The sequence below is a fragment of the Vombatus ursinus genome, unplaced genomic scaffold (assembly GCF_900497805.2).
Source record: "Vombatus ursinus unplaced genomic scaffold, bare-nosed wombat genome assembly UNPS02014170.1, whole genome shotgun sequence".
Taxonomy (NCBI): domain Eukaryota; kingdom Metazoa; phylum Chordata; class Mammalia; order Diprotodontia; family Vombatidae; genus Vombatus; species Vombatus ursinus.
In genome coordinates, this window is record NW_020953948.1 from 1671526 (window position 1) to 1743354 (window position 71829).

A 71829-nucleotide genomic window follows, 5' to 3' on the forward strand; every position below is an offset into this window, starting at 1 on the left:
GGTGGCTTTCCCTTCTTTTGAGGTTTTCATGCAGAGGCTGAATGAACACTCACTATATAGATTATAGGGGTGTTTCTTTTGGGGCTACAAGTTGGCATGGATGCCTGATGAGGTCCCTCCCAACTTCTGAAATTCTGTGATTCTGTGAGCCATTCTTTATTGGCATGGGACCGGGCAATAATAATTAACATTTATATGGTGTTTACTCTGTGTCAGGCATTGTGCTAGTACTTTACAATTACCACATCTAATTCTCACAACAACCCTGGGACCTAGATGCTATAATTATCTCTACTTTGCAGTTGAGGAAACTGAAGCAGACTGATTTAAGTGATGTGCCCTAGGTTATATAGTGTCAGAAGTTGGATTTGAACTCTGGTCTTCCTGACTTCAGACCCAGCATTCTAGCCACTGTGCCACTAAGTTGTACCTTAAAAATCATAAGAAAGTCCTTTAAATGTAAGGAATGTGAAGTCTTCAGCCAGAGAGCAGATGCTTAGAGAACGTGAGAGAAACTTTATCTAAATTTGCGATTTCATCAGATGTGGGGAAGTCTCTCCATCAAAGCAAATTGTCAACTTGTATAACTTGCAGTGTAAGAGAGTTGCCTGGGGCACTAAGAATTTTCGCAGCTGGTCCATCATGGTCACCCAGACTAACTCCAGGGCTTGTCTTCTATCACTGTACCACCCTACCTCTTAAGAGAAAAACACTGAAGACAAATTCTTTCGGTGTCCCAAATATAAATCCCTCAACCATGACTCACTCCTTACACATCAGAAAGTTTATATTAGAAATCCTATTGCTATTATCTTGGAACTGGATAGCATCTAGTAGCATTGGGGATAGTATGCTGGACCCTGAGTTGAGAAGAACTGACTCAGACATTTATTAACTTTTATATAATATGTATATATATTATACATGTGTGTGTGTGTGTGTATATATATATATATATATATATATATATATAAAATAGACAATTATTAACCATGGGCAAGAAAATTAACTTTTCTGAAGTTCAGTTTTGTCATCCCTAAAATAAGGATTATAATATTTGTAAGACACACTTCACAGGTATCACGGATCAAATGAGATTGTGGATAGGAAGTACTTTAGTTTTAAAGCATGATGTAAATGCTAACTCTCATTATTAAATTAAATTCATGCTGGAGATTATTTGTGGGTATGCCATAGTGCTTTATTCAGATTTGTCATTTGGTAAACACTGGATAGCTGAGATGTCAGGGTTTATTTGATCTGCTTTTGTTTGAAGGTTTGTAAAATAAAAGTGAGCTTGTTTCCAGCTCTAACATTGTGTATATGTGTGTTTGTCAGTCTTTCTTTCTATCTATCTATCTGAATCTTTGCACAGATGTCCTTTTTCTTTTGAATCTATACCTAGTGGGATTACTGGGTCCAAGAATGTAACCAGCTTTATGCCTCTTAAAACATATTGCCAGATTGGCATCCAAATACATTGCATGCTTTAAGATATTTTTGAATATCCTAGTTTTCCCCTCAGTCCTACTGACATTACATGTCATCTCTTTTATTTTTTGCCCCTTTTAATAGTGGTGAGATAGTACCTCATCAGTGTGTTTATGTTCTATATATTGGTGATTCCTTATATTTATTTAAAAGTGATTTATACCTGTTTGGATTTTTCATGAAATATCCATGTTTTAAGCCATTCATTCATTCATTTAAGATGTAATTTTTCTTACAGATGTTTCAGTTCCCAGAAAATCCTACAAGTCAAGCTTTCTATTCACCACACATCATTTTTTCTTCAATTGAATCAGTTAGACTTGTCTTTGAAATTCTTGATTATTAAAGCAATAGAACAAATGACTACACCTGTACGTTAATGATAATCTACTTTTTCCTTAATATTTTTCTTTGTATGCATCTATAATGTATTTATACATATATGTACAGGTATATGGTCATGACTGCTGTATATCTAGTTATATGAAAACACAAATATAGAATTTATGGGTTCATTTGGAATTTATTTTTGTATATGGTATAAATGTAGAATTGAATTTGTCTCTATATTATGCAATATTTCCAGAATTTTTCTTTTTTAATAATATTTTTATTGATTTTTCATCACCTTTGTTCTAAATATAGCCCACTTCCTAATGAGTCAACCTTTTTAACCATGAATAAAAAGGGGAAGAAGGAAGTAGTTCAACAAAACCAATATATCAACTATTTCTGACAACATATATAATATTCCATACTCAAAGTCTCCCTATGTCTGCTAAAAAGGGAGAAAGGTGCATTTTCTTCACTCTGGGCCCAAGGCTGGTCAATATAAGTATATGTTGTTTTTCCTTTTATATTGTTGTGGTCATATTTCCTGGGTTCTTCATTCTTAACATTTTTTTCAATAGTGATTCCTTTTTTCAATTTCAATCAATTCGTCATGATGTTGGTGCTTCTATTGATTTCTGAAATCTCTCTAACCTGTTCTATTGGCCAATCTGTTTTTTAACCTATGATCAGGCAGGTTGAACCTTTGTCACTCTATGTAAAATACTTTCAAAGTCTGAAAGGTCACATCATTAAATGTGAGTTGAACTAGATGGCCATTAAGGTCCATTACAACTCTGTGATTCTGAGAATAAGGAAGATAAACTTGATATGAATAACACATGGCATGAATCAGACACGAATTACAAGCAGAGCAAATAAGATCTTAATTTAAGAAAGCAAAATTATAGTTATCACAGCCTTGGTAGGGTATAGGGCATATGATGGGAATATGCTCTGGAATAGTATGCCTTCTAAAAGAATAGGGTAGTTAAAAGGAGGCCATATACTGTAAGTATGTGAGCTCATTGAGAGGAGGACTATTTTTGTCTTTCTTTGTATCCTCAGTGAATAGCCCAGCATCTGCCACATAGTAAGGGCATAATAAATGCTTGATTACTGACAGAATTATAATTCAGAAGTAATACAGGCAGGAAGGAACAAGCAGGGGGATTTCAAAGTGACATTTAAGGAGTAAAAACCAATCAAAATATCAAATTGAATAAATGAAGTAGAATGACATTCAATAGAGAAAAATAATATTAACACTAAGATGTCATAAAACTGAAAAAGTATATTAAGAACAAAGTAACATTTAGAAGATAATACAAAGTATAAACAGATTAAATGGGATTACAGAAAACATTTTTTAAAAATACTTTGAGGCAATTATTATGGAAAATCCAGAGTGGAGAATATTAGGCAAGGCCTATAGCAAGAGAAAACACTCCAGCATGGAGAAAGCCAAACTATGATTCACCAAGGTATAAGTGTTAAAACTAAGGAATTACAAAGTCAAAAACCTGAAAGCAGCAGTGAATCAATGAAAAAAAAAACCATTTATTAAACCCTTGGTGCAAAGCACTGAATATGCAAACCAAAAGGCAAGATAGCCCTTGCTCAGGCTGCTTATCGTCTAATGGTGGAAATAACCCATTTAGGAGATTTCATATACAAGTTAAATAGAAAGGCAGGGTGGTCTGTAGGCTATAGTGGCAAAGCAGATGGTAATTCATCTTTCATGTCATTTCAAATGAAACCTTATTTCTGATATTGAACCATTTGACAGTAGAATTTTCAAGAACTTTCTTTTCTCACTCTTAAGTAGGTATGACTTCTGAGGAGATGAGGGCTGCAACATCTGCAGAGGCAGAAGCATGTTCATGAGTTACTCTTGGATGCTGGCTGTGAGGGCACAGTTTCTGGTCTGGGTGCCATTGAGATTCTGAGGCCTCTTGGGCTTATGTGATGCTCATCAGTGGCAAGTGGTTGGTGTTGGGAATTGCTTCGTTCAGGGATGGTGTGGAGGTCAGGCTGGAAGCCATAGTACTCTTGAGGGAGAGGCACAGCAATCCTGGCACTCTGGCTCTGACTTCAAAGTTGTTTCCACAGGGACCTGCAGAAAGGTAATAGTCACAATGGTGGTTTGACCCCCCTTGTGGTTGCCAACTCATCTCTTTCAGGGTTCTTAGTTGATTCATTTGGGCTAGCTAGCCTGCCCCTTTGGTGATACTGGGTTGATAGTTGGTGGAGTTGATGTGCCTCTCTCCCTCCTTTGCTCACCTACAGACCTGGTGGTTGGGGTAGGGAGGGGTTCTCTCCCCAGAGCTGTTAAGTAAGACAGTGGTTGGTGTTGGTGGTTGCAAGGATGGAAGGCCCCATCTCCACAAGAAAGAAAAAAAGTTTTTAAATACAACTTACAGTAGCATTGGACTCTTCAAAGAGTTGTAAATAATCTCACCGTACTCCACCCTGGTCAGACCTTATCTGGAGTATTGTATTTAGAACTAGGTGCCACCATTTAAGAAAGACATTGATAAGTGGAGGCAATAGGATAGGAAAGGGCCTTGAATTTATGTCATATGAAGCTCAGTTGAAAGAACTTGGTATATTTAGCCTGGAGAAGAGAAGAACCAGGGACTTGGGGAGATGTCATAGTGATCTTACAAGGCTGCCATATGGAGGAAGAATTGGACCTGTACTATTTGGCCCCAGAGGGCAGTACTAGGGCTAATGGGTAAAAGTTCAAAGGAGGCCAATTTAGGCTTAATGTCAGGGGGGAAAAACAAACTTCCTAACAATTAGAGGTGGACACAACGATGTAAACAGAAAGAACAACCACCATAGAACAACTGAAAATGGCAACATGACAAAATATAATCATGGCTCCAAAGAAGAGACTTCCCAAGAATGGGAGATCCCTAGGTATGGGACACTGCATATGTTTTGAGGTTTTTTCAGGGCATGGATTGGTTTTGCTGATTTTTTCTTTTCATCCTTTTTTTGTTTTAAAAACATTCTTAGTTAAATGGGATGGCTCTCTCTAGAAGGTGAAGTGGAAGGATGAAGAGTGAAACTGAGGCATTGTTAAAAAAAATCAAACATTTCTTTAAATGACAGAGAACAAAAAGAAAGCAAGAAGGACTTACAGACAAAAGCCGTTTTAAGAGGTCTATGTTCAATTTATTATAGAAATATATTTAAAAGGAAATTGAGCTGTATATAATAATTTACCTTTCATGTATAATTTTTCTCTTCTGTGTATATGATAACATGATATTATGTTTAATCATGATAAAATAGATAAGATAATGTGTGTATAATACTATGTTCTACTATGTATGAGAGAAAATGATATATGCATAAATTGAAATAAAGATAAAGAGATAATGTATGTACAATACTATGTGCTACTATGTGTAGAACAAAATGGAATAATGTATATAAATTACTTTACAAACCTTAAGGTACTATAGAAATGTTATCATTATTATGTGACAGTGCTCATTTTAGTTGGTGTTTGTTAAGGTCAGAATAGAAAAAATAAAAAAGAGGGAAAAAACCAGAGTGAAGTAAGCAGAACCAGAACAATTTATGCATAGTAATAATAGGTAGTGTTTACATAATCTTTTAAAGTTTGCATATTATATATATATGTGTGTGTATGTATATATACATATTATCTCTTGATCCTCACAACATCTCTTAGAGGTAGGTGATATTATTCTCATTTTATAGATGAGGAAACAAGCAGAGAGGTGAAGTAACATGCCTGAGGTCACACAACTACTAAGTGCTTGAGGCAGGATTTGAACTCAGATCTTTTCAATTCCAAGTCCAATTCTATCTGTTGTGCCACCTACACTGATTACAGTATTGTAAAAGACTCCCTTGAAAGAATTCTGATCATTGCAAAGACCAGTCATGACTCTAGATTGATGATGAAGCATAAAGCATAGAAAGATGGATTGGAGGTATAGAATTAGGCATACATTTTCAGATACCACTAAATACAAAGCAAATTTGTTTTGTTTGATTATATTTTTGGTTAGAAAGGAAGGCTTTCATTTGCGGAAGGGAGAATTGTTAGGGGAATGACAGTAATAGTGATGCAAAAAAAAAAGACACTTGAAAAAACGGAACAGCAGAAGGAAATTCAGAAAGGGATGTGGACAAGGACAGTGTTGGTACTACCATATTATATTTAATGTATATTTTTTAAATTGCTGTACATAGTGTCTTGAGTAAATTCAATAAAGATAAACTGAGGCACATGCTCTGAGCAAAATCATTTTAACAGAGCCATGTATAACAGTTAACAAAGTGGGTCAAATTGGCCATCTCAGTAAGGCCAGTGATCCGATTGAGAAGGGGGGACCCTCTTTATTGACACAAGAAGGATCTTGGTAGTTGTGGATCATTACAATTGGCTATACTAAGAAAACTGGGCTGGCCTTTAGGAGAGGCTAATTATGCCCTTTTCTAATAATGAAGGAATGTTAATTGTTTTATGGGACCCATCTGCCTCACTTTGCCAAGGGATCAAAACTACTAGACTCACTGTCCCTTTAGAGGAGATAAATCTCCCCTATTTGCATAAAGACAGGCAAAAACAGAAAACATATCTTTTGGGAAATGGCACCAACTTAACTTATTGGAGCACTTTTTTAAAAAATTATACCTTTAACTAACTCAGAAGGAAAGCTAAATTCCTGAACTTAACTCAAGGAAATAGAAAGGTGGCTGTAGGCAGATACTAACTTAATTATTAAAACCAATTACATTGTAAAATCAATACAGTAGAAACTAGAAGTAATATTAATTTTGACATTTTCAATGGTAGATTAAGTTTTACAAGTTGGCTAATGACAGCCCAGTCCATATGAAAATTTGCAATGTGTGGCTTAAAGCAAACTCCCTTCTCCTCAGCTGATCTTCCTTGTTCATCCCTACATATTAGAAAAGAGAAGAGTTTCTCCCCGGGAATCTTTGACATGCACTCCCTGTTCTAGCACATTAGTTAATCAAAAATCCAATAATCCATTTGAGCTGGAAGTAGAAATCTCAAAATTCATATAGGGAATTTCCTTAAGCCATGCACATTGCACATATTTATAAGAGCTGAGTTATCACTGATTAGTCTCTGTTACATATTCAACTCTTTTTCTGGCCTTTGCATATGGAAGCATTCGTGTTTGTTGATGACTGTTAAGTTCATAATGAAAAAAAAAATTTAAACAATATAAACTTCTTGAGGGCAGGGATTGTCTTGACTTTGTATCATGCTTGGCACAGTGCTTAATAAATGTGTATTCCCTTATTCATACTTGACCCCAGAGCAGGAAAAATGAGTAGAAGTTACAAAGAGTTCAATTTAGGCTTGATATAAAACTTAATAACAATTAGGACTACCCATAAGTGGAATGAGTTCCCTCTGGTAGTAATGGTTCCCCCTCACTAGAAATCTTCAAGTAGAGGCTAGATGACCATTTGTACGCTTAGCCCCCTTTTCAGGGGCTTCTCAGGTCCCTTCCAACAATGAAATTCTGTGATACTCTGGGTGTAATGAATATGGAAATGTCTCCGTCACTTATTCAATGAGCATTTATTAAGTGCTGTTCACTCTCACTAAGGCAGCAACTTTTATTTCCCTACTATGTCCACTCTTCGAGATTCTTACCTATCCTCTTCCCTTCCCCTACTTCCCCCAAAAGGAATTTATGGTTATATTGGGAATTTTTGCTGGGTTTGTGAAAAATCTTCCAGTCCCTTCATTTTACTCTTCCTCTCAGGTTCAACCCTGGTTAAACTCCAGATGAACCTGTGCCGGCCGCGCCGTGCACTCTCCTCCTATAAGGAGCAGGCTGCCAGAGTCATACTTACCAGTCTTCGGTGCCCACCCGGATAAACACAGAGACGAGCCGATCAGGAGGTGCAAACACTCAAGCTTTATTCAGAGGCCATCACAGCAAGGCCAAGCAGGAAGGCCAGAGCAAGAGAGCAGGAGCAAAAGAGAGAGCGAGCTCCGATCTCTACTGTTCCTTAAGTACCTGCTTCGCCCCTCCTCCTCAGCCCGCCTACTAGTCATTGATTGTAGGATCAGATACCGGAAGGGGATGTCTGGGTTTAGCGCACCAAGGGAGAGGAAGTGATGCAGGAGGCTAGGACCGGATACAGGAAGGAGACGTTTGGGGTTAGTGCATAGACAAAGGGAGAGTACGTGACCCAGGAAGTCAGGAAGGAGACGTCTGGGGTTGACGTTGTACCTAGGGAGGGGACTAGACAAAGGGAACTCGTTCTCTGCCGTCCCACTCCCACGTGGCACAGCCCCCTGCCTCAGGAGCACGAGCTCCGGTTACTTCCTAATATCTTGTTCCTACCCCATCTTGCCACAACCCTCACGTGGCAGTAGCCAACATCAGACAATCCCTCACATGAACCAAATAGCTCACTTCAGAAAGATGGAAAAGAACTTCCCTTTCTTCTCTTATTGATTATCTATATAGATGAGCATTGAGTGAAATACAACAATTTAAGTTGTTTGTTCGCCAGAAGTTTTTTTAAATCACATTTAATGACTTAGAAGTAAAACTGAGCATTTAAAACAAAGACAAAATCAAGTTTAAAATAAGTCAAGAGCTCCCAATGCCTTCGGCATCCTGATTCCCAGCTCACATTCGAGCAGTCGTGTAGTTTTTAGTTCATGCTCTGATAGTCTCATCGTTCTTGTTCAGGAATCAGTGTTCATGCTGGTTTGACTGACAATTCCATTTAACAGCCACTTTCTCGTGAAAACTCTCACATCTTCTTGGTGTGTTAGTTTCTCCTTTCTTCTTCCCATGGCCCCAAGGTCAAGGACAAGGGGGGACTTTGGGGGGTTGGCAAGCCTGACAAGCAGGTTCAGATACTTGAATGTCTCCCAAGTCCTTCCTGTGAGTGGAGTCAGGCCACAGGAATAAGGTTGGTAATCCCTCTGAATACTGGTCTGGTCAGACCTCTTCTAGAATCTTGTTTGGTTCTAGGCATAGGTATAAGGTTCTAGGTAAAAGAAAGCCACTGATAGGATAAACTAGAGTATCCAGAGGAGGGCAACCAAGATGGTGAAAGACTTTCAGTGTATATCATATGTAGAATGGTTGAAGGCCCTGGGTATGTTTATTCTGGAGAAGACTGAAGGAAGACATAATAGCAACATTCAAGCAAAAGGCTTTTATGTCAAAGAGGGATTAGATTTGCTCTGTTTGGACCTAGAGGGCAGAACTGGGACAATGGACAGGCATTGCAAGAGATACAAATTTAGGCTTAATGTCCGGGGAAAAAAATTCTTAACCATTAGAGCCGTCGATAAATGGAGTAAACTGTCTCAAAATGTATTTCCCCTACTTTGGAGGTCTTCAAACAGATCTGGGTGACCACTTTTAGGATATGTTGTACTGCGGATTAATTTTGTCCTGGATGGCTGCTGAGGTCTCCTCCAGTTCTCGAGTTCTATGAGTCTGTGACTTGGGCTTCACTTTGGGGAGCAGATGTTATATGTGTGAGTGTGTGTGTGTGTGTGTGAGTGTTACAACCTCTTCCATCAAGTCACAGCTGAACTCACAGAAGGGCAAAGACATGGGTGGGTTGTGGGTAAAGGAACTGAGGGGCCTCTGGGACTGAGATCATAACATTTTGGATGGAAATGGGAAGGGAGGGGAAGGTTCATTAAACATGAAGGTTCTCTTCAAATCTCTAGTTTTCAAAATTCATAAACCTGAGGGAACATCAGTGGATGGGCCTCCTATAGGGGTTATCCACAGCTCTACTATCTCTAGAAACCCCAGATGACAGATATGCTCCAATCCTGCCATGATTCAGGGTGTTTAGTGCCGGGCTCTGGCTTCATGTACATAGAAAGCCAAGGCCTAAGTCTTTATCCAGAAATTTAGGATTAAAGTGGCAGAAGAGAGTACTAATGAAGTCCTCACTTCAGTTGGGCATTGAGATGGAGAGAACACTCAAAATGGTACTGCCTGTCTACAAAGTGGCCGTGTCCCCAAACCGCCTCATGTTTAACTCTCACTACCCTTAATTAAGCACAATTAACATTGTCTGAATGGGATTTCAAATCACGTGACAATTTCCCAGAAAGGAATTAAAGGATACAACTATCCCAGTCCCAGTTTCCCATGGATGGCATTTCATGCATCTAGTACTTTGAAATCCCAAATTCCCTTCCCCTAAAATTTTATCAATAAGGATCATCTGGACCGCCAGGAGGGATGAACTCTGCAGGGTGGTTCATCAGTCTTTCTGAAAGGAAAGCAAGTTCATTACATTGGTCACTAATACTAATAGATGAAATTTACATGATGCTTTTACATATTTCCTCATTTTAACATTATTGCCTAATGGGGTACTATTATCGCACTTACTTTACAGATGAATTAAATGACTTACTCATGGTCATACAGTTAGTAAATGAGGTGAGATTTGAACCCTCTATAATACATTGAAAGAATGCTAGTTTTGCAGTGTGGGGCAATACTGGGAAAACAGGATTCCATGGCAGGTCTTCAGGCAATTTGGGGACACAGAATTTCTGCAGTTAGAATCCAGACATACCAAGACTGAAGTTCAGTTAAATAACTACCATGCCAAAGCACCACTGCATCTGAGAATTCTTATGGGCCCATCTTTGTGACTGGCAATTAGGGGGAGGGAGAGAGGTAGGGGAAAAGAGATAATAACAACCACAATTCAGTGGTAAGCCAGGCCTTAGAACAACTTCCCATCCCACTTTATCACCAAACTAAGAGAACCATCCTCATTCCCTCCACTTTGAAGGTGCTTTTCTATATTCAAATAATAAATCTTTCATTCTTCCTTCTCTTTTTTCATTGTTTATTTTTAAATAATTCTAGCTTAACTTTAAACATTAACAAAACCAATTAAAGACTTTGAGTATTTACAATTCAACACATTAATTTCAACATTTAAAACGTCCATAACAGTTTGTTATTCCACATCTGCATTAAATTTGTCAAGTCATCTCTACATATTTATGTATATTCCCCCTCTTTCCTCTTATGTTGTAGTCAGCATGAATTTTGTGCTTCTGGTTTGCTTCATGTTATTTCATAAATTTAAAAAAATATATTTTTTCATATTTCCATGGATCTCTGATCTCACTGGGGGAGGAGGGAAGATATACTTCCTCCAAAGGTGCAGATTGCAATTCACTCACACTGTTTCATCTGGTGCTACTATTCATGTCATTCCATAAATCTTTCTGGGAAGGGGAGGGGCAACACACAACATTCTGAAGAGAAGGAGGACTTCCTCTAGATCTCTTGACACTGTGTGGATATTAATGTATATTGCAATATTTCTCATTAATCTCAAGCACGTTGTTGTATATACTTTCAAAGGATAGGATCCCATGAACTGAAAATGTATGGAGGAAGTCCGTACAGGAGAGATGGAAAAAGAACTCAGAAATGAAATTCTGAAGACACAAAGAGAAACTGCTGTTCAGGAAGAAAACAGAATGTTGTCTGAAGAGACTGGTGTGGATGCACAGGAAATTCGCCATACAATTTCGATCTTAAAAAGACATGTACGGAAGGTAAAGGGAAGGGAAGGTAACAGGATGAATAAAAAGCATGGTACAGAATCATAAGAATTGTGTCAGAAAAGCCAAAGTTCAGAATGAACTGAGGCTGGTAAGTTAAACTAAGAGCAACAAAACATCTTTCATTTAGCTATACTGGGGGAAAGAAGAGGAACAAAGAAGGCATAAGGCTGATACCTGGGCTAGACGAGATAACTGATGATAACCAAGGCAAAGCTAGTCAATTCTTACTTTCTTTCCATTTTTTCCTGCCTGATGACCTTTGGATTGGAGATGATATACGAAAATGGATACTAAGAAGTTGACAAACCAAGGAACAGAGATAAGCAGAGCATCTAGCAGTCCATGATCAGTTCAAGGAAACTGGCTCAAATCATTATTAAGTACTGGAAGAACTGACATGTGTCTGCTGAGTCACCTGTCAGTCACCTTTGAAAGATTCTGGAAAATGGGAGCAGTGCTATAGGATGTGAGCCATCGGTGGTTTGATATCAACTGGGTCTAGAGTGGAGGTCCCTGCTCCCTGGGTGGTGTGCATGGCCTTACACTGTTCAACATTTTTGTAGATGGCTTGGATAAAAAGGCAAAGTTAGCATGCTTATCAAATGTACAGATGATATAAATCCAGGAGGGATAGCTAATGCAACACATGATAGGATCCAAGACATCTTGACCAGCTGAGATACTGGACTGAATCTAGTAAGATGATATTTAAAAGAGAAGTACCAACACAGCGGATAGAGCACCGGCCCTGGATTCAGGAGGACCTGAGTTCAAATACAGAATACAGCCTCAGACACATAACACTTACTAGCTGTGTGACCCTAGGCAAGTCACTTAACCCCACTGCCTAACAAAAAAAAAAAAAAAAAAGACAAGTACCAAGCCTTGGATTAAAAGAAATGGACTTCACAAGTACAAAATGAGGGAAGAATTCAGACAGCAGTTTCTCTGAAAAATATCAGGGAATTTTAGTTGACTCAATATGAGTCAACAGTGTAATATAGCAGCCAAAAAGCTAATGAAAAGAAAGGTCTAGCTTTCAAGAATAAGGAGGTAATAGTCTTGCTATGCTCTGCCACAGTCAGACCACATCTAGAGTATTGTATTCAATTCTAGGTACCACAGTTTAAGAAAGACACTGATAATCTAGTGAGTAGAAAGAGGTCATCCAGGATGTCAAAGGGCTTTAAGTTAATGCCATATAAGGATTGACTGAAGCAAGGGTAGATATCTGACCTGGAGTAGAGTAGGCTTAGGGAGCACACGATAGATATCTTCAAGTATCTGAAGGTCTACGGAAGAGGTATTACATATGTTCTGTTGCTTGACCCCAGAAGGTAGATCTAGGAACAGTGGAAGTTGCAAAAATGCAAATTTAGCCTTAATAAAAATTTAAAAATTCCTAACTACTAGAGCTATGACATAGTGGAATTGGCTGCCTCAGGAAGTAAGTGGGTTTTCCCTCTTTGGAAATGATGGATAACCTTTTCAGGGTTGTTGAAATAGATGACTACTGACGCTCCTTTCAACTCTGAAATTCTGTGAGTCGTTATCCCACTACATTGACATGTCAGCATTCAGTCATTACCCAATTATTGGGTACTTCAGTTGTTTTCAGTTCTTTTGGGGAGAGCGGGAAACAAAGTAACAAAAAGGTGATGAATTATTCATTCAATTCAAAGGATTTCTCACCAGTATGGATTCTCTGATGTACAGCAAGGGATGAGCTGTGGGTGAAGGCTTTTCCACATTCACTACATATATAGGGTTTTTCTCCAGTGTGAATTCTTTGATGTTGGATGACACTCCCTTGCCGACTGAAGGTTTTTCCACATTCATCACACTTATAGGGTTTGTCTACAGTATGAACTATCTGATGTTGAATAAGACCTGCAGACTGGTTGAAGGCCTTACCACATTCATTACATTTATAAGGTTTTTCCCCAGTATGAATTCTCTGGTGTCGAGTAAGGTACAGTCCCTGGCTGAAAGCTTTTCCACATTCAAAACATTTATAGGGTTTATCTCCACTATGAATTCTCTGATGGAGAGCAAGGGAAGAGCTATTCTGGAAGGCTCTACTACACATATTACATTTATAGCATTTCTCTCCAGTATGGACTCTCTGATGTCGAGTAAGGTACATACTACGACTAAAGGATTTTCCGCATTCACTACATGAATAGGGTTTCTCTCCAGTATGAATTTTCCGGTGTTCAGTGAGGTTTCCTGGATGACGGAAGGCTTGCCCACATTCATTACATTTATATGGTTTCTCTCCAGTATGAATTCGTTGATGCAGCGTAAGGAATGAGCTATTAATGAAGGCTTTGCCACATTCGCTGCATTTAAAAGGCTTCTCTCCAGTATGAATTCTGTGATGTAAAGTAAGCTGTGAACTATTACTGAAGGCTTTGCCACATTCATTACATTTATAGAGTTTCTCCCCAGTATGAGTCCTCTGATGTTCAGTAAGGTGCCCCCTCTGTCGAAAGCTTTTCCCACATTCATTACATTTATAGGGTTTCTCTCCATTATGAATTTTCTGGTGTTCTGTAAGGTGGCCCCTCCGACTGAAAGTTTTCTCACATACACTACATTTATAGGGTTTCTCTCCAGTATGAATTCTCTTATGGAGAACAAGGCCTGTGCACTTGCTGAAGGCTTTCCCACATTCAAGACATTCATAAGGTTTTTCTCCAGTATGAATTCTATGATGTACAATAAAAGTTGAGCTGTTGCTGAAGGCCTTTCCACATTCATTACATTTGTATGGTTTCTCTCCAGTATGAATTCTCTGATGCTGATTAAAGTACATAATTTGGCTAAAGGCTTTCCCACATTCACTACATTTGTATGGTTTTTCTCTATTATGAATTTTCTGATGTTCAGTAAGGTGTCCTCTCTGACTGAAGGCCTTTTCACATATGTCACACTTATAGGGTCTCTCTCCAGTATGAATTCTTTGATGTACAATAAGAGATGAACTGTTGCTGAAGGCTTTTCCACATTCACTACATTTATAGGGTCTCTCTCCAGTATGAATTCTCTGATGTCGAGTAAGGTACATAATCTGGCTAAAGGCTTTTCCACATTCATTACACTGATAGGGTCTCTCTCCAGTGTGAGTTCTCTGATGTCGAGTAAGGTAGAGTATCTGGCTGAAGGCTTTTCCACATTCACTACATTGATAGGGCCTGTCTCCAGTATGAATTTTCTGATGCCGAGCAAGGTACATAATCTGACTGAAGGCTTTTCCACATTCACTACATTTATAGGGTCTTTCCCTAGTATGGATTCTCTGATGTCTAGTAAGGTACATACTTCGGCTAAAAGTTTTCCCACATTCAAGACATTCATAAGGTTTCTCTCCAGTATGAATTCTCTGATGCAAAATAAGGGATGTGCTATTACTGAAGGATTTTTCACATTCAGTGCATTTATATGGTTTCTCTCCGGCAGGAATTCTCTTATATTGAGTAAGATGTCGCTTTTGGTGGAAGGTTTTCCCAAATTCAGTATATGTATAGGATTTCTCTCCAGTAGGGATTCTATGATAGCGAATAAGGTCTGAGTGGTAACAGAAGGTTTTACTATATTCATTATTCTTCCAAAGTTTCCTCCCTGAGGAGATTCTATTATGTTTAACTAGATCTGAATATTGTTTGAAGGTATTTCCATATATATCAGATTTATGGATCATCTTTTCTGTAGGACTACTCCACTGTATAACAGAGATTGACCTGTGACTAGAATTTCTCCTAAATTTGTCATATTCATGATTTCTTATCTTATTGGAATTGTTCTTGTGGGTGATTATTTGCTTTAGCTCTTTTCCCTGGTTGACTTGTTGCTTCTTGAAAATGGCATCACATCCGGAGGTTTCTTCAAGTTTAAAGTCCCAAGAATCATCCCTCATGAGTCTTTCCTGGGAATATTCTTCCATATAAATGCTCTCCATTGGAACTGTCTCCCTGGTTTCTGGCCAATCTGAAAGAAAAAAGAACATAAATGAACTAGTTCATTCAAGGAGCATTTATTAAATACCTCCTATGTGTAAGGAACCACACTAGGCACTGGGGACACAAGTTAAAAAACAAAATAGTCCTTTAAGGTGTTTATATTCTATTTGGGGAAGACAACATGCATACATATATGTATATACATACGTTTTATATTTATGAAGTAAATAAGAAATAATTTTTGGAGAGGTGTATACTAACAACCAAGGGTAATCTTAAACTGATCTTGGAAGGAAGCTAGGTGGTTAGTGGTTGTTTTATGACACAAATATGGTACTGAAGGTGGTTGGTTGGTTGTTGTCTTATGTTCTTGAAGAGAACCAAAATAACACCACTACATTAGAATCAAGTTGCAATGCATCCTACTGTGGCTGATACAATACAAGCTCGGAATACTCTACCACAGGTTGGGCACAAATAGTCCATGTGAACATTTGGGGTGGATTCTCTAAATTTGCATATCTTGCATTTCTTTTGAGCTACTTCAATTCTGCTTTCCTCATAGGGCACAGCACCTTCTCTGATGAGGGCACACCATGCTGAGTGGTCCTATGCCAGGATCTCCCACATCACACAATCAATTCCAAAGTTCTTAAGAGAAATCTTGAGGGTGTCCTTTTTTTGACCACCGTGTGAGTGCTTGCCTTGTGTGAATTCTCCATAGAATAGACTTTTAAGCAAGCATACATTTGGCATTCAAAGAACATGGATAGCCCACTGGAGTTGTGCTCTATATAAGCTATATGAGGCAAAAGTAAATTAAGTCAACAAGTATTTATTAGTCACCTACATGTGCCGGATACTATGCTAAGCATGGGAGATACAAAGAAAAGTGAAAAACAATTCTTACTCTCAAAGGGCTCCCAGCCTAATAGGGAGACAACACACAAACAATTATATATACCAAGTTATATATAGAACAAACTGGAGCTAATCAACAGAGGGAAGGCACTACAATTAAAGGGAAATCAAGAAAGTCTTATAGAATATGAGATTTTAGCTGGGGACCTGAAGGATGCCAGGGAAATCAGGACACAAAGGCAACAGGTGGGATAGGAAAGAATCAGAGGCATAGAAGTTAGCCAATGAAAATGCCTGGAGTGGGGGGTCGGGGCACTGTGTGCAGGGAACAGCAAGGAGGCCAGTATAACTGGATCACAAAGTAGATAAAAGGGAGTAAGGTATAAGAAGATTGGAAAGGTAAGAAGCAGTAAGATCATGAAGGGCATTAAAGCAAAACAGGGTTTTATATTTGATCCTAGAGGTAAAAGGGAGTCACTACAGTTGTTGAATGGGGTGGTGGTGCCATGGTCAGACCTGCACTTTAGGAAGATCAGTTCGACAGCTGAGTTGAGGATGGGGAGATACTTGAAGCAAGTACATCGACCAGCAGTTTCTTGCAATAGTTCAGGTATGAGGTCCTGAGCTAGGGTCATAGGAGTGTCCAAAGATCAAAGGGGGCATGTTTGGGAGGTATTAAGAAGGCAGAATCAGTAAGACTTTGCAAGAGTTTGTCTATGGGGGTGACAGAGAATGATGAGTTGAGGATGACGTGTAGGTGGATGAGCCTGGGTGACTAGAAGAATACTGGTATCCTCGACAGTAATATGAAAGTTAGAAAGAAATGAAGGCTTAGGAGGCAATCATCAATAAATATTTATTAAGCAGTTCAAGATGTTTACTAAGTTCAAAATGCAAGAATTGAGGTCAGGAGAAAGGTTAGGGCTAGACAAGAAGATCTGAGAATCATAGAGATGATAACTGAATCCATGGAAGCTGACGAGCTCACTACACAAAATAATAAAGGAAAAAAGAAGAGGGCTCAGGACACAGCCTTGAGGGACACTCAAGGTAAGCGAGTATGACCTGGATGAAGATCCGGCAAAGGAAGACGAGAAATGGTCAGATAGGTAGGAGGAAAACTGAGAAGAGGGTCATGAAAACCTAGAGAGAAATTAATATCCAGGAAAAAAAGTATGATTTATCATGTCAAAAGCTTCAGAGAGATCAAGAAAAATAAGGACTGAGTGAAGACCATTAGATTGGCTGATGAAGAGATCGTTGGCAATTTTGAAGGTAGCAGCTTCAGTTGAGTGAGTTCAAAAGCCAGAGTGCAGACAGCTCAAAACAGAGTAAGAGGAAAAGAAGTAGAACAGATGGACTTCTCAAGGAGTTTAGCCATGAAAAGGAAAGATATAGGATAATGGCTAGCACGGATGGGTCAAGTGAAGGCTTTCTGAACATAGGGGAGACATGGTTATGCTTACAGGCAGTAGGGAAAGATTAAAGATTAATGAGAGAGTAGTGGAGGCTAGGTGGAGCAGTAGATAGAGTACCAGGCCTGGCACTCATCTTCCTGAGTTCAAATCCAACCTCAGACACTTACTAGCTATGTGACCCTGGGCAAGTCATTTAGCCCTGTTTGCCTCAGTTTCCTCAACTATAAAATGAACTGAAGAAGGAAATGACAAACCACTCCAGTATCTCTGCCAAGAAAACCTTGAATGGGGTCACAAAGAGTTGGACACAACTGAAAAATGACTGAACAACAAGAAGGAATGATAAAAGGGGGCAACCTGCTGGAGAAGATGGGATAGAATGGGATTACTTGTGCACGTAAAGGGATTTTCTCAACAAGGAAGAGCATCATGTCTTTGTGTAGCACACGGGTGAAGGAGGGGATAGCAGTGAGAGGCACCTGCGTAACGAGAAATGAGGGAGAGTAGAAAAGAGGGTGCTCTTGGTGAATGGCCTCAATCTTTTCAGTGAAATAAATATGAGGCAAGGTTCTCAACTGAGAGGAGGGGAAGAGAAGGAGCCACAGGAGGTTGAAGAAGAATGAAAAGGAGAGTACACAGGAGATGGCCAGTGAAAAGGGACAGAGACTGACAATGGAGCACCACATATGAAGAACAGCAAGTAGGCCGGTCAGGCTAGAAGTCAGGAGGCAGAATGCTTTTATGAAATGCCTGCTATGAATAAGACACCCTGCAAGGCACTGTGGACACTAAGAAAAACAGAAAAAAAGACCTTTCTGTCAAGACAGTTACAGTCCTGGAAAAAGAATATGTATACGTATAATTTAAATGGCTCCAGTAGCTAGGGGGATGAGGCTGGTCAGGAAAGGCTACAAGTAAGAAATAACGTGAGTGGGGCAGCTAGGTGGTGCAGTGGATAGAGCTCCGGCCTTGGAGTCAGGAGGACCTCAGTTCAAATCTGGCCTCAGACACTTGACACTTACTAGCTATGTGACCCTGGGCAAGTCACTTAACCCCAAGTACTTCACTAAAAGGCAAAAAATAAAAAATAAAATAACATGAGCTGAACTTTGAAGGGAGCTAGTGATTCCAAAAGGAATATATTCCAGACACAGAGCTAGGAAACGCAATATGATTTGTGAGGAACCGCACATTTGGCTGGAACACACAGGATATGAAAGAAAGGAGCAAGTAAGTGCCTGTTATGTGCTAAGTGCTCTAAAATATTATGCGTAATAAGCTTAGAAAGGAAGGCTGGTGTCACATATGCGGGGAATTTAAATGTCAGAGTTGAGATTGGGAGGAGGGGTGATGTCAACACTGAAAAGGGATCAAGAAAAATGAGGACTGAGAAGTCATCAGATTTGAAATGCAAGAAATCATTAATAATTTTATAAAGTGAACAGTTTCAATAAAAGTTTTCTCAGATGGAAAAAAAAAAGGAAAACTACTATACAGTAAGTCTGCATCATTTATCATGAAAATGTTTCCAAGGACCATTTAAGAAAAATGAAAAAAGTACCTTACTATTTCCCACTTTCCTGGTTTCTCAATGTTTCTCTCTCCCAGCACACCATGGTCATGAATGGAACGGGAAAGGATCCCTGGCTGCTAGCAGAAGGAAAAGCAGCAATTGTCCCTGATTTGGAAGCAAAGTTGGGAGAACCATCCTAGAATGTGGAGTCCTGCTATCTAAGGACTCTGTCTTTGCTCATATTTCTGAACCACACTCTGCTGCCTTATCGGAGAATGGCAGTATTATGTATATGTTAGGTAATTCAGAGTACCTCACACACGCGCAATGGAATAGTGACAGACAAATAAATGGACACACACCAAGGATTTATTCAGTTCCAATGATGAAGTAATAAAAGGACAGAGATTAAGGATGGTGTTATCAGCAAGGTAAGAGGATGTGAAAGGTTGCTGGGGGAATAGTTTAAGTATAGTAGAAGGCGCATGGATAAGTAGAAATAACATGCAAGAATCAAAAACTGAGGCAGTCTAGGCTTAGAATCTCTATCATTTCACAACTGTATTATTAGAATATTCTCCCTCACAACCTTTCCAATACACAGATCATTCTCCCTATAAAGCCTCCTAAAGGCTTTTAGTGATAGGAAGGATTAAAACTTACCGTTTCAATACTCCAATACCCCACCATGGTGTGGACACCTGGGTTCTTGACAGCTGTGCTGAACAGAACATAAGTTCTGGCAGATGTTAACAAGAGGAGTGTGAGCCTGTCACAGACTGCTTGCTGTCTAAGGATAAGAGCAGCTAACTATAGAAGGTTCAATACCATATTGGCTGGGGGTTGATGACTATTTTTGTCCACAGCAGCGCTGAAAGGTCATCTGCTGCATTGTGGGATAGAAGCAGAATTTAAAGTCCTTAAAAGTAGGGGCTGGGCTTTGTTTGGTTTTTGACTTCGAATCACTAACACTTAGAACAGTGATACCTAGTAGGCTGCTTAGTAAATGCTTGCCAAACTGAACTGATTGATGAAGGGCTGCAGCCTGTGTGAGTGGAAGGAATGAAATGAAACCACAGATCCTTTTAGCACTCAATTAAGAACAATTTCATCCTGTCAGATCAACTTTGTGCTTAACACGGTCCAGTTCTTTTCTCCTATCTCTTTCTAACCTTGCTTTGAAGTCAAAAGTCCTTAGCCAAGTATTTAAAGGCCCCTGTGTTCTTGCTTCTGTTGGATAATCATTCTACTTCTAATCTAATCGCTCTCCAACAAGCAGCTTTTGCTCTAAGAGGACCAGGCTTCTCACAGCTACAGCCTATGTACCATGCTCATACTGCTTCTCACGCCTGTTATCTACTCAAATCTCAGAGATTTTGTAGGGTCTAACTCACTATTTTTTCCTCCAAGCCTCTCTCAATCTCTCCAGCCCTCATTAACTGAGTCCTTTCTCTAAACTCTGAGAATGCTGGGTTTTTATAATTCAAGGCTTCTTAAACTTTTCCTACTCACGACCCCTTCAGCACTTCTTAAACTATGGGTTGTGACCCCATATGGGGCTGAGACTCAATTTAAGAAGCACTGAATTGTGCATCCTGATACTACATCCCACAACGCTGTGCATTTTATTTTACAAGGACCTTACCTTTCTCTTCACGGACTGGGAAAACTGAGGCTATTCACTGGGAGCTCCTTCTCCCCTTTCCTCTTTCCATCTCAAAATCCCTCTAACACCACCCTCTACTATCTTTTCCTTTTCTCTAGGCAGCCCTTCTCATTGGGAAGGCTAACTCATCTACAAGGCCTTGATCTCCTTCCCTCCTGTCATCTCCAGAAGACCGGCCCCGTCAATCATCCTCCTTCTCACTATCTACTAGTTTCTTATCTATGGCCTGCAAACATGCCCAAGTCTCTCCCATCCTTAAAAACAAAACAAAAAACTCTTCAATGCAGCCTTCCATCCCCTCCAGCCATTATCTTCCTTCTCTCTTCCCTTTCTCAAGCAAACTCCCAGAAGAAGCTGCCACCCTCACCTTCACTCCTTTCTCAACTCTGCAATCTGGCTTCCCACCTCACCCTTCAACTAAAAGGCTTTCCCCAAATTAGCAACAATCTCTTGCCAAATCTTGGAGTACACCCAAAGTTAGTGGGCATGTCACAGATGATAATTCAGCAAAGGCAACTGAGTGATCATGGAGGCATTGGGATAACTGGGAGAGAGCAATTGTGACAATCCGGGAAGGAAAGGAGCTTTAAAAATGGAACTTTAAAATGAGTGGGTAGAAAAGACAATTGCATGATTTTAAAAAGCATGTCACAGTAACGTGCTTCAAAAATTCACAAATCTAGGGCTTCATCTGAAATCAAAAGGGCAACCTCTCTGCTTTAGTGAACTTATTCACAGTTTGAGATGAGTCCTGACATAAACAGAAGGATCTGAATGGGTGGAGACAGAGTTTTCCAGAGTCAAAAAGCTACTTAATGTCGGAGCTGAGGCTACTGTGCTAAACTCTGGGGATCCAAAGAAAAGGTAAAAATAGCCGTGGCCCTCAAGGAGCTTACATTCTGATGGAAAATAGATGATGGATAAATAGGTACATACAACATACAGACAGGATAGATGGAAAGCTGAAAAGGGAATGTGCTATCAGCTGGAGGGATTGGGAAGGACCTCCTACGGAAAGTGATGTTTAAGCCGAATCTTGAAGGCGGCCAACGATTCTAAGGGGCAAAGCACTCCATGCACAGGGGACGGTAAGTGTCAATCCTTCCTCAGAGGCTACCAACTGTGCGACCTGGGTATTCTATCATAGAGGTAAATGGAAACTACTGGAGGCCTTTGAGCAGGGAAGTGACATAGTGAGATTTGTGTTTTTTGAAGATTACTGTAGCAACTGTGGGGATTATGGAGAGACAGGAAGCCAAACATCCCATGGGGAAGTTGTTGCAACGATCTGGGGGAGGAAGGGTTAACAAGGGCTTGAGCTAGGGCAGGGGGGATAGGAACTAGGTATATTGTGGAGGCAAAATGGAAAGATTTGGAAATTTACAGGCTGTGGGAGACGAGTGAGAGTAAAGTGTAAAGAGATAGCCCTTGGACTGGGAACCTAATTGGAAGGATGATTGGTGCCCTTACAAAAATGGGAAAGTCTGAAAAAGAAGTGGACTTAATGGGGAAGAAAATGAGTTCCTTTTTGGACATGCTGCATTTGAGATGTTCAGTAAGCGGGTACTGAGGGAAGACTGGAGAGACTGGGAGAGATGAAGGTTAGAAAAACCTGGAAGTGATCTGCCCAGAGGACGTGACACACTGGAGGTGGGGTGGCGGAACGTGGTGGTGGTAGTGTGGTCATGAGGTCCCTTACAAAGGGAGAACATAAGATAGCGTAGCAGAGACCTGGCACACACCTATAGTTAGGGGATGATATGACGACGATCCAGGAAAGGAGAGAGAGAAGCAGTCATGAGATGGGTAGGAAGAGAACCAGGAAAGAACAAAAACTGATAGAGAAGAAAGCACACAGAAGGAAGAGGTGGTCAGAGTGCCAGGTGCTGCAGACAAGTCAAGAAGGATGAAATCTGACTGAGGAATTCAGAGACTGTTGGTAACTTCAGAGAGAAGAGTTTCAGTAAGTGAACAAACTTGGTGTCAACAAAAGATCTGATGAAGTCAATAAAGAAAGGTCTGGTGGCCAAGCCAGAACAAAACAACTTGATCATAAGAGCCAATAACATGGAGAAAAGCCAAAAATCTGAATAAAAGAATGGAATCAATGGTAAATAAAATCTAAAGCCAGAAGGCCAGTCTTCCTAAGTGGCAGAAAATATAGAAAAAGAGGCAAGATAATTAAACTAGAAGAAACCAAAACTCTAGAGAGAACTAAATGGCAGGATCCCAATGAAGAGATGAGAAAATGCACATCCTTGTCTTCCGTGGAGGACAATGGATGTGGAACACTGTATATACCACCATATCAAATCAGGTTTGTTAGTTTTGGCGAACTACATTTCTTTCCTCTTTCTTTTTTATTCTTCGTTACAAGGGATGGCTTGTAAAGCCAAGAAGAAAGGACAAAGGAATATAGTTAAAAATAAAATCAATGTAAAAACAAAAGATATAAATCAAAAAATTACAAAATAACTAAAAGAAAGAGTTCAGAGATACAATCTAAGACCCTAAGACTACCTGAAGGATGCAAGAAAGAATCTAGCCTCCATTTTTCAGGAAACTGATCAAGAGTATTTCCTAGAAACAGTAAGAGTAAGTAGTAAATACGAAGACCACACAGACCTTGCCAGATTCCCTGAGATAAACATCAGATTCACCGGACCATACACAGTGCTGCCAACCTCCAGAGCTTCAAAAGAGATTTTACAAGTAGCCAAGAATAAAATCACCACTTATCAGTGGACTCCAATTTGAAAAGTGGTAGCTTAGCATAGCTCACAAGTCAAAGGCAACTGAACTTCAGCCCAGAACCTTCTGGCTAAAGTAGGAATATTCGGTTAAGGTAAAATTATTTTTAAATTCTACACATTTTCAAGGGTTAATACAGGCAAAACAAAACTTGACTGAGACCTCTGATAACCACATCTTCCCAGGAATAATTCTTCAGGTAATTCTTAAAAGACAGCAAGACAGGAGGGGAAATTGAGTATTCAATCAATGAGATAAAACTGAATAATTAAATCAATAAGAGTACTTATTCAAATGTTACCCACAATTGATCAAAAATAATGTTGTTAAGATCTGAAGGTATATAGAGAAGCAGGGCAGAAACATCTGAGTAGGAAGTTTGTCACGTTATTCAGTTGAAGAAAAAATCAGAGGAGTTATCATCTGGAGTGATCTTATGAGGAAATGGGCTCAGTAAAGGGAGCCAATTTAAGGGTAAAACAGGGTTGGCAAGATCTGTAATTGTCTTCAAGAAGTGAAAGATCAGATTCTAAAAGGAGCATCAGAATACCAGGGTGTTAATGTGGTTCTCCAGCTGGGCTTTAATTAAAAAAAAAATAATAAAGGCTTTGCCTCATTTAGCAAATGCCCAGAAGATCATTGTAACTGACAACTTAAGGACACAAAGAGTAATGGGAAAAAGTAAGAAAGACACTAATACGTGAACAAATAAGTAACATTCAGGAGGAATTCTTTGATTGTGGATGTTACATATACTGAACAAGGAAAAGATGGGAGTTGGGGAAGGGGACTGCACAGAGGAAAGGAAGAGAGACCAACACTTGAAAATATCTTTGTAGACACAAGTGCTTTTCCTTCTTCCCAATTAATTTCTAAAGCTACCACTTCCCCAGCACTCGGGATCCTGCTCCCTTCTGGCCCTCTGAGGACATCATCGCCTTGATGCAGCACAACGGTACCAGGGAACAGCGCTGGCTTGGTAGCCAGAGCACCCGTGTGACACGGGCCAAGCCACGTCTCCCCTCTTGGCCTTGTCTGTGAAACGAGTGGCTGGAATCATCCTGCTCCCAACCGGGCCTCAGTGATGGCTTCTTCCACCAGCAACCCTAGCTCTTCTGCTTCATCATTCCCTTTCCTTCTGCACTCATGATGCTGCGCTACATTTAAAACAAGAATTTTTGATACTTTAATAGATCATAAGATCTTCCATCCGAGAGCAAGGGCTGGAAGTGACCTCGGAGGTCCTCTAGTCCAACCTCCTCATTTTACAGATGAGGAAACTGAGGCCCAGGATGCGGAAATAACTTGACCAAGGCTGAACAGGTATTAAGTGCCAGAGGCGAGATTTGAACCCAGGTGCTCGATTCAGGAGCCAGTGTTCTTTCTCCTGAGAAGATCACCGATCTGGCCACTCTTGCCACTGGGCACAGTTTACACAGTCCCTCCTCACCCTCTCAGGCTGTGCTCTCTTTTCCATGTTCTTGAGTGAGTCTTCCGTGGGGGGTTTACCCAAAATGCCGGCAGCTTTCCTCTGCATCTCTTCATATTGTCTCAGTACCGGCTGAGCACGCTGGTTGGCTCCAGGTTATCAACTGCTCTCTGTATATGAATGACCCACTTCTTAGAACCAGCACCAACAAGGAGTCTCCACTCTGCTGTCCTTCTTACCGCTGTCAGATTCTTCAGATTCAGAAGCTCTACCCACTGGCTCCATTTCCTTCTTAAAATGCCGCAGTCAGTAGGACTGCCCCAGCATTACGAGAAAACTCTTCCTGACAGTCATCACAGCCCATCAAGTGGGGAACAGCTGAACAAGTTGTGGTCTTTGAGTGTGACCGAATACTATTGTGCTATAAGAAATGATGAGCAGGATGCTTTTTTTTTTTTTTTTCAGAAAAACCTGGGAGGCCTTATGTGAGCTGACACAAAGTGAAGTGAGCAGAACGAAGAGAACACTGTGCACAGTAACAGTAATACTGTAATGACGATCAACTGGGAAATACTGGGCTACTCTGATCAATACAATGATTCAAGACAATTCCAAAGGACCCATGATGAAAATGCTGTCTGCCTCCAGAGAAAACTGAATACAGATTGAAGCAAACTTTTTTCACTTTCTCTATGTTTCCTGCTTTTTATTATTATTATTATTATTTGCAACACGGCTAATATGGAAATGTTTTGTTCGACTTCACCTGTATAATAGATATCACACTGCTTGCCTTTTCAATGGGTAGGAGAAGGGCAAGAGGGGAAGGAAAGAATTTGGAATTCAATTTTAAAAAAATGAATGTTAAAAATAAATATTAAGAAAAAGAAACCAAATGGGACACTTCTTCATCGAGGACTAGAGGAAAGGATGTAGGGAGAGATGGGAGTGAACTGACAGGATGAGGGAAAGGGTTTGGGAGAAATCATGCTTATGGGGACACAAAAGAGACCTGGGAACAAAGAATCACCTAAGAATTCATGATGAAAAGTCTCTGCCTGTCTCTGTAGGCTTGGGGGCTTTGAGCAGTGCCCCCTGCCCGCCATTTTATTTTATTTTATTTTTACTGCCCATCATTTTAAAGGCATTTCCTCCTAAATGGCAAATGAGATCTTGCTTGCAATGACTCTGTCCTATCCTGTTTCATTCACTCACCTGGACAGGGGCCTCTTGAGATTTCTCTCTCCAGTATCCATGGTGCTTCCCCTCGTTCCAACCTGTAGATGACTTCTGGTTTGAAAACCTGAAGCCCTGTGTATGAGGAAAGAAATGAGAAAGTGGTAGGGACAGAAAGTCACCTTACAGTTCAATTCCAATGCCTCTTCTGGGAAAAGAGGAGATGATCCTAGCAGTCAAGGGTAGTAACAAGGGGCCTGTGAAGGATGTGCTGTATTGCATGTCTAGGACATCTGGGTAAATGGGTCATGGAGAAGATCTGGGATCACAAAATTAATTTACTTGTCTCCTTCTTCCTTTTAAGGAAGCCAGGGACTATTCAGCCATCTGAACTGAGATTTAAAAATCTGACCTGGAGGGAGGAGAGAGGAGGGAAGGCAGAGCTCTGCACACAGAGGGGCTGCCAACTTCTAGCTGTAAAAAGCAAAGAGGGAGTAGACAGAGATCAAGAATCTCCAAGGCCCTGCGGTACATCAGAAGCCCCCAAAGCCTTTGGGAAGCACAGATACAAGAGCATCTTTGTCCCTGGAGAAAGCCTTCCTTACCCAGGGAGACCAGGGTCCTGTAGTTCTCCAGCATCACATCCCTGTATAAGTTCTTCTGGGCAGGGTCCAGCTGTCCCCACTCCCCTTGGGTGAAGTCCACAGAGACATCCTTGAAGGTCACTGACTCCTGAAACATCAAACATACGTCTCATATAGGGATCATCCTCCCACTGGAATGAGGAAGAGATCAAGATGAAAGCATATATAATGGCTGGTGCTCGTGGTATTCAGGCCCTGAGGATTCCCAGCCAGATAGAAAGGGCAATCAATCAGTCACTAAGCATTTAGTTAATACCATCAAATACAACAAATGTGAGGATTATGTGGAATAATGGTGAGGTCTGCCTAGAGTAGCACAATTGGAGGGAACACTGTGGGAAGGGATTAAGCAGGGGGAAAACCCTCCTGGTCAAGAATGGTAGAATAATGCAAAAGGGTAGGGTGAGGAGCCCTGGTCCTGCTACTGGCGATGTGGGTAAATCACTGGATCGCTGTGGCTTTTGGTTTCTTGTGTCAAATGAGAGGAGGGTTAAATCTGGTAATTGCTGATGATCCTTTCCAGCTTTAATGATCAGTGAACTCGACTATGTCAACCTCCTTCATCAGAACGTGCTGACTCTTTGGAGAGAGAACAAATGGTGCCACGGGGCCTACCAGGAGCTTTACTTGGTCAGAGAATGTCAAGGACAAGGGAGAGAACTGTGTCCACGCTGAGAAAAGAGAGGCAGTTTTAGGAAAGAGATAAAACACTAACTCACCTGGGATGTGGCTGTTAGGGACCCAGAAGTCATTTCCTCCCCTTTGATGCTCCTTTCTTAAGGAAGGGCAGTCTTCTGAAGGGAGACCTGGAGGAAAAGAAAGGAGTTATAAGAGAGATCAGCGCTGCCTCACAGCTCCCAAAGTCACCAAAATCCAGCTGAGCGTGATCCCTGTAGAGCCCAAGAGGCTGAGAAGGCAAAGGGAGTCCAGAAACACCTCACATGTTCCTAAGATAAGTGAAAACTGCTGCAGACATGAAAGCCTAAGGGCTGATTCTATTTCTGTTTCTGAAGCAGGTTCCAAAGAAAAGAGGCAAGACTGGCAGTCCGGACACACGGGCTAAATTTGGTCCCGTGTACTCTGTGGTAATTGGGTTGTAACTAAATCTCCCTATGGCTCAGTTACCTTCTCGGTTCATGATGTGAAACATTTCCATTTTCCTTCCTGCCTCACAGGATGGGAGAGATCAAATTTCTGAGTTCTCTGAAGACTACTGTTGGACAGGGAGGTGCTACCTACGGAGATGGTGCTCCATCTGCTTCATGCAAAGGTCACCTTCTAAGCCTGAGGCTCTGTGTGCGAAGCACTTTCCAACCCTTAAAGTACCACATAAATATCAGTTGGTATTATAACATTACAAAAAGGGGCTCATGTCTTAATAGGTTGTCAACCCCAATCTCAATTACCAGGCACTGTGAGCTCCTGGAAAAGGCTCTCACTGAATCAAATTCACACTGAGCCGCGTACTCGGGGACCTCTCTGGCACATTCAGACACGTGTACCCAGGGCTTCTATTCTGACCAACACACCCCGGCTGGCCCCGGAACCAAGTTGTCATTCTATGCAACCCCTCTCGGCTGGGCACCAGCGCGGACATATTCAATTCAGCACATTTTAGAATGAGCACCTGCTATGGGCAAGGATACAAGGATGAAAAATGACAAGCAGGGTCCCTTAGGGAAATCGTTATGTACACAAATAAGCATGACACCAAGAAGATGATAAGAGGGACAGAGAGAGACCAAGACAAAGCATTCGAAGAAACTTGAGGGAGAGGTCACTTTTTGCTGGTGGGGAGGAGAGGAAATCCTCCTGGGAAGCAGTGACACCTGGAGAGGGCCCTGAAGGCAGCTCTCACTGTTACCAAGCTTTTCCTCCTATCAAATCTAAATTAGATATCTTTGTGGTATTCCTCCTATCAAATCTAAATTAGATATCTTTGTGGTACAGTGAGGGGCACACTGGGCCTGGAGTGGGGATGACAGGAGTTCGAATTTGGCCTCAGACACTTACTAGTTGTGAGACCCTAGGCCAGTCGCATAATCTGTTTGCCTCACTTTCCTCAACTGTAAAATGGGGATAATAATAGCACCTATCTCTGAGGACGCTATTGTGGGGATAGGATGAGGTAACATTGGTAACGTGCTTAGCACAGGGCCTGGCACATAGTAGGCCATAGTTACACAAGCACGTGCTCTCTTCTCTGTCCCTTCTGGCTTGCATCTCCACTGAGCTCACTGGGACACAGTGAAATGAGCAATGAACCAGACTCAAAGGGCCGGGTTTGAATCCCCGCTTTGCTACTCGTGCCTGCGTGATTTTGGACAAGTCACCATGCTTCTCTGCAGGCCAGTTTCTTTCTCTATAAAATGAGAGACTGGGCTAAAGAAGGTCTTTTCTGGCTCAGTCTCTGTTGCCTCCCCCACCCCCACATTCCCAGCCCTTCGGGGCCTCCTGCCCCTCTCACACACCTGCTTCTTCACCTGCCGAGAAGCCTTTATTAAGTACCAACTCTGTGCCAGGCTCTGAGAATACAAGGAAGGGCAAAAACCACAGCCTCTGCTCCCCAGGAGCGCCCAGTCTAACAGGGGAGACAGCATCCAAAGAACTGGGTTCAAACACGATCTAGACAGCAGAGACTGGACGCCATCTCGGGCACGCACTACCACTAAGGAGGATCAGGAGAGGCTTCTTATAGAAGGTGGGATCTCAGCGGGGACCTGAAGGAAGCCAGGGAGGCCAGGAGATGGAGGGGAGGGAGGGTATCCAGGCATGGGGGGACAGAACGTCTTGTGTGAGGAGCTGCAAGGAAGCCAGTACTGCTTTACGGCAGTGAATGCGGTGGGCTGTAAGGTATAGGAAGACTGAATCCTACATCTTCTCTCATATACCCATGTAGGGATCATAGATTTCAAAGTGGAAGGGACCTTGGGAGCCATCAAATCCAACTCCTTAGTTTTACAGATGAGGGAACTGAGGCACACAGCGGTTAAGTCATTTGCCCACGGTCAGAGAGCTAGCATCTGACACCAGATTTGAGCCCAGGTCTTCCTGATTCCAAGTCCAGTGCCCTATCCATACAAAGCCCCCTACCTCCCTACTACCTGTCCACCCCTTTCCCCACTTCTGGCCAGGCTCAGTACAGGAAAACCTACAGAGCATCCTCTTCCTTCTCACACATGAGCCCCGTCCCCAAACTCCTAGCCCTGAAGAATCCCCTTCTCCCACACCTAGTCTCATAGCATCCTCTCTTGTACACAAAGCGCCTCTCGTCCCACAGAGCTCTCTCCCACTCACCTTTCCACATCCTTACGTTCTTTCACTAACCCCAATTAGGCAATTCCTCCCTCCAGAACCCAACCCCAATGCCCGGCAGAACCACCTCCCACCTCCAGGGACACATCCTTTTCTCATTCCTAGTTCTATAAAGCCCCTTCCTCTTTTCCCTGTCTCATACACTCTTCACAAACCTGTGGCACTCCAAAGGCCCTACCCTAACATGCTTTTCCACCATGCCCAGTCTCACATTATCTTTTTCATAAAATGAGGAGACTGGATTAGATGAGCACCAAGGGAACTTCTGGTTCTATGAAAGAACCAGCACGGCTTCATCAAGTACAGGCCATGCCCAACAGCAATGCAAAGCCAAGAACCTCCTTCAAGCAAGGAAGGATGGAAAGGAAGAAAGAAAGAGAGAGAAAGAGAGAGACAGAGACAGAGACAGAGAAAGAGAGAGAGAGGAAGAGGGAGAGGGAGGGAGGGAAGGAGGAAAGAAACTGAGTGCTAGGTAGTTATAATGGTCAAGCTCAGTCCCAAAGAAGAGTTGAGAAAATGTACCTCCTTCATTTGGGGAACGGAGGTCGGGGGTGTGGAACAATGCCTACACTGTCAAACATGGTCAAACAGGTTGGCCAGTTTTTGCTGAACTGTGTTTTTTTTTTTAAATAAAAAATGGGGGTCATTAGGAGAAGCCCAGTGACCATGATTAAGGAAGTTATATTCTCACTATACTCTGCTCTGGTCAGATCACACCAGCAGCGCTGTATCAATTTCTCGGTGCCACATTTTTACAGAGAATATTGATGGAGCTGAAGAGTTTCCAGAAAAGAGCAAACAGCATAGTGAAGAGTGTTGAATTCCTACCATATGACAAATGGGGGAGGGGAGGAAACAGGGAATGCATGCAGTTCTCATCAAATATTGTGTTATCACATACATAGGGGATTAAATTTGTTCCTTTGGCCCCAGGAAGACCAGGAACAATGGGTAAAACTTGCAGAGAGACAGAGACAGAGACAGAGAGAGTGGGAAAGATTTAAGTTTGATGTGAGGAAAAACCAATAATTAGAATTGTCCAGAAGTGAGATGGGTTGCCTCTGGTGGCGGTAGATCCCCTCTCACTCACTTTTTCACTATCTTAAAACAAAGGCCTGATGACCATTTGTTGAATGTGTCTTAAAGAGTAGTGTTTTCTCCTTTGGGGACAGGAGAGGTTTGACCTAGGTGGCCCCCGAGATTCGTTCCAACTTTGAAATGTCCTTGCTCATGTGAAGGTAGGAATACATGGCCTCAGGGTTTGCTTCCAACTCTAATTCCTGAACACGTGTCAGATGTAGCTTGGCCAGGGGACAGTGTACGGGGGTGGAGCGTGGAGGGAACATCACCTCCCGAAGGCTGCCTGCACATCAGGCTTACCTCAGCACAGATCAAGACTGCTTTGGGCTTCTTGGCCGCCATATTGCGCTGTTGACTTGGGACAAAGCCCACTTAAACACTCAGATCTTTTCACACGTGCTGCTGTCTGATAATGTCTTCTCATGGATTTGTAAAGTGAATTTTTTGAACCCAAGTGTAAGCTTTTACATTCATCACTTGAGATTCATCTTATTATATCTGGTACTGCTTCTCCAGGTCACTTTGGATACTGATTCTGTCACCTAACACATTAGCCATCTGTCTCAGCTACGGGCCACAGGTGGTGAAGCGGATGGAGCGGTGGGCCCGGCATCAGTACGACCTGACCTCAAATTCTGCTTCAGACATTTACTAGCTGTGTGACCTGAGACAAGTCACTGAGCTTCTGCCTGCCTCAGTTTCCTCAACTATAAAATGGCGATAACAACAGCATGTACCTTGCAAGGTTGTTGTGAAGATCAAATGAGATATTTGTAAAAGCCCTCAGCACAGTGCATGGCACCCAGTAGATACTATATAAATGCTTATTCCCTTTCCCTCATTTCCCATTTGCAAATCTGATGAGAATGCCACCTACGTTTTAACTGAAGACATTAATAAAAATGTCAACAGCACAAAGTCAAAGGCATGCAGGGATCCCTGGGGTACCCTAGAAGAGAAACCTTTCAAAATGATATTCAACTATTAATCAGACCAGACTCTTAAATTTAACTGGTGTGGAAGTGATACAACTGTATAATCATTTAACTCATATCTCTCCATCTATCCTACAAGAATAGGGTGGAAATCTGCCAAATACTCTGCAAAAATCTAGGTTAAGGGGGCAGCTAGGTGATGCAGTGGGTAGAGCATCTGCCCTGGAGTGAGAAGGACCTGAGTTCAAATCCGACCTCAGATACTTGACACTCACTGTGTGACCCTGGGCAAGTCACTTAACTCCATTGCCTGCCCCACCCCCCCCCAAATCTAGGTTAAAAACACCCGTATCATTCTTTGTTCTTTGCAAATTTCCAAAGATTTGTGGCAGCGACTTTACAATATTTGCCAGTTCTTTCAGTATGCAGGACTGATGATTTGAACTTTTTTATGGATTGTGCTAGGTCTTAGTCAACAAACATTTATTAAACACTTACTACACGCCGGGCCCTGGGCCCCTGCCCTCAATGAGCTCACATTCCACGGGGGGAGGGGGGAGAGTGTGAACAAATTCTGTAATAATAATAGCTAGCATTTATATACCGCTTTGAGGTTTGCAAAGCACTTCACAAATGCTATTTTAATTAATTCTCACACAGATTCTGCGAAGCAGGTGCATTATCCTACCCTTTCACTGCTTAGGAAACTGAGGCAAGCAGAAGTGCAGAGCCTCGCCTAAGATGGCACGGCTAGTACAGGGCTGAGGCTGGACTGGACCTCGGGTCCAGCCGCCTCTCCACGCTGGCTGGGCGCCCTGGGGGGTTTCCCCCCCGCTTACCACCTCCCCGCCCGGCTTCACGCGGTGCCCGCCCCTCCGGCCTCCGCTCTCAGCGGCTCCTGCTCCGAGCCTGCTCCTCCCCAACGTTAACCCTTTCGGGTCTCCCGGCTCTTCCCCACCCTCCATTCTCCACGCTAGTTTCAGAGGACCCCCGGTTCGGCCTCAGTTTCCATCGCCCGGACAGAGGCCCCTCCCCCACCCAGTGGTCCCACCCACCCCCACCCCCACCCCACTCCCATTTCTGGCTCAGCAGAGGCCCTCCCCCTACGCTCTCTGCAGAGCCCCTCCCCCAATTCCCTTCCCCCACCTCTAACCTAGCAGAGCCCCTCCCTCTGCTCCCTCCCCCATCTGAGGTCCCGCGGAGCCCCTCCCCCCACGCCCCTTACACTCACTCACACGTCTCACTGGGGAGGGGAGCTGTGGTCACATTCACCGTCCCCTCGGAGCCGCCCTACGACAAAACCCCCGGAAGGCCTGCCTGGGTGCGGACTGCGCCTGCGCAGACACAACTTCGAGACTACGAGTACCAGAATGCTTTGGGCTAAACCCCCGCGAGAGGAAAGGGGGCGGGGCCTGAAGAGGGCGGTGGAGGCAGGGAAGAGGCGGGGCGGGGCGGGGGCGGGGGCGGGGCGGGGGAACTGACGGGGCGGTGGGGGGCGGGCCTTACTCTTCAAAATCAAGGCCACCTTCCATTTAGGGAGGGGGAAACTGAGGCCTGGGGTTTGTGGAGTGGGGAGGGGCGGGGAGCCCCTGGATCGGGCTTCAGGCCCTGCTTCAAACTGACATGCTGTATGACCTTGGGCGGGTCACTGAACCTCTCTAGGCCTCAGTTTCCCCTTCTGTACAGTGGGGGGCAGGGGGGGTGGTGATATCTCAGGTCAAGGAACTTAAAAGGATAGTAACGGATCAAGGCAGTGGGCCCATGATGGGTCATGCTGCCTACCTCCTGGCAGAGAGGCGACGAGCTCAGGGTGCAGATGGCATGGCCCATACAGAATCTGTTCTGTGGGACCATGGATATTCCTTAAGAGGGCTTCGTTTTGCTTTTAAAAAAATACAATGGCCATAGGATTGCATCCCTTCCTCCCAAAAAAGAAAGAAAAATATAAATAGCATTTATGTAGTGCTTAAAGGTTATGTCATCATATCTTCTCAACAACCCCATGGTTGCTATTATTATTCACATTATACAGAGGAAGAAACTGAGGGAGAGAAAAGACACCACTAGTAAGTGTCTGGGGCTAGAAGTAAACACACGTCTTCCTGATTTCAAGTCCAGCACTCTCCCCCTGTTTTATACCATCCAGCTGGTCACTGAAGCGGTTTTCTTAATACCCAGAAGAGAACAGAAGGAAGGCCAGAAACGCTGGCAAGCAGGGCAGCTTTGAAATAATAATGACTAACATTTATACAGCACTTACTGTATGCTAAGTGCTTGACGATTATTACCTTATTTGATCCTAACAGCAACCCCAGGAGGTAGGTGCTATTATTATCCTCACTTTACAGATGAGGAAAATGAAGCAAACAGAGGTCCCAGGCCCCTGTGGCAGTATAAACATAACAGGCCTGGCTCTCAGAGAGTCCTATCAATACCAACCGTGTTATATCAGGCACCAGCTTCCGCATGAAGCCTTTCCTCTTGGCGCCAGATACTTGTGCCCTTCCTCCAAAACCAAGTACCTAACTACTGCGTATACATGTGTATTTATTTATTTTAAGCCAGATATAATTTATATGTACTTGTTATCTCTCCCATTAGAATTTTGGGGTAGAGATTGTTTGATTCTTTGTACTTGCGGCCCAGCAACAAATGCTTGCTTGATTGGCTGAAAGGTATATGTTTGATATTATTGTATACTTAAAAAGAAAAGCAAACTTTTACATACTAGAAATTCTGCTTCATGTCATAAGCCTCTTTCTGTTCTATGTATGGGGAACTGCTTACTTTACTTGGTAGTTGTTTAGCTCAGCTGGGTTTCTGCCTCTACTCTGCCATCTTGGCTTCACCACATCTTTTTTCCCTTACTCCTGTTTCTAACTTCATTTCATCTGCTGATGAACCCACCAATTTACCCTTCACTTTTACTAAAAACTCCGGTTATCATTAATTTCCCTTTCTCTCTTATTCCCACATTTACTCAACTTTCAAGTCACTTCCATAGGACGTAGCTTCTCAACCATTGGTTTCTTACCAAAGTCTTGTCCCTTCAGCAACCTGAAATAGGGTTGGCATTTTCCATCATTTCTCTTGAAGATGGAAGCCAGAAGCAATGGCAATAACCAAAGAGTCTGAAGGGACTCAAGAGCTTTAAGAGACTGAAGAAACTCTCTCCTGCTCTCACCAACTCCACTCTACCCCTCACACAAGCAAGGGTCATTATTTCTAATGAGAGTTCCATACCAATGGACTTTGGCACTGGGGTTGCATAAATGTTCAGTTATAAATTTTCCTCTAAGGATCCCATAGTCATGTAGTCTCATTATATTTCTCCTTGATATAATTTTTATTATTTCTAAGGTGTAGTCATTGGATCATTGATTATTTAGGAGAATTTTTTTGTTTCCATTAATAAATCAGAACAACAGCTAACATTTGTACAGTGTTTTAAGTTTTATCAAGCACTTTACATATAATATCTCAACTGATACAATGATCCTGTGAGATAGATGTTATCTTCTCCTTTTTACAGAAAAAGATACAGGTTCAGAGAGGTTAAGTGACTTGCCTAGGGTTAATTAACCATCAATCAACATTTACTGAGTAATTGCTATATGTCAGGTACTGTCCTAGGTTTTGGTGATACAAATATTAATAATTAAACAATCTCTACTCCCAAGGAGGTTATATTCTATCTAGGAAGGCATCACATACATATGTAAGTATATACATAATCAGTACAAATAAATACAAGGTAGTTAGTGAGGGCAATAGTGATTGGGAGGATCAGGAAAGACTCCATATAGAAAGTGGTGTTCATGCCGCATCTAAAACGAAAAGAGGCAAAAGTGAGGACGTAGGACCTTGAAGGCAGAAAGGATACCAGTGTGGACACAGAGATGTGAGATGGAATGCTACGCAGGAGAACAGACGGAAGGCCAGTTAGGCTGGACTGCAGAGTGTGGGAGGAGGAGTAATGTATTATGAGGCTGGGAAGACATTGAGATTAAGTTATAAAGAACCTGAAGAGCTAAACAGAGGAATTTACATTTTATCATAAAGGCAACAGGGTCCCACCGGAACTTGGCAAGTAGGGGAGTGGCATGAATGGATCTGAGCTTCAGCTAGGTAGACGACAGATTTGAGTAGGAGGAGAGATTTGTGGCTAGGGGACTGTTATGGTCAAAATAATGTAAACTGAGGCACAAAGCTCTGAGCAGGAAAAGTTTATTAGTAAAGCATGACCTCACCAATAAATAAGATCTCGGCTTCCTCAGCAAAGCGAAGACCCCTAATGAGGGGGCCAGCTCTCTTTTATAGATTTTGGGGAGTACAGAACAAAAAACATGACTTTGTAGACAGGTGACAAGTTGTGACCGGTTACAAGAGCTCAACATCATGAATGGCAAGATCCATATGGCTGATTACAGAGCTGAGGCACAAAGGACAATATGATTGGATGGAAATTAGGAATAAGGGGCTAGCAACAACTCCCTCCTTCCCTCCTGTGGCTAAGAATGTTCACTGCTTGAGTCCACCTGCAAAGTTAGAGATAGCGGACCAGACTTCTTTGGATAGCAAGCCAGACATCCTTGAAGGATAGCTTGCTGTTGTAAAGATACCAGACCAGACTCTCTGGTGCCCACCTACATCCCCCAAGCATAACAGATTTCCCTGTCCTGTGGCAAGAACAGAATGGTGATTAGCAAGAGAACTGGATTCCTAAGCTTAGCTCGTTACAGCTGAATTTCGGAATGAAGTTCAGAACCATGACTTAGGTGGTTACAGGACAAAATCAATTAACTGTGAACAGGATCAATTAAAAAGACACAGAATCAATCTGATCATTTCAAGACCAATTAGGAAGCCACTGCAATAATTTAACCACAGCTAGTAAGCATCTTAAGTAGGAACTAAACTCGTCTTCCTGACTTCAAGTCAATTGTCAGGCCGCTGCTCATGCAGTCAAGTACTCATTGCAATTTGTATTCACTTTTCTGACTTAAAGGCTATCATAAATATATGTACATATATGTTTATTTACATATTTATAATAATTTATAATATATAATATATAATAATTTATATATTTATAATAATGTAGCTAACGTTTAAAAGAGCCTGGGCTAGTTGTTGTGGCCCAGGCGTAGAATCCTTGCTAGTGGGGTAGGGGTGGAGGACACTGAGCTTGGTGGATTGCTTGAGTTGGGGAGTTCTGAGCTACCATAGGACTGAAGTCAGTCAAACGTCCACACTAAGTCTGGCATCAATATGAGTCTCTACCTAAGGAGGAGTGAAACAACCCAGGTCAAAGACTCAGGGGAGCTGGTTGGCAGAGTAGATACATTTATGCACTGAGCCTGGAGTCTGGGAGACCCGAGTTCACATCCAGAATCACACACCTACTTCCCAGGGCTGTTGTGAGGATTAGCACAGTGCCTGGCACATGGTAGGAGCTATATAAATGCTTATTCCCTTTTCATCTTACTCAGGGCTGATCAGTATTGAGATCCAGACTCAAAAATACATTCATACATATATATGGCCAAGCAAACAAACAAACAAATAAAAAGTCTGAGGCTTCTCTCCTATAATTCCCTGGATATTTTAAGTGTCTGACAAGGACAGGAAATCCAGGGCCCTGGGAATGAATTGCTAGGGAGTTTTAAGATGAGGAAAATTCATTACTATTGTTTAATGTTGTGCTATGGTGAGTTGTTTCAGGAAGAAAAGAGAGCTTCCATATTTTGTGGGAAACAAACTACACTTTTTAGTGAACTTGCAGTGTGGCGTAGGGCGGTAATCATTCTGCCCGTGCAATGGAGGAATCGACCAGGGAGAGCCAGTCCTTAGAGCATGGATAATATGCCCTGCCCGGTCTTAACCCAGTGGAAGCTTGGTGAGCCTGTTCTGGACGTAGGTTAATGGGTGTGGGCCCTTCCCCCACCTTCAGAGCACATGAACGTATTCTGTTCTCTGCGGGCTTACCACATGGCGATGAAAAAGAGGCTTTCAATGCCTGCCAATGAACAGCTCTCAGCTTTCTAGGGGGCAGAAATGCTGTGGTGGTCTCTGGGTGAGGAGACAGGCATCGGGCCCTGCCTTCCGCTACAGTGCCTCGAGGCCATGAACACATGCCATCTCGGTTTCTATTACCTCTTGTGCTTATTCTTTCCTGATCACACATGACAAATATTCAGAGACAGAACTGATCAGGCTATGACTGTATGAGCTTTGAAATGTTACGAGTCATCAGAATCCACCAACTAACATCAGCAACAGAGTCTGCCAGTCAAATCCACGGCCAAGTCCAGAGAAGCCACCGGGAAGCAGGTGAGTAACCTGCTTGATCCGGCCCAGCTGAGCATGGCAATGATTCACCTCTACACATCTGCAAGGGAATTTGGTGGGGACCACGTTGAGGGAGAAAAGGATTCCCAGGGCTGGCTGGGAAGGGGAGGCTTTGTGCCAACCACTTTGAGTCCACTATCCCCGGAGGATGTGTGGGTATGTAGAGGAGGGAGTGCATCTTCCCGCTTGGGAGATGTTGTTGTACTCAGGTCCTGGCTGAACATTCCCAGAAAATATCCCTTAGTAAAAGCTAATTGATGTTCATCGGTGAATCGAAGCTGGGGAAACATAATAATTTATATTAATTGATGAAATGGTGCTAGGGATTGGGAGAGTGATCCCAGAGCTTATACACCAGTCAGACAGATGACCTTCTTCCTCCCCTCTCCCGGACTGGCGGCAAAACCAAGTTATGTCACAAACAGCTGAGAGACATGTTGCAGACCAGCTACAGACAGTATGGCAGTGAACCTAATGGAAACAGCAAACAGTAACCACACCTCAGAGCCGACCAAGATGGCGCTTATCTTGGAACTTCCGGTGATCTGTGTACTTAGAAGCCAAGATAGAAAGCTTTTGCCTAGACGGTCAGCCAAGACTGGGTGTTGATGAGAGTATTCGTCCCCTCTCCCCTTGAGATTTTGGGTAGTGTGAAGGGAAAGGGAAAATTCCCCTAGCAAAAGCATGTGGTCATGCCCACATGCATCAAAGGCGTGATGGGGGAGAATACATGGGTTAGAAGTTTAGAGTTCAGACTTCTTTCTAGCAGCGGCTTCTTAAATGTTAATTTAACTTTTGATTACACTCACTAAACTTACTTTTCTTTATAAGGTGAGTGTGTAGTCCTTCTGGGTCAAAAATTGGGGAGGAGAAAACACTCCTGTGAGAATGGGAGCTCTGGCTGACTACAGGTAATAAAAGGAGACAGGAAGCCAGAGATTTGGGAAAGCTGATCCTGCATGGGCAGAGGGACTGAAAGAAACCTGAAGTTAGAACCACTCAAATTCAGAATGCCACCTGGTGTCTAATACTGAGATTACACCCTGAATAGCCTCAGATGAAACAGTTCTTGCCTGTGTGAAAGCGGAGAGTACCATGAGTGTTTCATCAGAATAGAATCATTCTTCCTTTCTTATTTGCATTTGATTTTGTATTACCCTGTTTCATCTATTTGGTCAGTATGCGTTATCAAAGTCCTTGCCCATCATTAGATCTTTCATCAAGAAAGAATTAATGTTTATGACTTAACTTTTCTTTTCCCATAATGGACCACGTTCATTTAGGCAGAATAGGCAGTACTACAGTATAGGCCCATTTTCTTTGACTTTCAGTCAATGCATTCAATGCAGCCTCTGAGGCTGAGATGCAACATAACATGCCATTTGTGCTCATTTTGGCCTCACGATTAACACCAAGAAAACAGGTTCTCCGCCATCCATACAGAGAACCATTGGTTACAGCAAATGGAGAAATTCTGAATGCTGTAGATATGTTCACTTACCTTGGCAGCATACTTTCCAGGGATGTACACATAGATGAGGTTGGTGCACACATTGCCAGAGCTAGCTCAGTGTTTGTGAGGCTCCAAAGGAAAGTATGGGAGAGAAGAGGTAGGAGGCTGCCTACCAAACTGAAAGTCTACAGAGCCACCGTGCTGACCTCATTGGATGCCTGTGAAACCTGGACGATATACCAGTGCCATGCCAGGAAAGTAAATCGCTTCCATTCGAACTGTCTTAGGAAAATTCTGAAGATCTCCTGGCAAGATAGGGCACTGGACACCAACATCCTTTCTTAAATGGGAATGGCCAAGCATTTAAACTCTACTGCAGAGAGGAAAACTCTGATGGGCTGGCCACACTGTTCAAATGCTGTACGTATGCTTGCCTAAAAGGCCATTTTACCGAGAGCTCACAGAAAGCAAGCACTCACCCTGTCAGAAGTGATACAAGGACACTCTCAAGGTCTCTCTGAAGAATTCTGGAATTGATTGTGAGAGCTGGGAACCAAAAGGGATTTCAAAGTACGGGGACTAGTTTTAGACTTTTACACACCTACAAAAATAAACAAGCCTAAAAATTCCCCAGATACCTTCCTCCCTTCCCCCCTTTTTTAGTAAAAGAGGTAATGAGCCAAAAACAGTTCATGAGGGAAGTAAAAGTTGTGGCTTAAGTGAGATCAACTCAGGGCTTTACTACTGTATTTCAGAAGTAGAAACTTTCTAAGAGCCTGGGGCCAGGGAGACTGAAGAGTCAGTGTATTTCCGGTGTTTCAGCTGAGGACACCCCAACGAAAGATGTGTACGTGGCTTAGCTCCGTCATCATAGCAACCCAGTGAAGCCAAGTCCCTAACCTCCAAAAATAAAAAAAAAAACTAAAAACTAAAAGCTTATTTAAAAATAAAAGCCAACAATTTGGTAAGTAGGCGTAGAATATTTCAATTTCAGCAAAGCATTGAATAGTTTCATGCTATTCTTGTAGATATGAGGGCAATTTGTTGGTGAAATAGCAGTAGAGCTCAGCAGATTCAGAAATGGTAAAATGACTAGAATAAAAAAGAACTGATATTTTGATATCCATTGAAAGGACGCCTCTAGTAGGACGGTCCAGGGATTTGTCCTTGTCCAAGTGCTATTCAAAAAGTCTATCAAGTACTTGGATGAAGGAATAGAATATCCTTGACACAAACTTACAAATTATATGAAACTGGGAGGAAAAAGCTAACCCTAGGAAACAGCAGAGTCAAGGTCTAGAAAAATTTTGACTGGCTAGAACAACAGTCTGGATTGAAACGATAACATACTTGAGAGAAACATTTGAATCGTCAACAGCTTGGGTGAAAAAGATCTGGGAATTTTAGTAAACTGCTAGTTCAACGAGTAAACAATTACATGGCAGCCTTAAAAAAATAAACAACACTATTTCTACGGTGCACTTAAAGAATCCTAGGGGCAAAAAAGCGACAGTTCTACTGCGGGGACAAGCCAAACAAAACTCAGGTTGCAATGAAATGGTGCAGTAAACAGACAGGACAGTAATGGAGTATGTGGAGATTTATTACATGCACACACAGGAATAGCTATTAATCAGAGGCACAGAAGGCATTGAGTACAGTTCACTGCAACTTCTAGTCTGGCAGCACGAACAGCCATGTGTCACTCTAGATGCCACGTTACTCAGGAAAAAGCAGGTTCCACTGACAGAATTAGCCAGTAATGTGCCAGAGATGGTCATCCCCTTCTAAATGCTCCATCAGGGAAAGAGGCTTTCATGCATCCCAAGGGATCAGTGGAAAAAAACTGGCATACCAGAATATTTTCCCAGGGAACACAGGATGAAGGAATCCTGTTGAGTGAGTGACCTGAAGCTTGGGCCCTTATCATTGTTCCAAGAAGAAACCTTTCTTAACTGGCCCCACAAAACTCCAACTAAGGGGAATTCAGAAGTTTGGGGGAAAGTACATTCCTACTCTATTTCTAGAGGGAAAGCCAAGAAATGAGAAACGTTGATTATTATATTTAAGCAGAAAAGCAAAACAGAAGATGTGCAGTACCTCTTCCTCCTCTGTAAAATGGAGATAACAGCACCTTCTACTTCACATGGTTGTTATGAAGATCAAAAGAAAATCTTTTGTAGACGACTTTACAAACTTAAAAGAACTATACAACAGTGCCGTGTTTGCATTACTATCACTGAAGGGCTCTCCAAAGCACGTGAAAGTCTAAGCTGGTGGTCTAAATCTAATTTCTGCCTGAATGCTTTCTGGTTTACCCAGCACTTCTCACATAAGTTCCTTCCTAAGTAATTTTATGTTTCCGGTTTCTCAAATGCTGGTAATTTAGTTAAATTATTTCTTATTTAATCTGATCCACTGATATTTTCTATTTTTTTAAACCAGTGCTAAATAGTTTTTTGATAACTATTGCTTTGTATTTTGAGGTCTGAAGGTGCTCTCCCTTCCTCATTCTTTTCTTTTCTTTCTTTTTTCTTTTTTTTAGGCAACTGGGGTTAAGTGACTTGCCCAGGATCACACAGCTAGTAAGTGTCAAGTGTTTGGTCTAAGGCCGGATTTGAACTCAGGTCCTCCTGACTTCAGGGCCGGTGCCCTATCCACTGCGCCACCTAGCTGCCCCCCTCATTCTTTTCTTTCTTCATCATTTCCCTTAACAGATCATTCAGGGGACTAACTCTCGTGGAATTGCAACCTGGCAACTACTTCTGCAGGTTTTGCAATCCCTGCTTCCTTAGCAGTCACAGCTAATAAAGACCCAGAAAATAAAGTTCTCACCATCAAGGTCCTTGGTGCTGTTAAATAGTTCAACATCAAAAACAGATACGGTTTTATTAATGGAAATAAGATTAAAGAAATGCATTGTCATATACTGCATAATAGGGACCACAGGCCCTTTCCATCTGACTTGCAGGTGAAACCTCCTATGTGGTGTTTTCCTCAATTTGAACGTGAGTATCTTGAGATCACGTTCTATCTTAGCAAAGTGCTTTACGCATAGCAAGGCCTTGTTAAATGCTCATTCATTCATTTTGTTCCTTCAAATGAATTTAATATTCTAACTTCAGAAATAATCCCTTTGGTAGATTTACTGCTATAGCTTAAATCATTAACTTTTATAGTATTGTCATTTTTATTACATTGACAAGATCAAACCACAAGCACTGAATATTCTACCAGTTTGTTGTTATTTTATTTTGTAATTATGTCTATATAAACCCTGAGTGTGCTTTGGGGGGCTGATTTCCAGAAATTTCATGTACTTTTAGTTGTAAGTGTTGCTCAGTCATTTCAAATCTTCGTGACCCTGTTTGGGGTTTTCTTGGCAAAGTTATTGGAGTGGTTTGTCATTTCCTTCTCCAGCTCATTTTACAGATGGGAAAACTGAGGAAAGCAGGGTTAAGTCTTGCTCTGGGTCACATAGCTAGTAAGTGTCCGAGGCCAGATCTGAACTCAGGATGAAGAATGGCACTCCTATCTATTGTGCCACTTAGCTGCCCTTTATTGTGATTAGGACCTCACTATTTCTTCGGGGATTTTAAGGCTGCCATACAAAAATGCTGTTGATTTCTGTGGGTTTATTTTGCAGTCTGCGTCTTACTGAAGCTGTGGTGTCAGTTTCTTTGTTGACTGCTTAGGATCTTCTAAGTAAGCCGTAATGTTATCAGCAAATAGGGACAGTTTTGTCTGTTGTCCACCTTAATGTTTTTAATTTCTTTTCTATATTTTATAGCTACTTCTGGAATTTCTAGAACTGTTAAACAGTGAGGAAAGTTGTCCATTCCTGCTTTACTTATGTTTTATCGAGAAAACTTTGTGTTTCTCCACTGAATATAATGTTAACTTGGCTTAAGACACTTTGGATCATATTTTTAAAGAAAAGATCCTTCTATGCATTTTATAAAACTTTATAGCACTTTAAAGTATAAATTAGTACTGTTCCTCATAAAAAGCTGTTTTCTGCCTCTACTGAGATAATCATGGTTATAAAATGTTTTGCTGATGTTAACAACCCTTAGATTCCTGTTACAAATTCAACTGGATCATAGTGAATTTTTTTGGGGGGGGGGTTAAATTTGGAAAGTCACATATAATGTCAGGCTTTTTCAACATGCGAGTTGAATTTGATGAACTTTTATTTTTATTTTAAGGAATGGTTCTCTGAAACAAAGTTGGGGAGAGCTGAGAGTAAGAAATAAAGGCAATGTAAAAACAAAATGTGATCCAGGGCAAATCAGAGCCTCTTACTACCCCTTGGGCAACTTTTTTGCCTCTAAGTTGAAGAGTCTGTACTGAGTTGCATTGGTAGAGGGGTTTCCCATACAAATGAAGACCACAGGACTTGTGAAACTACTATAAAATAATTGTTACCACACAAACAACATAGGATGTTGTCATTTCAAGGCAATTCACAAGTCAGTAAAACTTCTGACTTCTACAAAAATCTTTGGCCCTCCTATGAATTCACTTATGTTCAACTAAAAGACTGACTAAATTCACAACACTGAAGGGATTTTCTCTCCTGTCTGGCTAAAAAGATTTCCCATAGGTTACACAGGTTGTCCACTGCAGCTAAATGATTTCCTATACTGAACACATTCAAAGATTTTCCTCTGATAGGAATTCTTTTATGCTTAGTAGAACCTTTATGTCAAATACTTTCCTACCTTCACTGAATTTAAGGTGGTTCCTCCGCAGTGTGGATTCTCTGATATTCAGTAAGATGATCACTACAGCTGAAGAGTTTCTCCCCTGTATGAATTCGTTTATGTGCAGTAAGGTGACCACTCCGGTTAAAGGATTTCCCACATTCGCTACACTTGAAGGGCTTCTCTCCAGTATGAATTCTCTTATGTTCAGAAAGCTGCCCACTCTGCCTGAAGGATTTCCCACATTCACTACACTTAAAGGGCTTCTCTCCAGTATGAATTCTCTTATGTGTAGTAAGCTGCCCACTCCAAGTAAAAGACTTCCCACATTCATTACATTCAAAAGGCTTCTCTCCAGTATGAATCCTCTTATGTTTACTAAGGTCTTGATGCCAGTTAAAGGATTTTCCACATTCACTACATTTAAAGGGCTTCTCTCCAGTGTGAATTACCTTATGTTTAAAAAGATCTGGTTGCCACCTAAAGGATTTCCCACATTCTTTACATTCAAAGGGTTTCACCCCAGTATGAACCATCTTATGTGTAGAAAGGTGTCCACTTTGGCTAAAGGATTTCCCACATTCACTACATTTAAAAGGTTTCTCTCCAGCATGAACTCTCTTATGTTGAGTAAGATGTCCATGTCGGTTGAAAGATTTTCCACATGCTGATTAAAGGATTTCCCACATTCATTACATTTAAAGGGTTTTTCTCCAGCATGAATTCTCTTATGTTTAATAAGCTGTCTACTCCAGCTAAACAATTTCCCACATTCATCACATTCAAATGTCTTCTCTGTAGTAGGAAGTACATGATGATTTGTAAAGGATGAGCCGTAAATGACTTTTCCACACTCATAAGTTTTTCCTTCAGTACATTCCCTGTGAAGTTCAGCACATTCTGGATGATAACTGAATGTCTTCCCGTAGTTATCTCTACAAAACTTCATCTTAGAAAAGATTCCCATTAAATTTCCTTTCATCTGACCACTGCTTGAAGTTTGTTTTGTGTGTATCACATTTACTTGGACTTTTTTCTGCATGATCTCTCGTTTTTTTAATTGCAAGTAACTCTTCACTGAAGCCTTTTCTAAACAGATCCCATTCGTTTGTATTAAATGTAGTTTTTCTGTCCGTGACTGTAATCTCCTTTGAGAAGCTTTTGTAGTTGCCCTTCTGTTGCTCTAAACTAACATCAGATTCCCAGGTTTTTTTCAACTTGAAATCCCAGGGACCATCCTCCTTGAGTCTTTCCTTGGATGACTCTTCCACAGAAATGCCCCATATTTGAATGTCCTTGGTTGTTTCACGCTTACTCTCCAGAATAAGGCTGTCTGAAATTAAAAAAAAAAAAAAGGCCAACGTACTGTCTATGTTGGGAAAAAGTAAATTGTTTTGTACTTCATACACCTCTTCAGTATTCCCTGCCCCTAGGTAGACAGTGTCAAGCTCTTCCTAAACTCTCTATTTAAGGAGGAGATCTAGGCAGATACCTCATCATTTCCCACCTGGTTGCAGGATTTCAATATACCTCCCACCCAAGTACTCTCCTCCCCTTCTTCTGGCCCTTCCCACTCCTACTCTTTCAGCTTCTTTTTATGTGGCCTTCTCCCTTTAGAATGTTAGCTCCCAGAGGGCAGCAATTATCTTTTGTCTTTCTTTATATCCTCAGCACTTAGCAGTCAGTACATGCCTGGCACATAGCAGATACTTAATAAATGTTTGACTAAGTTTTAGATTGTCTCTCTATCAAAGAAAATGATAAAATATTTAAAAATAGCAGGACAATCATTAACAACGTATTAACACCCAAGATATGTGAAGAGAGAGACCAGAGCTGCTTTAAATAAGGTCAAGTACGCAAGACTAAATGAATTACATTCAGGCTATTGAGAAAAAATCAAAATAGATGTGATAAGAGAACCATTTTTAATCATCTTTAGCAAAGTATCTATATTTTCAGGAAGATGACATTTCTGGAAATTACACATGGGTAAGCCTGGTGGTAATGTCTATCAAAATTATAGCATCTACAAATTAATAAAGGCATTAGATACAAAGATAAACTATTTATCGCAGAGATATAGCATGAGTACATCTGGAGAAGGATTTGAAGAGAAGGTAAAAAAAGATTTGAACAGAAGGAGAAAAACTTAAAAAACTTGTGTAAATTGATGCAAAGAAAGAAAAACCAGGCAAAAATCATACACAATGAAAATGCCATAAATGAAGAAAACACTGAAAGACTCAGATTATTGCATTGGATTATTGGATAATAGTGGATTACATATGTCTGATGTTGGAACATATTTCCTTCTTCTCTATTAAAAGGAGTGCCTCATAGATGTGTAATATTACATAATCTGTCAGTATTTCTTTTTGTAAAAGAAGAATATTAAGGGGTTAGGATTGATTAGTAATTGTTTAAAAATCAAAGTACATCAATAAAATGTTAAAAAAAATTTATCAGTAAGTCAACAATCACTTATTAAGCCCTTACTATGTGCCAAGCACTATTCTAAGGGCCACGATTATAAAGAAAGGTAAAAACAATGCTTGTACTCAAAAGCTCAGCATTCTAGAGAGAGACGAGTAGGACATATTTGATGAATCATAGAGTGGATGGATAAGCAATGAAGACTGGAAAGGTAGAAAGGGACTAGTTTACAATGAGCTTTAAATGCCCAAAATAATATTTTATATTTTATCCTGGAGGTAATGAGAAGCAAGTGGAGCTCACTGAACAAGGTGGAATGACTTGGTCAGGCCTATTCTTCAGAAAAATCACCTTGGTAGTCAGGTGGAGGATGAATTGAAGTGGGGGAGAGATTTGAGGCAGGGAGACCAGGCAAGAAGTCATTGTAATAGCCTAGAGGACAAGTGATGAGGGCTTGAACTAGGCTTGTGGCTTTGTAAGGGAAGCAATGAAAGATATAAAAGAGGTGCTATGAAGACAGAAATAATACTATGTGGTAACAAATTGGTTATGTGGGGTACATCAGAGTGAGGAGTTGAGGCTGATATCCAAGTTGTAAGTCTGGGTGATGGGGAAGATAGTGGTGCCCTCAGCAGTAATTGTAAAGTTCAGAAGAGGGGATGGTTTGGGGGAAAATGTAAGGAGTTCTCTTTTGGACATGTCGAGTTTGAGATGCCTAGAGGCCAGATATTTCAAGATGTCCAAAAGTCATGTGGTGATGTGTGACTGTAGTTCAGTAAACAGTCCAGGGATGGGTACAAAAATGTGGGAATCATCTGCATAGAGATGATAACTGAACCCGTAGGAGCTGATGAAATCACCAAGTGAGATAGTACAGAAGACAGCCAAGGACAGAAGGGGGAGGGAGTGCCTGGTGGCACTCAGTGGATCCTCACGATGGATAGAGTGCCAGGAAGACTTGAGTTCAAATCAGCCTCAGATACTTACTAGCGCCATCTGGACAAGTCAGGATCTTTGCTTTTGTTTCAGTTTGCCTCAGTGTTCTAATCTATAAAATGGGGATGATACTTACCTCCCAGGTGAGGATCAAATGAGATAATACTTGTAAGCCCTTAGCATGGCACATAGTAAGTGCTAGATGTATGTTGGCTATTGTCATTATTATAGTCATTTTTATTATTATTATTATTATGACTGTGACACAGACGAAGATCAAGCAAAGGAGACTAAAGATTGACATCTTTTAAAACCAAGTAGAGATAGAGCAAAACAGGTAAATTATGTTACATATAATTAAATAGCTTTTATGTAACCAAAATCCCTACAGATAAAACAAAAGAAATTAGCAACTTGGGGGAAATTTCATCATCAATAACCTTTGATAAATGTATGACATTTAAAATAATGTAGGAAATATATGGAGAATTGATATAATTTGAGACAAAAAAAACCTCTTCCCAAAGTGAAAAAAAAAGGTGTGAAATTTTCGAAACTGTCAATGAAAATAAATGTTCCATGTCACTAAAAAATAAGAGAAACTGCCAATAAAGCATGCCTGAAGTGTTATGACATAGCCCTATTAACTTGCAAAGCTGACAATATAGCTTTGCTGTGAACTGGTTCGATTGTTCTGTTAATTTTTTTTTAATTATGTAAGTAACATTAGTAAATTCTTCATATCCTTCAATCCCATTATTTGGCACAGAACTCAAGGAAATCAAAGGAATTGTAAAGGTGATTTAGAGCAGCGGCGTCAAACTCAAACAGAAATGGAGGGCATTCATTCACCTGCACATAAAGATCCCTACAGGCCACATAGAGACTTAGTATTATCTATGTTTTTATTCCATCTTTATTTATTTTGCTAAATAGCTCCCAACTGCACTGCGATCTGGTTCAGACCCTGTCTGGGATGGTCCGCAGGCACAGCGTCCGATGGGACCTCTGATTTAGAAGGCGTTAGACTGGTAAAGGTCAAAGACTGAACTTGGGCTATCACATGGGTTATAATTATCTGTAAACAACGTGAAGGATACAGACTTAGGATATCAATTCCCGCTAGTAAGGAGAATGGGGAATTTTACAGTCACTTGCATTTGGTATGCATGGTTTGCATCACGCCCACAGGGCGTAACATCCAAGGGATGACTACCTATGCACAAGGTGACATTTGGTCACCCTCCTCAAACTCCAGGTTAGCAAGGAAGAGTTCAATGGAAAAGCGAAGAAAAAGTTTCTCAAATGGCAGAAAAGGAATCTGGCCTGTGTCAGAAAGTTTCAGAGTGAACATCTCTGCTCTTGCACGGAATGCAAGACCCACTTACCAGATTTTTACTCACTTGAACTGCTGCCTCCTGCGACCCGGCTCCATTTGGTCCATGGTGCTTGTCCTCTCTCCAAAAGGAAGATGAGATCTGATTTGGTAATTATTTGTCCTGCTCAGGGGAAAGAAATGGGCAAGAAAGATCTTTGAAGGGAGCTATTACATGACCCAATCCCAGCTCTTTCTTCTCCATGTGTGGCCAGGAAGGTCAGAGACTCTGCCTCACCCAAAAGGACTCTGAAGAATGCTCGATACACACTATACTCCCAGGAGGTACAGAGAGGTGGCTCACATTGTAAATTTGGGTTCAAAAAGAAAATTCATATGACCTTATCCCAGGTAGGAGGAAGGGAATCTTTCACATTCTCAAATACCTGCTTTGTTTGGTGTTTCAGTACAGACTCTTCATTCTTTCAACAACTATTACATTGTGTATCATGTTACATATTAAATATTAATCAAATTACATTAAAATTTAACTCACAAGAATTACTATGAAAGGCACTGTGCTGAGGCCTGATCCGTTGATTCTGGGACAATAAAGCTCTACATGGGAGTTGCACCAAAAGAACACTAACCCTGGGAACAAGACACAGAAACAACTTCCCTCTCAGTCCCAACGGATTTAAAGATCTCCCTGTGTTATATATAGTTGAAAATACTCCTGCCCACCGAGACAAAATTCAGCCAGGTTCTATAAATACCCCACTGCCTCTAGCGAATGAAAGTGCAGAGAAAAGGCCAACGAGCAGGTTTTCAGGCACAGAGAAAAGCCGCCTTTACCCAGGGAGGTCAGGTTGCTGTAGTTCTCCAGCATCACTGCCCTGAACAAGCTCTTCTGAGCAGGGTCCAGATGCCTCCACTCCTCCTGGGTGAATTCCACAGCCACATTCTTGAACGTCACTAACTCCTGAAACATGCAACACATTCCTTCTCGCCCAGAAATCCTCTCTAATATATTTCGGGGAAGTCCTGAAGTTAGCCACATCTACACATAGGGAGCCTTCACAATATGTGGCATCCAGAGCACTCCAAGTCAAACGTTTATCGAGGACCAGGACGCACCTCCCCGTGGATTAGATTCCAGCATCCTGAGAGTTTCCGCACTGCTGCTGAATTTCAGATTTATACACTGTCCCCTCAAGTGAGGCCCAAGAACATTCTACGCTTCACTCTCAGTTTGCAAACTAACAAATACTCACATTGGGACAAAAGTACCTGGCCTCCAATTGACTCTGCTGAGTATTAAACTTACTACTTTAGAGAGATTACACTGGGAAGTAATTCCCAAATCAATGGACTGCAAGAAAGAGTAACCTCCGAATACTGTCAAGGTAACAAAAACCATGGCCAGTAAAGGTACACAGAAGCTATGTCTGCCAGGAAGTAAGAAGACTCAACCCTGAATGAAGAAGGTAGCGTAGTTTATAAAGGCCTTTAAAAACCCACCTGGAAGGCGGACGTGAGTTCAGTGACCTACCGTCCAAGTCACTTTACTTCTCAACTCCTTCTAGCTCATAATCTTAAAAGAATGCCAGCTTTGTCCCTGAGCATTTTCACTGCTTGTCTCCCATGAATGGAATGCTTCCCCTCCGCCTCTCCACCTCCTGGATTTCTTGAAGTTCAAGCTGAAATCCCCACCTTCTACAAAAAGCCTTTCCTGATTCTTCTCGATTTCTAGTGGTTTGCTTCTGCCGGTCATTTCCCATTTATCCTCTATACAGCACGTTTGTACATAGTTATGTGTCTACAAGAACAGTGACCTTTCTTCATCCCCAGAGGTCAGCACAGTGTCTGGCATAAGAAGCACTAATGTTTATTAACTGACTGACTCACAGCAACACCCTAGGGCCCTTCGGTATAACAAGGGTCCCTAAGATGATACAGAAGGGTGGAAGGTTAGAGGCAATTTCAGCCACATAAACCTTCCCGGTACGGGTATTCCTCTGAAGGGAAAGGTGGACAGCGACTCAATTTCCCCATCCCAAAGGATTAAGAATGCCTATCCCAAACTCTGGTCTTGGACGATGCTACATTCTTCAGCCTTATCATGGCTTTTATCGTGATGCATCTCTTGCCCTCTGCCCCTACCTACAGGGAAAAAGAGCACCCTAACCTGACTGGAGGTCAAGGCTCTCCTTTCAGACGTGAACGTTGAAGGTTCTTGGGCCGACAAAGGAGTCTGCCTGCTGCCCTGGAAAACAAGTGCATTGTAATCCATTAGGCCCCTTTAAAATTCAAACAATTCTACAGAAATAGAAATAAATACCTAGTCTAATAGTGCCTCCAGAAGTATATCTGACAATAAAAGACTTTTAAAAGCCATCCTCTGGTGAAACAATTAGTTACTTAAAAAGATCCAAGGTTTTGGGTGCCAACAACAATCTGAAAAGATGATGGCAAACCAGAACTGCAATTATCTGGTTGATGGAAAGACTTTTCAACTTGTTTTGAGTTGATTCAAGCAAGAAAATAATGTCAACTAAACTGGATTCCCTTTCAAATTAAAATTTTTAAAATTAACAAACATTTTCCTTCCTTTCTATTCCTCCCCACTGGGAAAAAAAGAAAGACAAAACTCTTATAACAAGGATGCATAATTAAGCAAAACAAATTTCATGTTCAGTAGATATGCTTCATTCTGCATCTTAAGTCCATTACTTCTCAGCACGGTTTATCATCAGTCCTCTGGAATTATGGTCAGTCACTGTAGCAATCAGAGTTCTTGTCTTTCAAAGCTGTGTGTCTTTATAATGCTGCTGTTGTGTAAATTCTGCGTTTTTGTTCACTTTCCTATCCCTTCTTCCTTGTTTGTATAGTCTTTATTTGTACCCTAACGACCTAAGTTCCCCCTGCTCTTCCTTCCCTTTTCTTCTACATTCCCTTTCTTCTCCCTTTCCTTTCTCTTACGATGACTTGAACGTAACAAAATCACTCCAAGCCCTTGTCTTATTTAACTCTGGCTATAAGTTCTGATAACATTAGGGTTTTGAAGGGACACTTGAATCACTGGAAACACTTTAGATTGTAAACACTTCATCCTTGTACTGTCCCTTCGATTGCACAAGCATATTGGCCTTTATATTTTTCTTTGGACTCTTGTGTTTGCATTTCAAAGTTTCTACTCAGCTTTAGTCTTTTCATATGGAATAACTAATAGTCCTCTCATATGTGGAAGCATATTATTAATTTTCATAGTAAAACTGAAAATATAAAGAAATAGTATTTTTCTCTAAAGCCCTTTGGAAAGGTAGGTGATAAGTGGGGGCTAAAAAGGCCTTTCACGAGGGAAATGGATTAGTGGTGTAACCAACCTTTTAACAAAGAATAACTCTAGTCTGGTTTCCATCACTGCCTTACCCACTCCTGAAGTGACTGAGTTAACTCATCTAAAGGAAGTCTCCTTTTTGTCTACCCACCTGAAATGACTGGACCTCAGAACCAATCTTTCTCCTTAGGAAGGCCACATTGGTTTTTCCAGAAGTACGAGGAATGTTTAAGGATGAAAGTCAAATGAAGAAGCATTTATTAATGCTATTAAGCCTATTATGTGCAAGGCACCATGCTAAGTGCTGAGGATACAAAGAAAGGCAAAAAACCATCCCTTCTTTCAAGGAGCTCACAGTTTAATGGGGGAAATGACATATAAGTAACCGTGCTTCTATGAAGGGTATATTGGAAATAATCTTAAAGGAAAGATACTAAGATTAAGCAGAACTGAGAAAGGCATCTTGTAGAAGACGGGGCTACAGCTGAGACCAAAGGGAGGCGAGGAGAGCAAGGAGGTATAGGTAAAAACAAGAGAATTCCAGACATGGACAGAGACTATTATTCAAATATTCTGAAATGCTAACCCAAACTGTATTTTACTATTATGATCTTCTCCCTGTTCAATATTCCAATAAATGTTACCTGAGGGGGCAAAGTCATGTTGGAAGGCATGTGGGATTATGCTAGTTTGGATATCTTTCCAAACCAGAAATAGGCTGGACATAAATCATTTTTATTATAAATAAAATTACAAATAAAAATTTTTATGTATTATTTATAAATTGAATTATAAATAAACAAGATTATAACACAAAATTGGATATAGTTGGACATAACTTAAAAACAGAAAACACAACTGTTTCAGGCAGATATGAACATTAAAATGCAGAGTACATTATTTGTATTAATTTTTTCTTTGACCCCATATTAAAGGTCCATTTTCTTCTCCTACAGAATAATACTCTGCTTTGTTGGGCAAGTAACTCTTGGTTGTAAGTTTTTATCTTTTGCCTTTTGGTATGTTACATTACGAGCTCTGTGCTTCTTTAATGTAGTAGCTGCCAAATCTTGTGTGATCCTGATTATGGATCTTGGCGCCTTGAACTTTTTCTTTCTGGCTGCTTGTAATATTTCTAATCTGACTCAGAAGTTTGATTTTGGGTATGGTTTCCCTGAGAGTTTTCATTTTGGGCTTTCTTTTAAGAGAAGGCTGACAGATTCTATTTTCCTTGTTCTAATATAGTTTTTATTAATAATTTCTTGAAATATAATAGGCATGCTTTTTCTTTTTTTGGTCATGGTTTTCAGATAGTCAAATGATTCTTAAATTTATCTCTCAAATTATTTTCCAGATAAGCTTTTTTGAAATGAGTCTATATTTTCCCTATTTTCTTTTTCAGAATTTTGACTTTAATATTTCTTGTTGTTTCATGGAATCGTTAATTTTAGACTGCCTTCCCACCTGTTTCTAAATAACCAAAATGCATTAAATTTCGGGATTCATGAGAAATCAGAGCACTCGAGAATTCCCCAAATCATAAGTTATTCTGTATTTTCGTAACATTTTATTTACATGTTTTTAGATAATGAGTGACCATAATAATAAACAGTGAATCATTTTTCTGATAGGGTCATGCTAAAAATTTGAGATGTTTTCTGTAAAAAAAAAAAAAAAAAAGACATAACAATAAATGCATAATCTATTATTATGAACTCGTATGTGACAGTGATTTAAAACACATCTATCAATGAAATGACTGGTTCTCTTTATTTTTCTCAAAATACTTTAAACATTCTTCAAACTCTTTACTTATGATTATGAATATCTAGAAATTTTGCTTAAGTAAAAATATTAAGTTTAACAATATTTACAAAAGAAATGTATATAGCTAACAGCAAATATTTAAACACTGGAAAATACCAGGAAACATTATTGAGGAGTATATCAATAAAGTAACATTCAAAACACCTATCAAGGTTAACAGTACTACGCAGAAACACACGTTAAAACTGCCAATTTAAGGACTTATTTTGCTTTCAAAATCTGTTTTTCTTGGACTACCACCGATACAAGTTGTATAAGACATACCATGTGTATAAATGTATTAATATTTATTTTAGTTGCAAGAATGACTCAGCATTGGCAGTAGACAGAATCACCCCAAAAAACAAAAAAAACAACAACAACAAAAAACCAAACCCCACACAAAAAGGGTTACTTCCCAGTAACCAAACTACTGAGAGCTTCTGGAAGTTACCAATTTTCCATGCCTTTACTGATAGGGTCATGGTTATCCTGTCCTGTATGTAGCAACCACCTCCATCTATATTTGTGGGGAGAGAACCACTGGGTCTTACAGTCACTTGAAGAACCAAGCCCCAAGATAAAGTCACTTAAGGAACTCAGAATCCATGTTTGGGGTATAGAGTACGTCACAAATGGCATAAAATTTGCCTGTAGCTACTCAGCCCAGGAGTCATTTCTGCCTTACAAGATGCCTATAGCATCTGGCCCATATTTTACTTTCTGTCCCACTCCAATTATTCTTAATGATTTCAACACTTGTAATGTGAAACTTTAAAGTCAAATGGGGTAACCAGCATCTCCTACTGTCACATTCCATTTCGCATTTAGCCATCAGAGCAAATAGACACAACTTGGACCTCATCACCACATACCACTGCTTCACTTCTATATATCTCAAATTGACTTCCCTATTCCTCACCCCAACTTCTTTCCTGATCATTCTTTCCACAACCACGTATCAATGGGATCTACTCTAAATCCTCAATAATATGTGAATTCATTCACATACTCCACATCAATCCACTCTAAAACAGCAATCTACCCTTAAATGTACTTTACTTTCAAGAGAGGGCTTTCATGGTATACTACTTAAAGATGTCTCAAGAAAATCCTAGTTCACTTGACTTTCCAATATGACTAACACAAAAATCTGTACCTCTGGATTTGTCTCACTTTCTGCTTTGTTCATACGTGGTTCAAGGAAGAAAAACAAACAAAAACCCTCCAGGAGAAAGACAGAACCAAGAAAATCTGCCACACCACAAATTCATGCTACTGATTTCTTAGTTTTACTTACCAATGCTACAGAAACAACACAAATGGCTCATTTAAATAATAGCCTCCTGCCAAGTTTAGCTATTTTCTCCTCAACTGTCCAACTATAGCCATTCCTATCCTAATCACACTCTCCTTAACAAAAAAAAAAGTGTACACCAAGTTTATCTTTTTTTCTTGACAAATTCCCTCGTTAATCACTCAAGATGAACTGAAGATAGAAAGAAAGGTAACGATGCTCCTTGACCTCAAGGAGCTTACATTCTAACAGGGGAGACAACACGTAAATAACTACTACCAGACAAGGTGTATACAGAGCAGATGGCAGGTAATCTGAGAGAAGGCACTAGCAACTGAGTGGACCAGGAAAGTCCACCTGAAGAAAGTGAAACTTGATCTGAATCTTCAGGGAAGTCAAGAAAACTAATGGGCAGAAGGAGGGAGAGTATTACATACATGAGGTACAGCCAGTCGAAAGGCAAGGAAATGGAAGACAGAGTATCATGCTGGTGCTGTAAGTAGGCCAATACTGATGGCCTGTGGAGTGTGTGTAGAGGAATAAAAGTGTAAAAAGAATGAAATGACAGAAAGGGGTTAGGCTATGAAGATCTTTAAATTGCCAAACAGAGGCTTTTAATCTGGGAGATAATAGGGAGCCACAAAAGCTCACTGGATCTGGAGGATTGGAAGGGTGACATGGTCACACCCATGTTTTAGGAAAAAATCACTTTGGCCGCTGAATGGAAGATGCGCTCGAACAGGAAGAACCACGAAACCAATTAAAAGTCTACTGCAGTAATTGAGAGTAGGTGCCAAGACCTGGAACAAGGCTGGTGACAATGTGAGTGGTAAGAAGTACACAAGAGAGAACTGAGGTGAGTTAGTTAGGTGGTGTGAGTGAGAATAAGGAGCTGAGAATGACGCTGAGATTGTTAGCCTGGAAGAAACATGGCAAGTGCATGGTGCTAGGCTCAATAGTGACAGGGAAGTTCAGAACAGGGAGAGTTTGGAGCGAAAGATAACGAGTTCTGTTTTGGACATATTATATTTGAGATGTCTTTAGGACATCCAATTTAAGATGGTGGAAAGGCAGTTGGTCATCTCTGACCATTGCTCGGGAGACAGGGTAGGGCTGGATATTAAAATCTGGCAGTCATCTGCATACAGATATCAAACCCTGATAATATAATAGTATAAAGGAAAAAAAAAAGGAGAAGAAGAAGAAGAAGAAGACGACATCCTAGACCAGGACTCTGGAAACACTCATAGTTAGTGGTCCTGACAAGGATGAAAAACCAGTAAAGGAGACTGAGAAAGGATAATCAGAAAGCTAGGAGAACCAAGAGAGAGCAGTGTCATGAAAACCCAGAGAGGAAAGACTATTCGGGAAGACAAAATGACCAATAACGTCAAATGCTGCAGAGAAGTCAACAAAGAAAAGTCCATCGGACTGAATGACTAAGAGATTTGTTGGCAACCTTAAGAATAATAGCTTCAGGGGCAGCTAGGTGGCGCCATGGATAGAGCACGGGCCCAGAAGTCAGGAGGACCCGAGTTCAAATCCAATCTCAGACACATAACATTCACTAGCTGTGTGACCCTGGGCAAGTCACTTAACCCTAACTGCCTAAACAACAACAACAACAAAAATAACAGGTTCAGCTCAACAATGAGGCTGGAGAAAGGATCAAAGCATTAAGAATCAGAAGTGAAAGCATATAGTATAGATGGCTTTCTCAAATAGTTCAATCTCAAAGGGAAAGAGAGATCTGAGGATAGCAGGGAATATAGGATCAAAGTTGTTGTTTGTTTTTTAAAGAATGTATGAGGGGCAGCTAGGTGGCACAGTGGATAGAGCACGGGCCCAGAAGTCAGGAGGACCCAAGTTCAAATCCAGTCTCAGACACATAACATTCACTAGCTGTGTGACCCTGGGCAAGTCATTTAACCCCAACTGCCTAAACCAAAAAAAAAGAAAAAGAAAAAGAAAAGAATAACAGTTTCAGCTCAACAATGAGGCTGGAGAAAGGATCAAAGCATTAAGAACCAGAAGTGAAAGCACATAGTATAGATGGCTTTCTCAAATAGTTCAATCTCAAAGGGAAAGAGAGATCTGATGATAGCAGGGAATATAGGATCAAAGTTGTTGCTTGTTTTTTAAAGAATGTATGAGATGTGGACATATTTGTAGGGTTCAGAAAGAAGCCAGAAAATAGGTAGAGACTGACTATAGTGGTATGATGGTACAGGTGATCTATTGGAGAATATGGGAAGGGACTGGATGAAGGGGACTTTGAGAGGCTGGTCTCTCCTTCCAGAGATATCTGAATGATGTGAGAGGAAGAAGAGAGAGGAGTCAGCTCAGGGTGAAATACCTCAACTTCCACTCTACAGTGACAATGGCGCCCTTGGTGGTTCACACACAAGACACTTATTCTCACCACTCTGGGCATTTTTAATGACTGTCCCCCATGCATGGAAGTTTCTGCTAAAGTTCTACTTTCTGCAAGAAGCCTTTCTCAAGCCTCTTTGATCTTGGTGACTTCCCTTTGAAACTAAGACCCCCCAACTTATCCTATCTATAGCTTGTTTGTACACTATTTTTGCAAGCTGTCTCCCCCATTAAACTGTGAGCTCCTTTAGGGCCGAGCCCAGCACTTGGCACAATGACTGGCATACAGTAGGCGCTTAATAAATGTTGACTATCACGTTCCTCCTGCAGTTAGCCGCACTCTAGTCTGCTCAATGAAACTCAAAGCTCCTTGTTGCAAAGGCCTAGCCCCTCTACCGGGGTGGCCCTCACCGTCCAAGCCCTGACCCCGGGCCCGCAGTCCTCAAAGGGCAGCCCCCCACACTGGGCACGGCTCCTCGGGCGCGCCGGTCTTCTGGGTCCCTGACGCCCGGAGACCGCACACAAGAGCGGCTCCCACTCACCTGGGCGCGGGCCGTGCCCATGCCCTAGCAGGATGCGCGGGGTCCTCCGCGGGTGCCCCCGGGGGAAGGCCTTTCCCGGCCCTGCCCAAGAGAGCCCCCCCCCCGGCCCCAAACCCGAGAATCCCCTGAGAGCCCCGAGGGAGACAGCCAAGAGATGAGCACCCGGAAGCGGAAGTGGGGAGCTGCTCTGAGCGTAGGCGTTTCCGGAGGGTTTTCTCCCAAACCTGAGTGTTTCTATGGCAACCGGCTCGAAGGACGCCAGGGAACCGCCTGTCTTCCATAGGCCCTCTGGGAAATGCAGTTCTGAGTCCTGGAAAGACTTGTGCGCATGCTCCGGGAGCTGAGAGCGCAGGTGCACGCGCGTGCGCAACCCCGCTATCGGGGTGGCTCACTGTGGAGGCCGCGAACCGTGGGTTTGACGTCGTGTGGGAGGGTTCGGGACTGAACTTGGAGTGGGCGTCTATTGGGTCTCCACCCTAGATCTTTGTTTCTTCTCTCCTTTGGGTGTTTACGGCACTTTTCCGGATTTCAAGTGTAGGGCTTGTGAGAAAGATCAGGGAGGGGAAAGTGAGGCAGTGCCGTCTCCTGAATGGGAAGATGCGCTGTTTATAGATCTGGTACACACATAGCTGCCTGTGATGGAGGCCAGCCACTGCTCCCGCCCGATACCCGACTTCCTCATAGGCCTCACTGGAACAGCAGGGGTCCATGAACTCCACCACAGCCATCTAGTTTTAGACAAGACCCACTAGCTAGCCAATAAGAAAGCCGTACCAACAGGTTGCTGCACTGGATGCTGGCCACTGAATCACAGAAGGGACTTTCCCAAGCAGGCGCCAGTGCAGTAATAACAAAGACTGTCCTCCAGTGAACTTATACCATAGAGAGGCTTATTATAATATCATTATCATACATTAATACCCCTCCAGGGGGCTTTTCTGTATGCATTATGGGTAGCCAAGTGCAGTTCCATTAAGGCTAGGACCTCTCCTCATATTAGTAAGCCCCTCCTATGGTTTAAAATTCATATATTCTGTTATGTTAATGACATATTTGCCCTATAAAAATCCCTCTCTTGCTTTGTTAAGCTGCTAGTTCCTTCAAGGAACCTAGCCTGCTGAGAGAGTCTAATCCTCAATAAAAGCCTTTGCTTGGTTTGGAGATGGTCTGAGTCTATGAATTCTTTCAAGACAACTCTGCAACACATCTTGACACCCCAACATTTTTGGCACCCACCATTGGGGAGTCTCTAATTCTGACCTTCTCCAACCTAAGGTAAGCCTTTCCCTTTCCCCTCCCTTAGCTTGGTTCCTTCAAGTACCTAGGAAGAAGACTTGATGGGACTGGTCATGGACAAATTCCCTCCAGACGGAGGATCCTCTATTTTGGAACTTTGAGGTGAGCTCCCTGAGCTTGTTTTCTTCCTCTCTGCAGGATGCCACATGACAAGGCAAGTGACTATATACAGGATTTCTTTAGGCTTACAGCATTAAGGGACAGTCATCACCATCCCCCTTCCCCCCATCCCATGGAACATCACACCAGGGTGCCTCCTGCAAAATTGAAACAAATTCAGCTTGCAAGACTTATAGAGCCTGGCCTCAACATAATCTAGAGGACCAAGAAAATTGATTTGTGAAGGAGATTTCTAACAAGCTTCAGGGAGCTTTTGGACTTTCCCTTCTCGCAGTCATTATCTGTGCTCTTGGTTTGTATTTGTCATGTTAATCTGTCCTGTGTTTGTGTCTCTTTGTGGTGTAAATGTCTTGAGTCTGCTACCTTGTAAGATTTAAAATGCAGCCAGCCAGAAAAAAAAAACAACTCTAAGGGCTGTAGCTAGAGAGAACACTGGAAAGATTAGTGAGCTTTCTTGTTATTTTGAGGTCATAGCTGAAAGTGTGAACAGAGGGTTTGAGAGTAAATGGTTTGGAAACTGTTGGAAAGAAAAACTTGTTGGTAAAAATTTTCTGTTTCTCCCTCTACGTTCCTGAACTTCGGTCAGGCTCTGGGGTGCATGGGGACAGACAAGAAAAAAGGAAGGGGGAACCTTTTCCCCTCAAAAAGTTGTTGGTAAAATTTTTCTTTCTCTCCCTCTACATTCCTGAACTGTGGCCAGCTTCAAAGATGGAGGTAGGGGTAAAAGACTCTGCCTGCCCTTACCCCTTTTCTCCCCCGACTGCAATCTGCCTCCCATCTTGGTAGCTACATTAGCAGGAAATTCCAGGGTAACTCCATGGCAGTCTCAACTCCAGTTGCCCCAGGTCTGGTTAACTCATGCTCAAGAACTGAGCCCCAGGGAGAGGAGGGAGAGACACTCCCTGAAGGGGGGGGGAGTGGGAGTAATGAACTCTTCCTGTAGAGTCCTATCCTCTCTCTCTCCTCAGTTTCTCATCTTATCCACAGAAATGGAAGTAGTGGTTTTCAGGAAAGCATCCTGGTTATAAAAAGGAGAAAATATTTCATCTCCATGTAAGCATGTGGAGGAGTGAACCCACATTAACAGAGCCCCATTCTGAGCTCTGTTAATATTGTCACAGAGGTAATCATAATGGGAAAGCCTACCTCCCATGAATTGTGAATACTGTCCTCACATGGAATTCAAAGAAATTAGGCCACAGATACTGTTCTAGAACCCAAAGACTTTCCCAATAGTCACAACAGTGTGAGGGATAACTGAGCTTGACCTCATGGGGGTTGAAAAGGGGATTTTCTCTCTTTGTCCCCATCATACATGGTGTCTCCGTCTTATGCAGAAAGTCCTCTTATGGATACAACTCTCAGGATTAGGAAGTTGGGGACTCTTCCTTTCAGAAGGAAACTGTTCAATCTTGTGGAAGAGGAAAATAAGAGGACGCAGTAGTACAGCCTATTCCCTCCCCAGCTTATCAGTGTAGCTGGTGTGCCCAGGAGGGGCTAAGAAGGTTTTCCTAATCTCTGTCCCATCTCTTTAAGGAGGGGCAACCTGCCACTGACCAAGGCAACTCTTGGATAAAGTCCTTGGTGATCTCATTGCTAAAGACTATTTTCTTCTGTAACTCTAGCCTCAAGCCCATTTTTAAAAGATTCTCCTAACTGGTAGAGAATTAGTACTTGATGCTTTGATCATTATCCTTTAGACTCCCAGCAGTTCCAGGTTCCTATTAGAGACAACCTCCCTGAAGGGAGATGAAGACTCCTGGAAGGAGCCAAAAGGTACAAGCCTTTCAATTATGTCCCTATTCCCAGGTTATTACACTAGAGGCTTCTGGGAATTTCCCCTTGAGTGAGATTGGGGACAACTTTCTCTCTTTTATGGTTCTAAATGAAGAATTTAAGTACTCACTGTGTGCAAAACACTGAATATTACTACAGAATAACCTGGAGTTTGGGTCTTTATCAGTGTTTCAAGATCTTCTCTAACTTGTTTCACAAACAGAACAATTAAGGAGGACTCAGGAGCTTGGGGAAAATGGTCATTTTTAACCTCCTGCTGATAGGAAAGTCAGGAACTTGGAGATGCTACCTTCTGGAAAAGATATCTAAGCAACAATCAAAACTGAAGATATGCAATGCATTTTCCTAATATGTAACATGGGTATAATAATAGTATCTATCGCACAAGGTTGTTTGGAGGATTAAAAGAGAATCTGTGTAAGATGCTTTACAAACCTTTAAGAGCTATGTAACAGTGAAGTGCTAGCATATTTCTCTAAATAGGAAATAGAGAGGAGCTCTAAAAAAGTGAAGCAATCTTAGGGGAGGCCTGGTGAGTGAAATCCACTAAAGAGGTGACTGAGAAAAATCCCTGCTAAGGTGCATGTTACTCCCTCGGAATGACCAAAGGAATTCATTTAAGTTCAGATTAAGGCTTTAATAAATTTTTTGTTGTTGCTGTATCTTACTGAAATATTAGAAAGTTGAACATAGGTTAAGCAGTCTGGAAAATTTTGGTACTAATCAAAGAAATCAAGGAGATCCCTCTACTAATTTTCGTGGCATTATCTTTAACATTCAGGTCACATATCCACTTTTAACTTATCAAGCTATATGGTTTTTTATACTTTATTTTTCTCCAATTATATGTAAAGACAATTTTTAACATTCATTTTTTAAAAATTTTGAGTTCCAAATTTTATCCTTCCCTCCCTTCCCCCCCCTTCCTGAGACAGTAAACAATTTAAGTTATACATGTGCAATCATGCAAAACATATTTCTGTATTAGTCATGTTGTGAAAGAAGACACAGACCCAAAGGAAAAAAAATACTAAAAAAAAAAAAAGTGAAAAATAATATGTTTCCATCTGCATTCAGACTCCATCAGTTCTTTCTCTGGAGGTGAATAACATTTTTTATGAGTCCTTTGGAATTGTCTTTGATCATTGTATTGCTGGGAATAGCTAAGTCATTTGCAGTTGATCATTGGCCCATATTGCTGTTAACTGTGTACAATGTAGTCCTGCTTCTGCTCAACTTCACTTGACATCAGTTCATGTCTTTCCAGATTTTTCTGAAATCATCCTGCTTGTTGTTTATTATAGCACAATAATATTCCATCACAATCATATACAGAACTAGTAGTGATATTACTGGATCAAAGGGTATGCACAGTTTTATAGCCATAAGCCTATAGGCATAGTTCCAAATTGCTCTCCAGAGCAATTAACAACTTCACCAACAGTGTATTAGTGTCCCAATTTTCCCACATCCCCTTCAACAATCTGTCATATTAGCCAATCTGATGGGTGTGAGGTGGTACCTCAGAGTTATTTTAATTTGCACTTCTCTAATCAATAGTGATTTAGAGCATTTTTTCATATGATGATAGCTAACTTTGATTTCTTCAGCTGAAAACTGCCTGTTCATATCCTTTGACCATTTATCAATTGGGGAATGACTTGTATTCTTATAAATCTGACTCAGTTCTTGATATATTTGAGAAGTGAGGCCTTTATCAGACATACTATAAAAATTGTTTCCCATCAAGCTACATGTTGTTGAGCTATAAGTTGTTCATCTAATTTAATTTCTACCAGAGTGCTTTCCAGTTTGTCCAGAAACTCTTGTTACATATTGAGTTCTTTCCTAGGGAGTTTATATTTGAGGGGTTATTGAATTTAGTTATTTCTGAATTTTCCTTGTCTCATTTTGTTCCATTGATGTTTCTTTCCTTTGTAACTAGTACCAAATGTCTTTGATGATTATTGATTTATAATGCAGTTTGAGGTCTGGAAATGATATTCACAATTCATTCATTCTTTTCCCCACCATTTCTCTTGATATTCTAGATCTTTTGTTGCTTCACACGAATTTTATTATGTTTTCTTTCTCCAAAAAGAATTTTGTTGGTAATTTGATTGGTAGCAATAAATGTACAAGTAAATTTAAGTAGTACCATCATTTTAATATTGCCATTGCCTAGCCATGAGAACTGAATATCCTTCCAGTTATGTCAGTATTCACAATTCTATCTATACCTACTGTGAGTGTGCTTTGGTAGATCAACACCCAGAAATTTATTGCATTTTGTAGTTATATTTTTATAGGACTCCACTTCCTAATTTTGGTACCCTGGGTTTTTATATTGCTATATAGAAACACTGTTGATTTTTGTGGGTTTGTTTCATAATCTATAACTTTACTGAAGCTATTATCTCAATTATTGTCTTTGGTGATTCCCTAAGATTTTCTAAATAAACTATCAAGTCATTAGGAAATAATGTTTCCTTTTTGCCTGTCTTTATGCTTTAAACTTTTATTTTCTTGTTTTATTCTTCTTGCTGCTGTTTCCAGAACTATGGAAAACAGGAATGTTAGAAGGGGGTATCCTTGCCTTACTTCAGTATTTATTGGTTAAGCTTTTAGTGTTTCAACATTGCTGTAATGTTAGCTTTGTTCTAGATAGTTTTTAAAGATAAAAATTACTCATATGTGTATAAACGTGTGTTTGTAGATATATATATATGTATATATATACACACACATATATATTCCTTTACATCTATACTTTGTACAGCAGATAATATAAACAAGCTCTATATTTTGTCAAAGTATGTTTCTGCATTTCGTGGTGTTAAACTATGTTGTTTTCTTAATGTTGAGCCATCTTTGCATGCCTGGAGTAAATCCAACTTGATCAAAGTGAGTGTTTTGGGTAAATTTTTGTCTTTTGGCAGGTTTTTATTTTTAAATTTTGAGTATGTTTTAAGTTCTTTTTATCTTACCCTTCCCCCTTTTAGCTTTTAGGACTATATCTCATAAAACGATACTACTCATCACATTAAGGAAAGTTCACTTATTTCAGTGCTTTTGGGGTTTGTAAAAGAAACAGGTGTTGAATTTTGCCAAAAGCTTTTCTGTATCTATTGCTATAGTCATGTAATTTTTATTATTTTTGTTAATACCATAATGTTATACTTTTAATTTTCCTCATATTGAGCTAACCCCTGCATTATTGGTATAAATACAACCTGTTCATTAGTGTACAATCTTTTAACTGTTATAGTAATATTTTTGCATGGATTTTTATTAGGGACATTGGTATATAATTTTCTTTCTTTGCTTTCTTTCCCTCTTTTTAGGTACCCAGACCATATGTGTATCATAGAAAGCCTCCAACGATTTATACAGTAGCAACATTGTAAAGGAAAATAACTTTGAAAGATTCAAGAACTGTATTCAGTAAAGGGGATGATTCCAGAGGACTAATGATGACACATGCTACTGACCTCCTAATGCAGGTGATGGATGCCAGGGACAGAATAAGAAATACATTTTGGATGCACCCAGGGGGTGAATGTTCTGACAATCCATATTTGTTATAAGGGTTTTGTTTATTTTTCAATTGGAGAAGAAAATGGTAGTCTAATGTTACTGTTGCCACAAAAAAAAAGAAAATACAAGAAAGACAAAGATCATGGAAGTCATTTTACAGAAGTGCATAGGAGAGAACAGAGGGAAGACCAGGAAACGGAGAAGCAGGAGAGCTTTGAAAATTACATTACATGATGATTTTATTATATGCTTAAAAGAAAAAGCAAGCTGCACAATCACAATCTTTTTGTTTTATTTTGCATATAAATATACTCATTTTACTTGGTGTTTAAGTTCAAAATAAAAAAATCAAAAAGAAAATGTACATACAGAAGGGGTGGGGGAAGCTAGGGCAGGTAATGAAAACTAAGCAGAAAAGCTGGGCATGGTCTTAGTTTCAGGAGTGCTAAAGCTGAGACTGAGCTGAAGCTGTTAAGTAAACTTAAGGCTATCAAAGGTTTCGTTGCTGTTGTTTTTAAGCTATCTCGGGAAGAAAGGAGAACTAACAGAGAGATAAGATTGCTGCTCAGAGTGGTAGATGATGAAAAGAATATTTTTGAACCGGTGAGGATATCACATAAATTGGTAATAGATTTGATATCTGAGATAAGAGATCACCTAGCTGCCTTTTAGGAGTTCAAGGCACTAGATCCAGATGAAGCATACCCTGAGACCAAAGAAACTAGGTAGGAGATATGACTGCTGAAATCAATCACTCTCAATGACTTTGGGGAGGGGCAGGGGAGGAATGGCTAAAGAAAATAGTGCCACTGTAAAAGGGCAAATGTTAATATTTTCAAAAAGAAATAAAAGCCTGATATTGCTTCTTGCAAAATTTAAGAGCTCATTAAGAGAATGGTTAGTGAATGTCTACAAAAGAAAGTGGTGTTCCCAAACAGTGAACACTTCAAGCAAAAAGTCCCTACAGACTAACTTCCTTGACTTTTTCTGAGAATTCACTAAACTCGTAGATTAAGGAATTGTTACAGATATCAAGATTTTAGTGAAGAATTTGACAATGTGTTTAATGCTATTCCTATGGAAAAGGTGAAGAGTTTTGGGTTAGCAACAGTGTAGTTAGATGGATTAAGAACTAATTGAATGTTTAAAGAAAACCTACCACAAACTATATTAGTTTATCTTAGTAAGTACTTACTTTATGCCAGGCATTGTATTAAGTACTGGGAATATAAATGCAAACAGAAAGGCCCTCTCTAACTTCAAGGGGCTTATATTCTGCTAGGGGAAGACAAGACAATAAAAGGAAGCTTTTTATGAAGGATGGTGAAGAAAATCTGGAGGGACAGGAGTGAAGCCTGGAGAAGAAAAGCTATGTAAAGTAGGATTTAGTTTCATATATGATTCTTTTTTTCTGTTCCATGAACAGAAAATATATATAAAGAGACATTCATATTGACTGATATTTCTCCTGTTTAGAAAAAAAAGTTTTCAAAAACTGAATTCACAATTTTTCTGGAATATAACATACACAGGTTCTGATAATTCATTTTATTTGTTCTGTGTTTGTTGTGATTTCACTTTGTTCATTTTTTAAATTTTATTTTTTTGTGAATTTAAACACCAAAAAAAGATCTCCATACAAACAAAATAAGGGATTCTACATGAAACAGTGAATCTCTACCTCACACCATTTGTTCTTTTCAATAAGAATATAAAAATCCCATGTTACTTTCAAAATTCCTGCTTGTATGTTCTTTCTGAACTTCTTTCAGTTCTCTTCTGTGCAATAAAAAGTTGTAATGGCCCCCTTTTTTTTTTTGCATCACTATTGCTAATATATCCTACTTTGCAATGGCAACTACTCCTCCATTCCCATTAACCAAGAAAGGAATAAATACCCTTTGAAACAAATAAGCATAGTCAAACACAATAAATTCACACAGCAGTGATGTACATAAATGCCTATTTCCGTAATTTGTCTATAAGCTGTCAGGAGGTGAGTAATATGGTTCCATCCTAGGTCCTCCAACAACATGGCTGGAAGAGATTATTTTATTAGAGGTCTTAAGTCTTCTTTATGAAGTTGTCTATAAATTCTTCTTCTGATCCTGCTCCATTTCACTGTGTCAGTTCATATTACCTAGGATTCTCTGAAAGTTTCTTTTGGCATTGCACATTATTCCATTATATCCATATACTACAATTTGTTCAGACATTCCCTAGTTACCTGAGAGGCAATCTAAGGTTTCCCCTTAGATTCTAGTTCCTTGGTCCATTTCATCTAAAAGTGAAATTCATCTGATGCCTATAACTTCACCCTTTGACCCACATTCAAATATCCTCAGGTACCCTATTTATAAGAAATATTAAGTTCTACCTCCTTCTTCCTCCTGTATATATAAGGGTATTTTTCCTGTTACTCTTCTTCCTATTGCCTCTCTTAAAACCCTCAGGATAGAACCAATCTTCCACCACCAGTACCCATTTTTGTTGTTATTTAACCAACTCAATTTCCTCTGAAACATTAAAGTTCTGAAGAGACACTTGTTTTTTCACCATTACAATGTTAGCACTATGTCATCATATAGCTCTAATTTTTCAAATAAATTTACCTTTTAGGGTTTCTCTGAACTCTTGTGTTTGTAATTTCAGAGATCTTACTCAGCTCCCTTTTTTAGCAGAAACACTGCAAAGTCCTCTATTCCATCAAAGATCCATTCTCCTCCCAGATGGTCAACACTGAAATCAGACTGATTATATACTTTACAGCCAAAGGTAGAGAAGCTCTATACAGTCAGTTAAAACAAGACCTGGAGCTGACTATGGCTCAGATCAAGAGCTTCTTATTGCAAAATTCAGACTTATATTGAAGAAAATAGAGAAAATCATCAGACTGTATAGGTATGACTTAAATAAGATCCCTTATGAATATGAAGTAGAAATAATGAATAGATTTAAGAGATCAGATTTGGTAGACAGAGTGTCTGAAGAACTATAGACAAAGATTTGCAATAATGACAGGAGGCAGCAGCAGCAACAACAAAATATTCCAAAGAAAAAGAAGAGCAAGAAAGCAAAATGGCGGCCTGAAGAGTCTCTACAAATAGCTGAGGAAAGAAAGCAAAAAGTAGAGGAGAAAGGAAAGATATACCCAACTAAATGCAGAATTCCAGAGAGTAGCAAGGAGGGATAAGGTTTTCTTAAATGAACAATGCAACGAAACGAAGAAAACAATGAGATAGGAAAGATAAAAGATCTCTTCAAGAAAACTAGAGATATCAATAGAACATTTCATGTAAAAATGGGCGTGATAAAAGACAAAAATGGTAAGGACTTAACAGAAGTAGAAGAGATTAAGAAAAGGTATCAAGAATGTACAGAAGAATTATACAAGAAAGATCTTAACATCACCAATAACCATGATGGTGTAGTTACTGATCTAGAGTCATACATCCTGGAGGTCAGCTGGGCCTTAGGAAGCATTGCTAACATAAGGCTAGTGGAGGTGATAGAATTCCATCTGAACTCTTCAAAATCCTAAAAGATGATGCTGTTAAAGTGCTGCATTCAATATGCCAGCAAATTTGGAAAACTCAACAGTGGCCACTGGATTGGAAAAGATCAGTTTCCATCTCAATCATAAAGTAGGGCAATGCCAAAGAATGTTCATCTCACACACCAACAATGTTATGCTTAAGATTCTGCAACCTAGACTTCAGCAATCTGGGAACCAAGAATTACCAGGAGTGCAGGCTGGCTTTTGAAGGGGCAGAGGAGCTATAGACCAAATTGCCAAAAGCAAGGGAGTTTCAGAAAAACATCTACTTCTGCTTCACTGACTACATTAAAGCCTTTAACTGCATGGATCATAACAAAATGTGGCCAGTCATCAAAGAGATGGGAGTACCGGATCATCTTACTTGTCTCCTGAGGAACCTGTATGAAGGCCAAGAAGCAACAGTTAGAACCAAACATGGAACAACTGATTGGTTTAAGATTGGGAAAGGGGTGCAACAAAGCTGTATATTGTCACCTTATTTAACTTATATGCAGAGTACATCATATGAAATGCCAGGCTGGATGAATTAAAAGTTGGACTTAAGGTTGCCAGGAGAAATATCAACAATCTCAGATACACAGACGTTACCACTCTGATGGCAGAAAGTGAAGAATTAAAAAACTTCTTGATGACAGTAAAAGAGACAAGTGTAAAAACTGGCTAGAAGCCTAACATTTCAAAAAAAATAAGAGTAAGATCACAGTAACTGGACCCATCGCTTCCTGGCAAATAGTGGGAGAAGAGATGGAAGCATTGTCAGCTTTTTATATTCTTGGGCTCTCAGATTACTGCAGAGAGCAACTACAGCCATGAAATGAAAAGATTCTTGCTCCCTGGAAGGAAAGCTATGGCAAATCTGGATAGCATACTAAAAGCAGAGACATCACCTTGCCCACAAACATCCATATAGTGAAAGCTATGGTTTTTCTAGTAGTAATGTGTGGCTGTGAGAATTCGATTGAAAGGAAAACTGAGTGCCACAAAATTAAAGCTTTCAAATTGTGGTGCTGGAGAAGACTTTTGAGAGTTCCTTGGACAGCAAGATCTAATCAGTCAACACTTAAATTAATTCAGATATTCTTTGGATGGACAAATACTGAAGCCAAAGCTTAAATGCTTTGACCATGTAATGAGTACTCATTGGAAAAGACCCTGATTTTTGGGTCTTTTGGGTGGAAGATTGAAAACAAGAGAAGGGGACAGCAGAGGATGAGATGGATAGATCAGTGAGGCAGATAGGAAGCAACAAACATGACCTTGGATAGACTTTGGGAGACAGAAGGACCTGATGTGTCCATGAAGTCACAAAGAGTCAGACATGTCTGAACAATACTCAGCTTTTTTTTTTTTTTTTTTTTGGTCAGACACTCAAAGTTCTCTATTCTATCAAAGATCCATTTTCCTCCCAGTAGGACTATGTCTGGCTTTGCAGTACAAGGTATTCTTAGCTATAAATCTATTATCTGTTGCCTTTTAGGATTTTATCTTCATTTTGTCTTCTGATTCTAAGAGATTCTTTGAGATATAGAGTACATTAAAAAAAAAAAATCATGGTTTTCAAGGAGTCCAATGATTTCTAAATGATCTCTTCCTGATCAGTTTCCTAGGTCCACTTTTTAATATCAGGTATCTTAAATATTGTTCCCTTTTTCAGTCTTCTGATTTTGTTCTATTTTTTTTCCCTGTCTCATGAAGTCACCCATTTGTTTATTCTAGTTTTCAGGGATTCCATTTCTTGGGTAATATTTGCTACTTTTCCCCCCCTAACCTACTTCTTCTCCTGCCTATTCTTGCCTTGAGTATTTTTTAAAAATCTCTTGCTTAAAATAATCCTGTAGCCCTTGTTTGGGGGGGGGAAAAAGGCTTTTTTTTGGTCCTTCTTATAGTAGTTAAGAAACTTCTTTTGGGGGATCTCCTGATTGCAAAAATTCTTGATTCTAGTAGGTGTCTGGTAGGTCTTTAATTTAATTCTCTCTCCAGCTTTAGGTCTTAAATTATGACTGTATTAGGGTCATTCTCAATTTTCTGCTGTACTGTTGAGTGTTATGGTCAACCCTGTTTTGTGTCACCCCAAGTGTCCTGGGTTCTTGTAGTGATCTGAATTTCCTGGAGTTAGACCCACAAGGATCTTTAAAGTTCAGAATAGATCTTCATGTCTCTCTTTGGAATTTCAGGACATTGTTATGGAACTCAGAGCCCTTGGCATGGAATGTTCTGGTTTGAGCACTAGGATGCTACCCTGGTTGGAGCTATGCTGGTCAGTCTCTGCTGGCTGTGAAGACTTGCAAAGTCCCTAGCCTGTGGCTTTCTGACCACCCTGACACTTTCTCAGAGGAGCCATCCACTCTTTCTTGGGAGCCTTGTAGGCTACATCTAACTCTAATCATGCTAGCAGGAGCTAGTTTTTTGGGAGGTGTAGGGGTAAATGGTCATTTCCTATTGCCCGTTGGACTGCTCGCTAACTTTTTGTGTAGTTTTGGGGTGGAAGATTTCCAGTTTCTCATTGGATTTTCTAATCATTTGGTCTTGATGCCAATTTCAGAGTTTTGCTAATTTTGCTGGAGTAGAGTTATGTGGGAGATGGGTGGTAGCCTCTTATTGAGGCTGCCTTCTTGACCAGAAGTTACTTATCTTGATAATTTTCTAAAAAATTATTTTCCTTTTTAATCAGGCTGGTTAATGGCTTGTTAATTTTCAAAGAATTAATTTTATTGTTTCACTTATCATTTCAATGATTTGTTTTGACCCACTCATTGTTTTGAATTTCATTATTTCCAT

The 71829-nt window shown here is 40.7% G+C and overlaps 4 protein-coding genes across 9 annotated transcripts in view; all 4 read right to left on the reverse strand.

Moving 5' to 3' along the window:
- Nucleotides 1-12292: 12292 nt before the first annotated feature.
- On the reverse strand, nt 12293-33500 carry LOC114041190 (zinc finger protein 420-like). Of its 2 annotated transcripts, none has more exons than XM_027859512.1 (5): nt 33423-33500; nt 27577-27663; nt 26819-26945; nt 26253-26348; nt 12293-15427 (listed from the first exon to the last, which is right to left on the reverse strand). In XM_027859512.1, the coding sequence occupies exons 2-5, from the start codon at nt 27607-27609 to the stop codon at nt 13101-13103; spliced, it is 2583 nt and encodes an 860-aa protein (XP_027715313.1). In that variant the 5' UTR covers nt 27610-27663; nt 33423-33500; the 3' UTR covers nt 12293-13100. The 2 variants fall into 2 exon arrangements, with proteins under 2 accessions (XP_027715313.1, XP_027715314.1); XM_027859513.1 differs by having other exon boundaries at nt 33419-33476.
- A 9977-nt stretch (nt 33501-43477) lies between these two features.
- LOC114041205 (zinc finger protein 737-like) lies at nt 43478-45368 on the reverse strand (the record flags this gene model as incomplete). Its single annotated transcript, XM_027859551.1, has 1 exon — nt 43478-45368. A coding segment is annotated over one exon (642 nt), but the record flags the coding sequence as incomplete, so codon positions are not given.
- Nucleotides 45369-45548: 180 nt separating this feature from the next.
- LOC114041203 (zinc finger protein 184-like) lies at nt 45549-50557 on the reverse strand. The gene is made up of 3 exons (XM_027859548.1): nt 50240-50557; nt 49473-49568; nt 45549-46030 (listed from the first exon to the last, which is right to left on the reverse strand). The coding sequence occupies exons 1-3, from the start codon at nt 50442-50444 to the stop codon at nt 45648-45650; spliced, it is 684 nt and encodes a 227-aa protein (XP_027715349.1). The 5' UTR covers nt 50445-50557; the 3' UTR covers nt 45549-45647.
- Nucleotides 50558-70390: 19833 nt separating this feature from the next.
- Nucleotides 70391-71829, reverse strand: part of LOC114041198 (zinc finger protein OZF-like) — an 18085-nt gene continuing 16646 nt past the window's right edge. For all 5 annotated transcript variants that reach the window (XM_027859540.1, XM_027859536.1, XM_027859537.1 and 2 more), the window contains one exon: nt 70391-71829. This exon is cut by the window's right edge and continues 2693 nt beyond it. The gene's annotated coding sequence lies outside the window, so the exon portion shown is untranslated.

Excerpts from the sequence above, each read along its gene's own strand:
- LOC114041190 (XM_027859512.1), bottom strand. The coding sequence starts at position 27,609 with ATGACTTCTGGGTCCCTAACAGCCACATCCCAG. Across the intron at positions 26,946-27,576 it reads CCCTAACAGCCACATCCCAG|GAGTCAGTGACCTTCAAGGA; the intron begins GTGAGTTAGTGT and ends TTGATGTTTCAG. Across the intron at positions 15,428-26,252 it reads CTCAAGAGGCCCCTGTCCAG|ATTGGCCAGAAACCAGGGAG; the intron begins GTGAGTGAATGA and ends TTTTTCTTTCAG.
- LOC114041203 (XM_027859548.1), bottom strand. The coding sequence starts at position 50,444 with ATGTGGCTAACTTCAGGACTTCCCCGAAATATATTAGAGAGGATTTCT. Across the intron at positions 49,569-50,239 it reads CAGCAACCTGACCTCCCTGG|GACAAATAATTACCAAATCA; the intron begins GTAAAGGCGGCT and ends TCCCCTGAGCAG. Across the intron at positions 46,031-49,472 it reads CGCAGGAGGCAGCAGTTCAA|ACAGCCTTATTCTGGAGAGT; the intron begins GTGAGTAAAAAT and ends TTTTAATTTCAG.